The following is a 72089-nucleotide window of genomic DNA, read 5'->3' on the forward strand; positions in this document are numbered from 1 at the left end:
TTCCATGTTCATGGATGAAAGAATATTGTTAAAATGTCCCTGTCTCAAAGCAGCATAGACTCAATGCAAACTACCAAAATTCCAATGGCGTATTTCACAGAACTAGAGCAAATAATTCTAAAATTTGTATGGAACCACAATAGATCCCCATCAGGCAAAATAAACTTGAGATAGAAGAACAGTGCTAGAGGTTTCACACTTCCTGATTTCAAACTATACTACAAAGCTATAGATATCAAAACAGATTGGTACTGGCACAAAAACAAACGCACAGCTCGATGGAACAAAACTGAGAGCTCAGGGCTTCCCTGGTGGCGCAGTGGCTGAGAGTCTGCCTGCCGATGCAGGGGACATGGGTTTGTGCCTCGGTCCGGGAAGATCCCACATGCTGCAGAGTGGCTGGGCCCGTGAGCCATGGCCGCTGAGCCTGCGTGTCTGGAGCCTGTGCTCCGCAACGGGAGAGGCCACAACAGTGAGAGGCCCGCATACCGCAAAAACAAAAAAAACAAAAAAAACTGTGAGCTCAGAAATAAACCCATACATATATGGACAATTAATTTACAACAAAGGTACAAAGAACATACAACGGAGAAAGGATAGTCTCTTCAATAAATGGTGCTGGGAAAACTGGACAGCCACGTGCAAAGAATGAAACTAGACCACTACCTTATACCATATACATAAATTAACTCTAAATGGATTAAAGACTAGAACGTAAGACCTGAAACCATAACATTTCCAGAAGAAAACATAGGCAGTAACCTCATTGACATCTATCTTCGTGGGGTTTTTTTGGATCTGACTTCAAAGGCAAGTGACACAAAAGCAAACATAAACAAATGGGTCTACATCAAACTAAAAAGCTTCTGCACAATGAAAGAAACCAGCATCAAAACGAAAAGGTAACCTACAGTATGGGAAGAAATCTGCAAATCATGTAGCTGTTAAGGGGTTAACATCCAAAATATATAAAAAACTCATGCAGGGCTTCCCTGGTGGCGCAGTGGTTGAGAGTCTGCCTGCCGACGCAGGGGACACGGGTTCGTGCCCCAGTCTGGGAAGGTCCCACATGCCTTGGAGCAGCTGGGCCCGTGAGCCATGGCCGCTGAGCCTGCGCGTCCGGAGCCTGTGCTCTGCAACGGGAGAGGCCACAACAGTGAGAGGCCCATGTACCGCAAAACAAAACAAAACAAAACAACACTCATGCAACTCAACATCAAAAAAACCAAAAAACAAACCCAAACAACCGAATACAAAAATGGGCAGAGGATCTGAATAGACATTTTCCCAAAGAAGACATAAAATGGCCAACAAGCATATGAAAAGATGTCCAACCACACTAATTATTACGGAAATGCAAATCAAAACCATAATGATATATATCACCTCACATCTGTTAGTATGGCTATTATTGAAAAGACAAGAAATATATGTTGGAGAGGATATGGAGAAAAAGGAACCCTTGTACACTATTGGTGTGGCTACTATGAAAAACAGTATGGAGATTCCTCAAAAACTTAAAATTGGAACTACCATATGACCCAGCAATTCTACTTCTGGGTATTTATTCAAAGAACCTGAAAACATTACTATGAAAATTATATACACCCCTATGTTCATTACTGCATTATTTACAAGAGTCAGGATATGAAAACAACATAAGTGTCTACTGATGGGTGAATGCCTAACGATGTGGTAATATACAGCTGTCCAGGTACATTTGAATTTCAGATAAACATGGAATGTTTTTTTAGAATATGTCTCAAATATTGCACTAGACATTCTTATACTAAAAATGTATCTATTGTTTATCTGAAATTCATCTGTAACTGGGCCTGTATTATTATTTGGTAAATCTGGGGGACAAAGTCAAATAAAATAGTATGAGAAGGGTCAGGGCAGAGGTCATCACATGATGTTTGGGCACATGTCAGGGAAGAGTTCATAGAGCTGGTAAGACTGAATCTTAAGCTGATAATTTGTGGCGTGTACCACTCATTTCAGAATTTAATAACACATCATCATGAGTTATGATTTAATTTTTTGATGAATATACGTTTTGCCTACAGAATTAGATCCTACGTTGCTTGAAGACAGCAACCAGTTCTTTGCGTTCCCCATACCACCTAGTACTGACAGGCACACCAAAGGCGTGTAGTAAGTAACTGCATGAATGGATTCAAATGGTTTTATCTTCGCAAAGAGTAAAAATATTCTGTTTATGAAATCACTGTTAACTGGTGTTTTCTTTTTTAGTTTTTAAACACTGCAGCCAAGAATCCAGTCTGGTACCTTTGGAGTCAAATTAGTAATAAATATAAGGGTTGTCTGTAGGGCAGTAACCTATGTTAGTTTCATGATGCTGTGGGCACATATTTGATATCTGGGCTCCTCCCTAAGACGTTCATGTGTGGCATACTCTTGCTTGGATCAGACATATTGAAGCAGTACTTACAGTAGGTAGTCAGTCCAAACTGACTACTGACAAACACATCCCACTCACACTTAAGCTCCTCTTCAACCTACAGTTTGGAACTGTCCCCCACCTTCCACTACAGTGAGCTCCAAGCTGGTCCAGAGCGAGGTCTACCGCTATCCAGCTTTTAGAATCACAAGGGAAGATAATTTTTCTGACCTCCTCTCCTAGCCTCAGCTCTTCAGACCAGAACTAGGGAGGCAGCCTTGCTCCCACTAAGCACACTTCCCCAAGTGGCACCTTTCCAACAATTTATAAGGTAATATGTTGACATGATAGATGTTAGATTGATCACGAAAAGACTTTAAAAAGAAACCTGAGAGAAACATACAGAGTAGGCAGTCAAAAAGGGAGCATTTTTTAAAATGTGCTCACTTCTTCCCCTCTAACTCCTTAAATTGAGTCTGAATTATCATTCGTGCCCATCTCTGGGCCCAGAGTATACTCTGTGGTCTGACCTAAGGTTCTTCCCAAATTCTTTTTACCACAATATTTCTAAGAAGACAGTAACCAGGTCTAGAGCATTATGAGGACTTGAAGCTTCCGCCACCAAAGTCAAAAACGTCTTTAAAGTCTGTGCACCATAGGCCCATTTTCATGACTGGTTATAGTTTCCCCAGGCCAAAGGTAAACAAAGCTGGACACTAGGTAAAGTAGTCAGGACAGATTTTAGTCAATAATACATATTGCAGGGCTTCCATGGTGGCGCAGTGGTTGAGAGTCCGCCTGCCGATGCAGGGGACACAGGTTCGTGCCCCGGTCCGGGAAGACCCCACATGCCGCGGAGCGGCTAGGCCCGGGGGCCATGGCCGCTGAGCCTGCCCGTCCGGAGCCTGTGCTCCGCAACGGGAGAGGCCACAACAGTGAGAGGCCAGCGTACGGCAAAAAAACCCCACAAAAAACAAAAAACATATTGCAACAGGGAAAAGTGTCAAGCATGAAATGAACTCACCCTGGATTTGTACATAAGTTACTGGGCAGTTACAAGAGGAAATGGGGGTTTAAGTGAGTGGTAGCTCAGTAGAGGCAGGGAGTGAAAAACAAAAAAGAATCGGGAAGGAGAACTGGAGACTCACCTGGGATTGCTAACCAGAATTTATGGCAGTTAGGCTCCTCCCCTCCTAGAAACATGGGGGTAGAGATCCTACCTTTGGATGTTGACCGGAACAAATGCTAAATTCTTTTGGCAGCCTTGAGCTTTCTCAGGCAGGCACTTCAAATGGGGCAGGGGTCACTCGAGGGATGTGGATTTGATGTTAAAAGACTATGTTAGTGTTTGTTTAAGTCTTTACATGCCAAGGTTGAGGCTTTGAGAAGAGGGCAGAGAAGCCTGGCCAGCCCAGTTAAGGAAAGACTCTGTCACTTATCAGTTAAATTATTTAGTAAGCGCTCCCTCCCCTTCCCAAAGTCTACAGGAAGGGTCCAGGGAATAAATATCTCAAACTGCACTTTCTGTGTCCCTGGAGCCCACGTGCAGCTGCCTGTCAAGAGCCAGGGTTAGCAGCACAACACAAGGACTAGGGACAATTCCAGCAGGGACCCTTAAGTTTAGAAACCTCAACACAAACACGCTGCGGACCTCTCAGAGCTTCAGCGCTCGGACCTGAGGCCGCAGTCGGGAGAGATCCTCGACTCCCAGCAGCCCGCGAGAGGAACTCAATGCGCATCCCGGGCGCCGTGCCCTGTTGGCCAGCAGAGCCAGCTCCGCTCACCCCTCCAGAAGGCTGCCCCGGGAACCAAGGGCTTGCAGCTGCAGCATTCCGAATCCACTCGGCGAAGTCCGGCCTCAGGCCGGAAGCGGGAGGCCGTGGGAGGCGGAGCCGGCATCGCAAAGGGGCGTGACGACACTTCCTCTGGGCGGGGTCGCGGGCCATCCCGCGCAAATTGAAAGATCTGGATCCCGGTGCACAGCTGCGTCCCTGCGCCCCTGCTCCTTGAGTTCCCCGCAGCCGCCTAGCGTGCTCCGGCCCAGGCGAGTGGGGGCCGTGGGGATAGGCTTCTGAGCCCTCACCGGGCTGCCCTCCGACGGACGGCGCGGGACCTACCCGGGAAGCGAGCGGAGCGGGCTGTTCAGGGCACGCGGTGGGTCCCCGCTGGTTCCCGTCCCTGCCCTCGGGATCCGGGGTCTGCGGGGCTGAAGGGGAGGGTCTCACGCGTTCCCGGACCCTGCAGTGGCCCCGAGGGCGGCGCGGGGCTGGGGGGCACCTCTGAAATGAATTTGTAGTGCGGCGGTGTATGGGCCGGGGGAGCACGCTCGGCCTGGCCAGGGCTGCGGTTCGGCGAACCGAGGGAGTGTCCTCTCGTTTTCCTGCGCAAGCTCTCAGGTCAGTTTTACATGCAACTTCCCAGCTTCCAAATGTTTGACAAGTACATTGTTTTCTTAACGTTGTGCAGGCCAAAGGAACGTGTCTCCTGGAAAGGGCTTGTGGGCCGCCCTGCCAATCCCTGTGAAACGGGATGGAGCGGTGACATCGTGCTGTCACTACTACTTGGTGCTGCGGGCGGTCTCCTGAGGATGCTTTGTGCCTAAGGCCCCCCATCGTTCTCATTGTGAAGAGGAAACATTTATTCGAGAATATTTACCTAACTTAGAAAAAAATGTAAGTTTCACGAAATGTATATACTATGTCAGTTTTCCTCAGAGAAAGAAAACTCTTTTCAGGAACGTCTGAGAGGTAGGAGACTAATTGTTTTTGCTAGAGGACCTCCTGTGTCCAAATTACCTGCCATATTTAAAATTTAGAATTCCCAGCTCACTCCAGGACTAGTGAATCATAGTCCCTAGGAGTGGAGTTGAGAATGTGCCAAGAATTGAAATTTGAGAACTGCTGAACTAGAGTATCACAGCTTTGATACAGGGTTTCAACAGGGTAAGTCTGACTTCTGATCCTGTATTTTCTTCCTTTCCTCCCAAACGTAATGCCTTATGTGAGAGATTTATTTTAGGAAATGCTGAGCAGCTGCTCAGTGTCTACTGCTTTTACTTTTTTATCAGGGGAGTTGGGGGAAGGGGCAATAGTTGCTTGGGAAAGGACTGGCAGCTACAGGTTTCCATATAGAAAGGGCTTGGGGGCTGCAACCTAGACGGAAGAGGGTGGGAAGCTAAAACATTTTTCTTGAAACTATTTGCACAACAGGCATGGTTTCACATTATTTGGGGATAGCTTTCAGAGAGTCCAGTGGAGTTTCCCCTGGACGCCACTCACCACTGCTTATAAACAATGTTCATTGCTTGGAATAAAGTGTTCTGATGGCAGTAAATTTCATTCCTAGAAAAGTACAGCTTTAGTTCTATAATTGTGTTTGATTATTTTATTTTTCAGTTAAAATGTTCTACAAACTGTTTTGCATGTTATTTCTTATAATGCCTGTGTAGAGGCAATGTGGTATCATAGCATACACAGTTTTATAGATTTTAACAATGCCTTTTTGGAGAGAAGACAGTCTCATACTTTTTTAGTACCTTCTGCTTGCTTTATACTGTGTTAAGGGCTTGGAGCAAATGTTATGATTCCAAGTGGGAAGGCACTTTAGAAAGAATAAACATTAAGGAACTATGAAGTGGCATTAGAGATAGTATTAGTGATTGGGGTAAATATTTTAGACTATGGAAATTGTTTGACAGGGAGGAGCCCACTTAAAATATTAAAGAGCATGATTCTCAAATATCTGAACGATAATCATTGCTATGTCAGTTTCCAAGCTCTTTTTATTTTTCCAGCACTTTTGGGTAAATATATTTTGCTTTAAATTTTGCCTTTCTCTTTTCATATCATGTAGTTAACTTGGCACTATGGGGATACAAGGATTACTGCAATTTATCAAAGAAGCTTCTGAACCTATCCACATGAGGAAGTATAAAGGGCAGGTAGTAGCTGTGGATACATACTGCTGGCTTCACAAAGGAGCTGTTGCTTGTGCTGAAAAACTAGCCAAAGGTGAACCTACCGATAAGTAAGTTTGGAGCTTATATTAATTCATTGCCAATTAAGAATGAGACTTATAATGCCTTGTTTTCAGAAAGGGATCATTTTTATTCAATGCCAGGTTTATCAAGACGTGAGAGTATGTGCTTTAGAATATTGCCAAATCAGGGAACATTTCCTTCTATGTTATAGTCCTAGTTTTCATTCTTTCTACTAAGCTAGAGTATTAGGACACTAATGGACAAAGACTGTCTTCTTTATTCTTTATCTAAGGTAAACTTTTTAACAATATTCTAAAAATTCATGGTGATTTCAGACTCCTACTTTCTTGGGTACAGACAACACATTGCTAAGCCCCATTAGCAAAACAAGGCAGTTGCTTCTAAGGGACAAGGTGTTCTGACTCCCTTTTACTTCACTTGGGGCCAAAACTGGTGACCCTGTTGACATCCAGTCATAACTCTGTGACCTCATTTGAGGCAGGATGCATGTCCTCTTTATTTTTTAAATAGAAACACTAGAAAAACAAGCAAGCATAGTTTTTGGACAGAGATTTCCCACAGGAGTTTGGGTACTATTATGTGTTTTCTTTTTTGCAATATATAATTTATCTCCTAGAGGAAAGGCTCACAGATCTTAGCCTGATTTACTTAAGCACAGTGGACAGTAATAACCCTTTTTGTTTACAGAAGATGGAGGGAGGGGGTGGGGATGGAGAGTAACAGAGAAGTCATTATTGAAAGGTGAATGTATGTTTTGGGCTTTCAGGTCTATGGAGTTAATTTGACCAAAAGTGACCTGTTACAGTTTGTGTGGATCTGAAGGAGTCTGGGCACTTCTGCCACTCCAACTGTTATAATCATTTTTTTTTTTTTTTTGCGTTACGCGGGCCTCTCACTGTTGTGGCCTCTCCCGTTGTGGAGCACAGGCTCCAGACGCGCAGGCTCAGCGGCCATGGCTCACGGGCCCAGCCGCTCCGCGGCATGTGGGATCCTCCCAGACTGGGGCACGAACCGGTGTCCCCTGCATCAGCAGGCGGACTCTCAACCACTGCGCCACCAGGGAAGCCCATGTTATAATCATTTTTTGAAAGTGATTTCTTTTCCACCACTAAATTTGAACAGTTGTGATTACAGTTGAAGACTGCAAGTTTTTCAGTGCTACCTTCAGTGTTTCTTTGAATTATCTTCACTAGGGGGAAACTTTATCTCTAGTTTTTTGGTACTTTCTAAGGATTCTGAGATTTTTGACCAACTGGAAGAGTTGTCCAGAGTACAGGGAGTATCCTTTGTTGTCAGAGATGAACTCCACAGGACTGACCATGTTGTAGGTGTTTAGTAAATGTTTACTGAACTAGAAAGTTTCAGGACTTTCAGCAAAGTATTGTGTAATTTTTTTTTCCCACTGCAACTAATAAGTCACATTTGATAGTTTACTTTCCTTTTCTTTTTCACCTTTGGATGGGGATATTAACCAGAAAAGGTCAGAAAATTTGGATAAGCCTAGGATAAACCTTTATGACCGTAATAAAGAATGATGTCGCTCTATATGTGCTGACCTGGAAAGATGTCTAAAATATATAAAGTGAGGGCACCAGGTGTCTGATCTTTATATCCTCTCTAGTAATTTCTTTTTTGCCACACTGCATGGCATGCAGGATCTTAGTTCCCTGACCAGGGATCGAACCGATGCCCCCTGCAGTGGAAGCACAGAATCCCAACCAGTGGACCGCCAGGGGAGTCCCTCTGTCTAGTTTTTAGTAAAAAAGTGAATTTCCTTTAAAATTTATTACAATTTTATGTTTGCTTTCTTCTATTTTTACTTGATACTTAATCAGTAGGTCACAATCATTGTTCTGTAGACCAATGAAGGTCTATTGTCACTGGTTTACAATAAAAGGAAGAAAAGAACAATGTAGTGAATTTTCCATTAAGATGAATATATTTGATTTAGAAGATTATCTTTTAAGATTGTGTCTTTTTATTCATATTTTTGAGTTAAAATTGCTGGAAGTTGTACATGTAGCTATTGTTTTTAAATTTTATTGACATATAGTTGATTTACAATGTTGTGTTTAATTTCTGCTGTACAGCAAAATAATTCAGTTATACATATATATGAATTCTTTTTCCTTATGGTTTATCCCAGTATATTGAGTATAGTTCCCTGTGCTATACAGTAGGACCTTGTTGTTTATCCATCCTATATATAATAGTTTGCATCTGCTAATCCCAAACTCCCAATCCTTCCCTCCCCAACCCCTCCTCCCCTTTGGCAATAACAAGTCTGTGCTGTATATTTGTGAGTCTGTTTTTGTTTCATAGATGTGTTCATTCGTGTTGTATTTTAGATTCCACGTGTAAGTGATATCATATGGTATTTGTCTTTCTCTTTCTGACTTACTTCACTTAGTATGATAATCTCTAGGTCTATCCATGTTGCTGCAAATGGCATCATTTCATTGCTTTTATATGTATACCACATCTTCTTTATCCATTCATTTTTCAGTGGACATTTAGGTTGTTTCCATGTCTTGGCTGTTGTAAATAGTGCTGCTGTGAAAATAGGGGTGCATGTATCTTTTCAAATTACAGATTTGTCTGGGTATATGCCCAGGAGTGGGATTGTTGGATCATATGGCAACTCTATTTTTAGCTTTTTAAGGAACCTCCCTCCATACTGTTTTCTATAGTGGCTGCACCAATTTATATTCCCACCAACAGTGTAAGAGGATTCTCTTTTCTCCACACCTTCCTCAGCATTTATTATTTGTAGACTTTTTAATGATGGCCATTCTGTGGTGTGAGGTGGTACCTCACTGTCTCACTGTTGTTTTGATTTGCATTTTGCTAATAATTAGTGATGATGAGCATCTTTTCATGTGCCTATTAGCCATCTGTATGTCTTCTTTGGAGAAATGTCTATGTAGGTCTTCTGCCCATTTTTTGATTGGGTTGTTTGGGGTTTTTTTGTAATTGAACTGTAGGAGCTGTTTGTATATTTTGGAAATTAAGCCCTTTTCAGTCACATCATTTGCAAATACTTTTTCCCAGTCCGTAGGTTGTCTTTTTGTTTTGTTTATTGTTTCCTTTTCTGTGCAAAAGCTTGTAAGTTTGATTAGGTCCCATTTATTTATTTTTGCTTTTATTTCTATTGCCTTGGGAGCCTGACCTAAGAAAGCATTGGTATGATTTATGTCAGAGAATGTTTTGTCTATGTTCTCTTCCAGGAGTTTTATGGTGTCTTGTCTTATATTTGTGTTTAAGCCATTTTGAGTTTATTTTTGTGTATGGTGTGAGGCTGTGTTCTAGCTTCATTGATTTACATGCAGCTATCCAACTTTCCCAACATCATTTGCTGAAGAGACTGTCTTTTCCCCATTGTATATTCTTGCCTCCTTTGTTGAAGATTAATTGTACATAGGTGTGTGGGTTTATTTTTGGGATCTCTATTTGGTTCCATTAATCTGTATGTCTGTTTTTTTGCCAGTACAATGCTGTTTTGATTACTATAGCTTTGTAGTATTGTCTGAAGTCTGGGCAGGTTATGCCTCCTGCTTTGTTCTTTTTTCTCATGATTGCTTTGGCAATTCTGGGTCTTCTATGGTTCCATATAAATTTTAGGATTATTTGTTCTAGTTCTATGAAAATGTCTTGGGTATTTTGATGGGTGTTGCATTAAATCTGTAGATTGCTTTGGGTCGTATGGCCATTTTAACAATATTAATTCTTCCAATCCAAGAGCATGGGCTATCTTTTCATTTCTTTGAATCATCTTCAATTTCCTTTATTAATGTTTTGTAGTTCTCAGCATGTAAGTCTTTCACCTCCTTGGTGAGGTTTATTCCTAAGTATTTTAAAGGGATTGTTTGTTTATATCCCCTTTCTGCTATTTCATTGTTAGTGTAAAGAAATGCAACAGATTTCTGTATGTTAATCTTGTATCCCGCTACTTTGCTGAATTCATTTATCAGTTCTAGTAGTTTTTATGTGAAAACTTTACGGTTTTCTGTGTATGGTATCATGTCTTCCTTACCAATCTGAATACCTTTTATTTCTTTTTCTTGTCTGATTGCTGTGGGAAAGACTTCTAATACTATGTTGAAGAGAAGTGGTGAGAGCGGACATCATTGTCTTGTTCCAGATTTTAGCAGGAAGGCTTTGAGGTTTCACCATTGAGTATTATATTGGCTGTGGGTTTGTCATAAATAGTTTTTATTATGTTGAGATATGTTCCCTCTATACCCACTTTCGTAAGGGTTTTTATCATGAATGGATGTTGAATTTTGTCAAATGTTTTTTCTGTATCTATTGAGACGATCATCACATGGTCTTTGTCTTTTGTTGATGTGGTGTATCACAGTGATGATTTGCATATGTTGAGCCATCCATGTGACCCTGGAATTAATCTACGTGGAGCTATTGTTAACTGTCTTGCCAGAGTAAAAATTGAAATGCAATACCTGATTCTTGTTTGCATCCTGGACTAGGGAAAAAAATTGTAGCAGTGCTGTGCTGGAGTCAATTTTTATGAGCTGGCTATACACCATCTCCTCCCAGTTCAGCATTTAGTCAGCCCACATTGGTAGTTTATCCACCACTGTAGAATATTCATGTCAGGGATTGACAAATGCTACATATTATGTACCACTTTCTCTAGAACTTGTTAAACATTTAGCAGGTCACCACTGGTTATAACAATACTGGGACAATCAGACAAATTTTAATGTAGACTGTATATTAGATGGTATTTTGTGGCTGTTAAGTTTCTTGGATATGATAATGGTGTTGTTGGAGAAATCAGGTATTTTTTCTACCATTCTTTCAACTTTTCAACAGATTTGAAATTTCTCAAAGCCAAAAAAAAAAAAGAAAATGGGGTAAAAAGGCTAGATATGGAATCACACAATGTCAGAACTGAAAGGGATGTCAAAGCCTTTTAATCTACACATGAGGAAAGCAAATATCCCATAGCCCATTAGGATCCAAGTCTAAATTAGAGTTTACATTTCCTTTGAAAACATTTGCTTAAAGAAAACAGAAACCTCTTTTCATAATCTGTCTCATCTGGTTTTAAAAAGAGCAAAAGTATTACCTAAAGATGCAAAGCATTTAATTATTTTTCTTCATTTTCATAGGTATGTAGGATTTTGTATGAAATTTGTAAATATGTTACTATCTCATGGGATCAAGCCTATCCTGGTATTTGATGGATGTACTTTACCTTCTAAAAAGGAAGTGGAGAAGTCTAGAAGAGAGTAAGTTAACTCTTGTAACTTTTTAAAATCTGACATTGTGGTCTGTATAATATGAATTTCTTTTTGTTTTAGTTTGTTGAGGCTTATTTTAATCTCTAGTACATGAACAGATTTCCTTAGATGTTCCATGTGTGCTAGAAAGGAATATGTGTTCTTCAGTTATTGAGTGGATGGTTTTATGTCTGTCCAGTAAATCAAGCTTATTGGTTGTAATGTTCAAATCTTCCATATCCTTATTGGGTTTTTTAATGTTTTTGTTTGTTTTTTATGTGTGTCTACTTAATTCATCAATTACTGAGAAAAGTACATTAAAATTTCACTATGATAGCGGAATTGTCAATTACCTTGTAGTTCTGTCCGATTTTTTTGCTTTGTTTATTTTGAAGCTATTTTATTGGTTGCATTCAAGTTTAGAATTTGTTATATTTTTGTGGCAAATTGAAGCAATATGCAGTGGCTCTTTTAGTCTCTATGCTTTTTTGTTCTAAAGTCTATCCTGTCTGATGTTTGTATAGCAGTAACAATTTTCTTTTGTATGTTCCTAATGTCTTTTTCTGTTTATTTTCAGTTTTACTATGTCATTGGTTTTAAGTTTGTCTTCTATAAAGAACACATCGCTGTAATTTTTTTATACATTCTGTCAGTCTGTCATTTTTTTTTTTTTTTTTTTTGGGTGCATGGCTCACGCAGCATGTGGGATCCTCCTGGACTGGGGCACGAACCCGTGTCCCCTGCATCGGCAGGCAGACTCTCAACCACTGCGCCACCAGGGAAGCCCAATCTTTGTCATTTTTAAAACTGGAGGGTTTTATTCTTTTTACATTGATCATTAATTACTAATCTATAGCTCCTACCTTGCTTAACTTCTGGGTTGATTGTTTTTTCCACCCTTATTGTTGTCTCTTGTTTCTAGTTGAAAAGTGGTGTACTCTATTTCTGTTCTTTCAGTAGTTATAATTGAAATTTTGTCATTCATATTTAACTCAACAGAATCTAGTATTTTTATAACAGACCTTAGAAAGAATTTCTGTATTTTTTTTAAAGAACTTCTGTATTTTATTGAAGCACCTATTCTGCCACTTTTCATCTGTTCTTGTTTTTACCCTGTGTTAGTTTTTAGGTCCAGGAGTCATTGTGCTGTACAGTAAAGAGCACTGGGTTTAGTTATTAAAGGTAGTATGAGTTAGCCCCAGATAGAGGTAAACCTCACTGAGTGATCATTTTGTGAGAGTGCTGCTTGCCTAGTTTTGCCATCTCTGGGCCTAGAATCAAATTAGAGAGGGCCCTTCAGGTCTAGGTTTTTCAATCTAGCTGTATTTAGTGGGCTCTGATTCTTCAAGTCAGAACTTTATAAAGTTTATAAAAGTATTAACTGAGACTGTCTGCACCCACATTCTAGTAGGAATAATACACAGTTTATTAAAAATACTTTTAATAAAAAGTTAGTTCCAGGTTACTTCTTAAAGGATTGGTGACAACCCTAAACCAGTGTGGCTAAGGGACTAGTCCATGCCATATCCCACCTGGGTGTCCCCCATCCTGTTCTTAATTCTAATTACAGAGTTATTTCCTCTTGCTAACTTCAAGAAAGGCTAAAAAATGTTTCAGCTGTCTGTCTCTGACCTGAGTGCTCTTTCTGACTTATCTCTGTAGGATCAGCATTCTTTGTGCCACTGTAGTGGTGGGAGGGGCATTTAAAATCCTTTTCTACAAAGTCTCCTCATCTCTGGAGCTCAGTTTAACAGTGAACTAGGAAATTTGTGTGTATGTGTATATGCACGTTTACTTAAAAGGTAAACTTCATGAGTTCATACTGATACTTCAATTCAAATTCAAGACTACAGGGGGTAATTTTTACTTAACTTTTTCTGTATGGTGTCCGTTGCTCCTTTCTTACCTACTAAGAATCCTCGTTTTCAAGGATACAAGGATAATAAAGTTAGAATATCTTATAATAACTCATTTATTTTACCCCACATTATACTCACCAATATTTTCAGAATAAAATATGAATACTACCACTACCAATATGATTGTTGAAAACTGTTACAGTTTCTTTTTCTTTCCTTTGCATGTGCACTCTCTCCCCCCATTTCAAACATAGTGGTACTACATTGTCAGGGCACATAACTACTGCTCTCTCCCTAAACAGGGAGAGAGCAGTAGTTATTTAGTCTTGTGTCTACAAATTACGATATAGCTGATGGCTATTAACAGTCCTTATATCAATGTCTCTCATGTGTTTTTGGTTTTTCCATAGTTTGTCCTCTAGTATTAATAGATTCCACAGAGAAACTCACAGGAAACAGTATACTTCAAGTTCTTAGTATGTTGATAAAGTTGCACCCTTTACACTGGAAAGTTAGTTTTAATGGTGTAAAAGCCTTGACTTACATTTTCTTAAGTGTCTTCATTACTCCATTTTCTTTTGACATGAAGCATTGCTATGGGAAAGTCTGATGATAAGCTTGTGTGTACAGGCACTGTAAATCCTTGTTCTTTTTGTCTAGAAGCCTCAAAGATCTGGGTTAATATTCTCAAGGATTGGATGTGCACTTTCAAATGAGTCAAACACTTTTTATTCTAGGAAAAATCCTTGAATTATAGTTTTATTGTAATTTTTTGAGTCCTTCTCTCACCTTTTTATCTTGCAGAAGAAGACAAGCCAATCTTCTTAAGGGAAAGCAGCTTCTTCGTGAGGGGAAGGTCTCAGAAGCCAGAGAATGTTTCACCCGTTCTATCAATATCACACACGCTATGGCCCACAATGTAATTAAGGTGAGCTAAATAAGAAATTAAGCCGAAGTAACAAATTACTGGGTTCATTTAGCTAGTTATAAGTTGTTTGTTGAGTTGTTTGTTAAGGAAGTAAAGGGAGGAAAATTATTCTAGGCCTAACCTTCAGGAAAGCTGGGTGTCAGAGGAAGAAGGAACAGTATCTGTAGGCAGAAGAGAGGAGTCCAACAGTTTCCAAGGGAGAAATCCTAAGGAATAAGTGAAGCTCTCCCTTTTTAGATGTGTCACTTACATAGATAGATGTGCTCCGCAGAGATGCAACGAATAACTTCCTGGAGGTTCAATCCCACCCCACTCTCATAGTCTTCGACAGTTACTGTAACCTTCACTCATGAATGACTGTCAGAGATCTGTTGAAGTAGGCTGGCCAACTCAGGATCTCTACAGACTTCTAGTCCACTTGATCTGCTTCTTAGAAGCTTATTTCCTTATTACCTATTACCATAAATCTTAGTGTCAGCATGCCCAAAATCACAGCCCACACTTCCCCCTTTTCAGGTCTGTGTTCAAACTGCTTGGTAAACAAATGGGAAGATAGTGATTAAATTCTGTTGTTTGATCAGTACAGTGTCAGACTCGTGTCCTGTGATAAGAGAACCTGGGGAAACGCATGACTTGTGTTCTTTTTAGAGCATAATCATTCTTAAGATGGTAGCTTTCTATAATTTGAAATAATTAAGCTTTATAGCTTGTATTTGCCCCCAAATGTACAGCAGTATTTCTTTTTTCCTAATTTATATATGGATTTTTAAAAAAGATTTCTTAGTGGCTGTATGATTAGTTCAATATATATAGGACTAAAAGTAGAAAAACTTACTTCAAAGGAAATGATTTTCAAAAATAATATTAGCAAGTATTCAATACATGTTGAGGCTGGTAATAAAATGGGTTTGATGTAGGAAGTTGTTCAGTGCTTTGCAGATGCTGTTCTTTAGATTGACCAATCCTTTCCCATAGGCTGCTCGGTCTCAGGGAGTAGATTGTCTTGTGGCTCCATATGAAGCAGATGCACAGTTGGCCTATCTTAACAAGGCTGGTATTGTACAAGCTGTAATTACAGAAGACTCTGATCTCCTCGCTTTTGGCTGTAAAAAGGTACCTAACTACAACTGCTCCATACTATTTTTCTATGTGGATGGAAATAGTGTAAATCAGGAGCTAAAGTTTTTTATCCTGTTTAATACCTGCAACTAATATTTACTTTACAGTTGTTAATAATTGTTTTATTAAAATGAAAAGAAAGGTTTTGCTGCTTGACATTTGTGTAATCTGGACGATTTTTCAGAGTAAGCCCTTACAGTTAGAGGGTTTTGTTTTCTCCAAATTCTTTAGTGGAATGTGGTCTTATTTTTTAATAATGATAACTTATATGCTTTATATTTTTCAATTAGGTTAGGTAAATAAGCTAACTTATCTACTAATGAGATGTTATGCAGTTATTTAGAATTATGTATAAAACTATTTAATGGAAAATTTTATTATGATATATTAAGATACAAAACTATAGGGTGATTTCATTTTTGTTAATGTCTATGTTATTTATATTATCTATTTATTTCATAGATGAAGAAGGATCTGTGTAAAGGTTAATGCTGGGTAACAGTGATAGATGAGGCATTTGGGGCAACTTCTGTTTTCTTCTTCCTGAGTTTCTGTGTTTTCCAAATTTTCTACAATGGACATGTATTACTTTAAGACTAAGCAAAAGGGTTACTTTAATATGTAAAAGCGGAAGGTAAGGAGAAAATGCTTTTTGTATGAATTGCTATTTGACATGATAACCCTGTAATAGGTTATCATGTCAAAAAGGGCCTTCTTTATACCAGAGTCAAGACAATTGAGTTCTGGCATATGACCTTGTCTAGCCATAGCCTATGCTTCAATTTAACTTATTTGCAAATATCGCAGTAATTAACTGGCCTACCTGTCTCTCTTCTCAGTTATGATAAAGAACAAGAAAGACTTCTTAGAAATACTGCAATGTCTTAGATGATGAAAAATAAAAATGGCTCTTTCAGGTGTTAACAGTTTCCATTCCTCTTGAAGGTTATTTTAAAAATGGACCAGTTTGGAAATGGACTAGAAGTTGATCAGGCTCGGCTAGGAATGTGCAAACAGCTTGGGGATGTGTTCACAGAAGAGAAGTTCCGTTATATGTGCATTCTTTCAGGCTGTGACTATCTCTCATCGCTGCGTGGGATTGGATTAGCCAAGGCCTGCAAAGTACTAAGACTAGCCAACAATCCAGATATTTTAAAGGTAAGAGTGATTTACCAAGTGTCATATTCAGTTTCTGAAGCAGTTCTTAAATAATAGATGAACTGCTCAGAATATGGATCTTAAATATTCTATTATATCCATATCCAATATGGTGTCATTGAAAGGAGAAAATGACTAAAACACTAGAACTTTGGTTTTGGCAACGGATGAACCATGTTTTCAGCAACTGACAAAAAACAAGTAGTAATTTTTTTAGATGAAGACTAATATAAAGAAACTTAAGGATAAGATACTCTAGGGTAGAATTAATGTTAAAATTTAGTCTTTTGATTTCTGTCCTGTTACTCTGTAGTAGTGGTTCTCAAACTTTTTGGTCTCAGGATCCCTTTACACTCTTAAAATCTCTTTGTGGCAATTATTTTTATTTATATGGGTTATAGCTATTGATATTTACTGAGTCAGAAATTGAAACAGAAGGAACTTCCCTGGTGGTGCAGTGGTTAAGAATCTGCCTGACAATGCAGAGGACACAGGTTCAATCCCTGGTGCAGGAAGATCCCACATGCTGCAGAGCAACCAAGCCCGAGCACCACAACTACTGAGCCCATGCGCCACAACTACTGAAGCCTGCGCACCCTAGAGCCTGTGTGCCGCAACTATTGAAGCCCGCCTGCTCCAGGACCTGCATGCCGCAACTGCTGGGCCCACGTGCCACAGCTATGGAAGCCCGCGTGCCTAGAGCCCATGCTCTGCAACAAGAGAAACCACCACAATGAGAAGCCTGTGCACTGCAATGAAGAGTAGCCCCCGCTCGCTGCAACTAGAGAGAAAAGCCTGCACACAGCAATGAAGACCCAATGCAGCCAAAAAAAAAAGAAATTGAAACAGAAAAATCAAAATGTTTATTAATTCACTTAAAATTAACAATAATTAATAATTACATTTTAACATATGTATCATATTTTTATGAAAAGTAGTTATCTTCTAAAACAAGTGAAAGTTATGAGAGGAATTGCACCTTTATGTAAATCTCTTTAATGTGGCTTAGTAGAATACAACTGGATTCTTGTATTACTTCCTCATATAATTTGATGTGGTATCATGTGTCATGTATTTTCTAGAAAACTCTGAGACCCCATACATCGCTGCTCTATAATTTCTCTGATGTCTTTACCTTAAAAAATTAAACATACATTAAAGAAGCTTATTACTACCCCACCCCGCCTTGAGTAGTTCTCTTAAGCCCTTAGAGTTTGCAGAGCAGAATTTCCATTTTTTGTCTCCAAGGGTACAAGATGTGAGTCCTCAGGACTAAGGGTGGTGTACTAGAATAGACAGATCTCAAGGGTGGGAGATGGTGGCAGATTTCGGAATAGAGCAACATGCACTAATGAGCCTGTGACTACAGGATGACTTCAGTTCTCTGGGTCTTCTTTTCTTTGTCTCTGGGTTTGTTATAAAAGATTTAAATCCCCTTCCAGCTTTAATCATCCATGACTCTAACAGGAATTAGAATGTTGACTTCATTTTTAAAATATGATCTATGAATATTTGGGTTTTTTTTAATTCTTGGGTTTTGTGTGTTGTTTGTTTTTTGTTTCTAGATGAAACGGACTTTGAGGGTGAAGAATGTATCTTAAAGTTATACCTAGGAATGTAAATTTGATGTGTAACTGAATTTTTCATTCTTTGGATTAATAGAAAAACCAAAGAAAATACGGTTATAGAGACTTAGAATTTTAAGTCATGACGTGGTTGTGTTTACTGGTAGAGGTTTTTAATGTAGATAAAAGCAATTGATTTTTCTATCCCTCCTCATCCTTCTCTAATGTAAAGTGATGGGTGTTGGGAATAATGAATTCCCTCTTCTTTATCTGCAGATAACTCATAAATATTTTTACATTCATTATTAGGTTATCAAGAAAATTGGACATTATCTCAAGATGAATATAACAGTACCAGAAGATTACATCAAAGGCTTTATTCGGGCCAATAATACCTTCCTCTATCAGCTAGTTTTTGATCCCATCAAAAGGAAACTCATCCCTTTGAATGCCTATGAAGATGACATTGATCCTGAAACACTAAGCTATGCTGGGCGGTATCCTTTCTGAAACAGAAGGGTAGAGCTTTGCACTTCTTCCGTATTTTTGTGGTGATTTTTTAGTGAGACATTCAGTAAAAAGTTTGCAAATTGCTTTTTGCTTTCTTTTTTTATAGTGAAATCTTTATTTTGTTAAATTTAATTACAATGCTAGTGAAAATTTAGAGTAACTTTTTGTTTAAAAACCTGAGGCTCATCCATTATAACTTGCTAATTACTTAGATTGACTTGACAGAAACATGTACAGTCAGTCACTTAAGGTACATTCTCCAAAGGTGGCACTTAAGAGAACCCCTCATGGCAAGCAAGCTCAGTTAACCAGGAAGAATGCTCTGAGCATATGAGTATGCCAGTTGAGGATGCTCTTCCCACAGCCACTGGCCACATACATCCAGGGTGATGTAGAGCCGTGAGTCACATAGGTAGTCGCCAAGACTTTCCTCTCTGTCTCCCTTGACAGGGAATAAGTGATGCCTTGGGACTTCACTTCAGAAAATAGCCAACTCCTGCTGTGACTAGTAAACTATGCCCGTGGTTTCAGTAAAGCTGAATGTGGAAAGTAAGTAGGGTCCATTGAAGTCATAAACCTGTGACAATAGAACACACTTTTCTGTCTTATTACAGTATCATTTGTTTGGTTGTTAATAAAAGCATTTTTCCTTAATCTTAGCAACCTAGATATGTTGATGATTCTATAGCTCTTCAAATAGCCCTTGGAAATAAAGATATAAATACTTTCGAACAGATTGATGACTACAATCCAGACACTGCCATGGTAACATATTAAAGACTTCTTTCTAAAAGAGCACATTTTAATTATGTCTCGGGAACTGTGACTAGAGGCAAATCTTCATTTAGTAAACATTTTTTAAGCATTTCTGTATCCAGGCATTATGCAGGGTGTAGATTGAAAACAACTCGATGTTAGAGAAAATATGTATATTGGTTAATTTCCTTAAATTAAAAAGTGACCACAAAATGTATTATCAAACCTTTATACTTGAACATTTCATTTGAATATACCAAGTGTCTGATGACCTTTTTTCATCTCACCCCATTCAGCCTCTGGCAAGACCAAACCTAGAAATACCTCCCTTGGGGAGTAAAAACTGATTTTTCGCTCATTCACAATTTAGCAAATACTTACTGAGCACCCCTGCTATGTGTCTCTGAGCCCTTTCCTATTTTCTTCTACTTTTTCCCAATTGTATGTATGTATCTCTTATGATACACTCTCCCACCATTCTCTCTTTTCTGTTCATATTTCCATTCAGACTCTGTTCTTGTTTATGTTCAGATTTATTCCTTAAGTAAGTTCTTATGACTCTAATTTTCTCATTTATGCAGAGAACTCGCACATCTTTAACCCAATCTCTAGTCTGTGCATCAATCACATAATTCTAAAAGTCTCCTGAATCTACATAAATGCTTTCCTATAATCTATCCACAGTCAAAAGCAAACTCTTTGTTTCTTATCAGCTTTCCTTAATAACATTTTTTCTTTTCAGCACTTGTTACTCCGTAAATTATGTCTCTTATTTATTTTCTGATTCTTCCCGGTAGAGTGTAATCTTCATAAAGGCAGGGTTTTGTGCTATTCACTGCCATATTATATTTACCATGTTTTTTGTTGAATGAATGAATGTCAGTTACATGATCTCTTTCATTCAGACTAGAAGACTTGGAATTTAATTTTTTTTAAGTGAAGTATTGTTGACTTACAATATTATACAGTTGACCCTTGAACAGTGTGGCTTTGAACTGCACACATCCACTTACAAAAGGGTATTTTTCAGTAGCAAATACTGCAGTACTACACTGTCATTGGTTGGCTGAATCAGCAGATGCAGGAGAACTGCGGATATGGAGGGCTGACTATAAGTTATACTCAGATTAACTGTATTGTTCAAGGGTCAACTGTATTAGTTTCAGGTGTACAACATAGTAATTTGATATTTTTGTAGATTATGCTCCATACAATGTTATTATAAAATATTGACTGTATTCACTGTGCTGTACATTACTTCCTTAAATCTAGTAGTTTGTACCTCTTAATCTCCTTCACCTATTTTGCTCCTCCCCCACCCCTGGCTTCTTTTTCATTGCTAAGTCCTTCTGCACCTTTTTTGTCTTTCTGGTTAATAGTTTCTCCTTTCTCATAGTTATCCAGATCTTTACCCTTACTCACCATTCAGTTCTTTACTAAGCATTTGTTAAGTACTATAACAAGCATAGTTAGGTTAGCTAGTGTTCTGGAATATAAAGAAAAACAGAGCATAATCCTTGCTTGTGAGGTACTCATTGTCTAAGGGAGAGACACATGGTTATATATATAGAAATATGGTAAGTGCTATAATAGATGTATTCGAGGCTCCCTGGAAACAAAGGGCATGCACTTAACTCCACCTAAGGAGAGAATACTTTTTTTTTGGCTGTGTCGGGTCTTATTTGCAGCACCTGGGATCTTTGTTGTGGCATGCGGGATCTTTTGTTGTGGTGCGTGGGCTTCACTCTGCTTGTGGTATGCGGGCTCAATAGTTGCGGCATGAGGGCTTAGTTGCCCCGTGGCATGTGGGATCTTAGTTCCTTGACCAGGGATCAAACCTGCATACCCTGCATTGGAAGGTGGATTCTTAATCACTGGATCACCAGGGAAGTCCCTAGGAGAGAATACTTTTTAATAATCATAAACATTTCTTGAGCATTTGCTGTGTTCTAAGTGCCATTCTAAGCAACTTAGACATAGTAATTCATTTACTCCTTAACAAGCCTCTGAGGTCAGTACCATTGTTTCCATTTTACAGATGAGGAAACAATTAGAGGGAGATTAGGGGACTTGCCAGCTCATAAATTTAATCAGTAGGGGAGCTCTGATTCCAAGCCCTCTACTGTCTCCTTATAGAGGAACTGGTGTGTATCCTGGCTTTACAAAGATGAGTGGGGGTTTTCAAGATGGGTGAGTGGTTCCACGCTGAAGAAAACAGCATGTGTGAAAGAGGATAACATGTTAAAGGTACTCTAAGTAGTTCATTCTGGCTGTACCAAGAATGTCTTAGTGTTTACCAGGTAAAGGAAACAGAGCACCTTGAGAAAGAAAAAGAGGTGAGCCTAGAGAAGATGGCCACTGACAAACTGGTGACCAGTTGAGCATTGAAAAGAATCGTTACTGTCAGCTGAAATTCAGCTTATTAAGAGCACAAATTCATGATGATACTAAAAAAGAATTTTATGTTCATCAACTCAAATTATATAAACCTTACACTCAGGTTGCTAGTTCCTTTTTTTTCTGTTTTCTCTTGTTCTGTATCTGGAACTTCTATTACTTAGATATTGGATTTTTCTGGTCTTCAAATTCTGGAACTTTTCTATCTTACTCATGTCTTTGTCTTTTGCTGTTTCTGGGAAAAACTTTTTTTTAATTTTGTCTTTCAACTTTGCACTATCCAGTATGTAGCCACTGGCCACATGTGGCTATTTAAATTAACATTAAATTAAATTTTAGTTCTTCAGTTGCATTGGCCACTTTTAAAGTCCTTAGTGGCTACCATGTTGGACAGCACAGAACTTTTCTATCATTGCAGAAAATTCTGTTGAATTTTTACTTTTTACTATCATTTTCATATCTAAGAACCCTTTCTTTAATTGTGATTTTTTAAAGATTTTCTTTTATTTCATGGATGTAATCTCCTCTTTCCCCCGACCCCTCTCAGAATATTATTATCTCTTGTACATTTTCTTCTGCTCTCTGCATTATCTCTGTTTGCTTTGGATTTTTTTTTTTCTATGTGTTTTGACTTTTCTCTTTCATGGTGGAGACTTTTTTTTCAAACACCTAGAGCTTCTTGTCAATTTGTTCCTGTTTGGGAGAGGCACTGAGAAGCTTAAGAAGCTTTGTGTGAATGAGTGGGGCTTATAGTCTTGGGTTTTACTCTTTGGTGAACTGGTTGGAAACAAGCTGCCTTTGTTTTGTGAATTCCCAAACATCAGCATATTTTCTCTGTACAGTTCTTTTTTCCAAAAAGGGATCCTCCAATTTCTACTTAACTATGTAAATGTGGCTGTTTGCATTTTGAGAGTAAGAGAGGGAAATGAGCTGGGGTGGACCAGGAAGGGGTAGGGCTGTTCCCCACTATTCATTATTTAGCCTTTCATTTCATCTCTGTCTTTAGACAAATGGATGTTTTCATCTTCTGAAGTACCTACTGTTTTTATGTTATTGTTTCTGGGTTTCAAAGGTCCAGTCGCTCTGAAGCAGATGGGTGTGAATTGACTGTATGGACAGATTGAACATGAGGGCCCAGGAGTCAAATAAACCTTTTTTTTAGCCCTCCCCCTACTTGTGGCCTCCATGGTACCTGATCCCTTAAATTTCTGAGTCTTCAGGTTTCTGTATGCGGAATTTGTGGGTCGTTTTTGTTTGTTTGGTTTTTTTTTTGGCTGCATTGCGTCTTCATTGCTGTGCATGGGCTTTCTCTAGTTGCAGTGAGCGGGGCTACTCTTTGTTGCGGTGTGCGGCCTTCTCATTGCGGTGGCTTCTCTTGTTGTGGAGCACGGGCGCTAGGCATGTAGGCTTCAGTAGTTGTGGCATGTGGGCTCAGTAGTTGTGGCTTGCGGGCTCTAGAGTGCAGGCACAGTAGTTGTGGCGCATGGGCTTAGTTGCTCTGCGACATGTGGGATCTTCCCAGACCAGGGCTCAAACCCATCTCCCCTGCATTGGCAGGCGGATTCTTAACCACTGCACTACCAGGGAAGTCCGGAATTGGTTTTTTACTGATATTCTTTTCTGCAGATGCTTGAAGACACTTTGATCTTTCTTGGGCTAAGTTCTTTATTTTTTTCTTTATTGAGGTATAGTTGATTTACAATATTATATGTTTCAGGTGTACAACATAGTGATTCACAATTTTTAAAAGTTATAATTTATTTATAGTTATAAAATATTGGCTATATTCCCTGTATTGTAAAATATATACTTGTAGCTTTCTTACACCTAGTAGTTTGTACCTCTTAATCCCCTACCCCTATCTTGCCCCTCCCTCCTCAGGCTAGGTTCTTTAAATTCTTCTCTCTATACTCTTGTCTTCACTGTGGTTTGGAAGTTACAGATATCTCCTAAATTTTCTGTAGATGGTATTTGTGTTTGTTTCTTCTTATTGCTTTGGGGATGATTTTTTTCTTATTGACATATTAGTTTCAGGTGTACAACATAGTGATTCAATATTTATATACATAAAGAAATTATCATGATCAGTCTATTTACCATCTGTCACCATACACAGTTACAATATTATTATTATTATTATTATTGCCATGCTGTGCAGCATGAGGGATCTTGGTTCCCTGACCAGGGATTGAACCCGTGCCCCCTGCATTGGGAGCGTGGAGTCTTAACCACTGGACCACCAGGGAAGTCACATAGTATTATTTACTATACTGGTCAGCCCTCCATATCCATGGGTTCTGCATCCAAGGATTCAATCGAATTGGGTCTGTGTTTGGTGGAATCTGCAGATGCCCGTGGATATGGAGGGCTGACCATACTATTCCATTTTATATAAGGGACTTGAGCATCGTGGATTTTGGTATCTGAGGGGGTCCTGGAACCAATCCCCTGCAGCCACTGAGGGATGACTGTATTCCCTGTGCTGTACATTATAGTTCTGTGGCTTATTTACCTTATAATTGGAAGTTTGTAGGAAAAGGGAACTGAAAAGTCTTTATTCTGCTATCTTCTTTACACATTTGAATTACTGATATTATAACTTCATCAGAATGATCCTCAAGTTTTTCCTTTGAGAAACTCAAAAATAATTAGTTGTAATGAAAATGTTCAGATACAATTGGGAATGTTATGGCTCACTAAGATGGCCATCCTTCAGAAGTCCAAATCCTTATCAGATTATTTTTTTCAGAGAAATTTCTTTCAGAACCACTAATTGTACATCAAACTAATTCTTATTATTTATCTAAGATTTATTCTTCCCAGTCAAGTTTTCTACTTGCCTATTTCTCTTTTTTTAAAAAATAAAACCATTAGTGGGATCTAATGCCATGAGCTATACTGCTTAAACTGTCTTTATTATACCTATTCTCTCAATTATTCTAAATTACCTTCCTTGTTAATTCTCAGAGTATATTATGAATAATGTCACCTCGTTTTTATTTATTTATTTTTATTTTTAGTCCTTTCTTTAAGTGAAAGATTAGATTCCAGATTCAGGTGGGACTTTTGTCAGGTGGAATTCACACCCTAGTACCAACATTTTTTGTACCAGTGTTAATTTTTCCCTGTGACTCTCCTACTCTATTAGAATATCATTGACATCCTATTGGCAGATCATTTTCATCTAAAATATATTTAGAAAAAATAATAAAATAGTTGTTAATTGTGAATAACTTGTTTTAGCATTAAAAATGATTATTTACCAATCCTTACTGTCAATAAATTCTTTCTTGGAGAAAGTTTTATGCATGACTCAATGTAGACCAAAGTAGCTTTCTGTTTAATACATAGGTATTGTCTACTAATACATACCTATTTAATACATAGGCATTGTCCACTAAAGAAACTATTGTTTTGTAAATTAGATTGTTTTGGTTTGAACTCATCCAAGTTCTAGAGATGGGATAGTTGATTAAATACATAATTTTATGGTTTTAATTTTCAGGTCCTTTGTAAAGTGTATGTCAGTGATTATTTAGAGGCTTATTGCTAGATGATTATTAAACTAATTAGTATTGTATATTGAACTAATACTCAAATTTTAAAAGCATGTTTTTTCTGGTAATGTTTCTTCAAGTGTAGTTTTATTTCTTGCACTGTTCATCTTAGGAAGATTCATTTTTTTATTTCTTAGAAATGAGCTAATGAGTTTGCTTGACCCTCATTGGGAGAGAAACAGACCTAGGAATACAAGACACATTTAATGGAAAAGTATAGGACCAGCAAAGTAGAAAATGTTATTATTAGAGGACAGATATTTCATCAAAAGCTGTTCAAAGGGGTAATTTAATTATTTACTTATAATTTATGTTGATACAGAGGGAAATGATTTAACTGTTTTTCTTCTTAAAGTAACCTTTTTAAACCCATCTCCCCTGCATTGGCAGGCGGATTCTTAACCACTGCACTACCAGGGAAGTCCGGAATTGGTTTTTTACTGATATTCTTTTCTGCAGATGCTTGAAGACACTTTGATCTTTCTTGGGCTAAGTTCTTTATTTTTTTCTTTATTGAGGTATAGTTGATTTACAATATTATATGTTTCAGGTGTACAACATAGTGATTCACAATTTTTAAAAGTTATAATTTATTTATAGTTATAAAATATTGGCTATATTCCCTGTATTGTAAAATATATACTTGTAGCTTTCTTACACCTAGTAGTTTGTACCTCTTAATCCCCTACCCCTATCTTGCCCCTCCCTCCTCAGGCTAGGTTCTTTAAATTCTTCTCTCTATACTCTTGTCTTCACTGTGGTTTGGAAGTTACAGATATCTCCTAAATTTTCTGTAGATGGTATTTGTGTTTGTTTCTTCTTATTGCTTTGGGGATGATTTTTTTCTTATTGACATATTAGTTTCAGGTGTACAACATAGTGATTCAATATTTATATACATAAAGAAATTATCATGATCAGTCTATTTACCATCTGTCACCATACACAGTTACAATATTATTATTATTATTATTATTGCCATGCTGTGCAGCATGAGGGATCTTGGTTCCCTGACCAGGGATTGAACCCGTGCCCCCTGCATTGGGAGCGTGGAGTCTTAACCACTGGACCACCAGGGAAGTCACATAGTATTATTTACTATACTGGTCAGCCCTCCATATCCATGGGTTCTGCATCCAAGGATTCAATCGAATTGGGTCTGTGTTTGGTGGAATCTGCAGATGCCCGTGGATATGGAGGGCTGACCATACTATTCCATTTTATATAAGGGACTTGAGCATCGTGGATTTTGGTATCTGAGGGGGTCCTGGAACCAATCCCCTGCAGCCACTGAGGGATGACTGTATTCCCTGTGCTGTACATTATAGTTCTGTGGCTTATTTACCTTATAATTGGAAGTTTGTAGGAAAAGGGAACTGAAAAGTCTTTATTCTGCTATCTTCTTTACACATTTGAATTACTGATATTATAACTTCATCAGAATGATCCTCAAGTTTTTCCTTTGAGAAACTCAAAAATAATTAGTTGTAATGAAAATGTTCAGATACAATTGGGAATGTTATGGCTCACTAAGATGGCCATCCTTCAGAAGTCCAAATCCTTATCAGATTATTTTTTTCAGAGAAATTTCTTTCAGAACCACTAATTGTACATCAAACTAATTCTTATTATTTATCTAAGATTTATTCTTCCCAGTCAAGTTTTCTACTTGCCTATTTCTCTTTTTTTAAAAAATAAAACCATTAGTGGGATCTAATGCCATGAGCTATACTGCTTAAACTGTCTTTATTATACCTATTCTCTCAATTATTCTAAATTACCTTCCTTGTTAATTCTCAGAGTATATTATGAATAATGTCACCTCGTTTTTATTTATTTATTTTTATTTTTAGTCCTTTCTTTAAGTGAAAGATTAGATTCCAGATTCAGGTGGGACTTTTGTCAGGTGGAATTCACACCCTAGTACCAACATTTTTTGTACCAGTGTTAATTTTTCCCTGTGACTCTCCTACTCTATTAGAATATCATTGACATCCTATTGGCAGATCATTTTCATCTAAAATATATTTAGAAAAAATAATAAAATAGTTGTTAATTGTGAATAACTTGTTTTAGCATTAAAAATGATTATTTACCAATCCTTACTGTCAATAAATTCTTTCTTGGAGAAAGTTTTATGCATGACTCAATGTAGACCAAAGTAGCTTTCTGTTTAATACATAGGTATTGTCTACTAATACATACCTATTTAATACATAGGCATTGTCCACTAAAGAAACTATTGTTTTGTAAATTAGATTGTTTTGGTTTGAACTCATCCAAGTTCTAGAGATGGGATAGTTGATTAAATACATAATTTTATGGTTTTAATTTTCAGGTCCTTTGTAAAGTGTATGTCAGTGATTATTTAGAGGCTTATTGCTAGATGATTATTAAACTAATTAGTATTGTATATTGAACTAATACTCAAATTTTAAAAGCATGTTTTTTCTGGTAATGTTTCTTCAAGTGTAGTTTTATTTCTTGCACTGTTCATCTTAGGAAGATTCATTTTTTTATTTCTTAGAAATGAGCTAATGAGTTTGCTTGACCCTCATTGGGAGAGAAACAGACCTAGGAATACAAGACACATTTAATGGAAAAGTATAGGACCAGCAAAGTAGAAAATGTTATTATTAGAGGACAGATATTTCATCAAAAGCTGTTCAAAGGGGTAATTTAATTATTTACTTATAATTTATGTTGATACAGAGGGAAATGATTTAACTGTTTTTCTTCTTAAAGTAACCTTTTTCCTTTTACTATTTTAGCCTGCCCAATCAAGAAGTCATAGTTGGACTGACAAAACATGTCAAAAGTCATCTAATATTAATAGCATTTGGAATAGGAACTATTGCCCTAGACTTGAGCTGGACATTGTTTCAGATGCTACAAAGGTGAAGGAAAATCCAAGTACTGTGGGCATTGAACTAGTGATTAGTACTAAAGGATTAAATCTTCCAAGGAAGTCATCCATTGCAAAAAGACCAAGAAGTGGTATGTATTTTGTTTTTGTGAAACACTAGTGAGAATTGGTCACATTTTAGAAGCTTTATAGTTTTAGTTCTTACATTTAGGCCTTTGATCCATTTTGAATTAATTTTTTATATGGTGTGAGGTAAGGATCAAGGTTCCCTTTTTTTTGTATATGGCAATCCAATTGTTCCAACACCATTTGTTAAAAAGATTATCCTTTTTCCATTCAGTTGCCTTGGCACATTTGTTGACAATCAGTTGACCACATATGTGCAGGTCTGTACCATTGGTCTCTTTTCCTGTCTTTATGCCAGACACACTGTCTTGATTTCTGTAGCTTTTATAGTCAATCTTGAAATCTGGTAGTGTAAATCCGGTAGTGTAAGTCCCTAAGTTTGTTCTTCTTTTGAAAAGTTGTTTTGGCTCTTCTGTGTTCTTCACATTTCCATACAGATTTTAGAATCAACTTGTCAATTTCTTAAAAAAAAAAAAAAAGCCTGCTGAGATTTTGATTGGGATTTAGTTGAATCCATAGATAAGTTTGGGGAGAATTGACATCTTAACAATATCAAGTTTTCTGATCCATTTATTTAAGTCTTCTTTAGTTTAAGTCTTCAGCAATGCTTTGTAGTTTTCAGTGTACAGGTCTTGCACATATGTTGTCAAATTTATCTGTATATTTCAGATTTTTGATGCTGTTGTAAATGGTATTTTTAATTTCAGTTTCTGGTTCATTGCTAGTATATAGAAATACACTTGATTTTTGTATATTAATCTTGTGTTTTGCAACCTTACTAAAATCACTTATTAGTTCTAGTATCTCTTTTTAGACTCTCTAGGATTCTCTATGTAGGCAATCCTATCACCTGCAAATAAAGATAGTCTTGCTTCTACTTTTCCAGTCTGGAGACCTTTTATTTCTTTTTCTTGCCTACTGGAACCTCCATTACAGTGTTGAACAAAAGTGCTGAGAATGGAATACTAGGTATTGGGAAAAGGTTTTTTCTTTCCACCATAGAATATGTTTAGAAGTGGAAAGAATCCATTTCTTCTCTCTTCCTTCTTTCCCTCAGATATTACATGAATGAATATCTGACAACAAAAACAAAACAAAGCCCTCGCAAACTTTTAGTTCATGCCCTTATCTTTTAAATTTAGGTATAGATTATTCATGTTTGGCCAAAATGTCCTGATTCCTTATGAGCCTAAATCTTTTTCATAATAATATCTCTGAACCTTTGTTTCCTCTTCTGAAATGGGAACAATATTGCCTATCTCACAAATTTTTGTATATGTGATATAACATATAAAAAAGCCCTGGTACATAGCAGGTACACTGTACATATTAGTTCCTTCCCTTCTTCTACCGTCAAGGTAGACTTATTCATTTTATGTAGAGAGCTCATCAGTAAATTACCTATGTCAGACTAAGTCTGCTTCATTATAACTACCATTTATCAATGGATTTTGTCCACAGGCACACACACAAACACAAAAATAAAACAAAAAACAGTAAATGTTTTCCCTTTTTAATGTGACAGCCCTTCATATATTTAGAGATAGCCATTGTGACCCTCCTAAATTTCTTTTGCAAGCTAAAAGTTCCTTATCCAGGTTATGCTTTGGATACAATACAAATTTTTTAATAATTTGTAACTACTACAGTGAGTGGTTGTTGAGATGTGGTCTGCTTACCATAGATCATATTTAGAATTGTGGCACTATTTCAGTCCTTCATCCAGAAGCTGCTTTTACTACTGCAAACTAAGATAACATGAGCTTTTAGTAGTATTCTTGTCATTTTGCTGGCATTTACTGAGTTTATAATCCACCAGTTGCTGTTAAGCCAGGTAGTTATATTTTTAAACTTAAAGATGGGTTACATTATCCTTAATGAGGTAATCTTAATTCATTATAATCCATTGTTCTGCCTATTATTTTTTTTTCTTTTTTGAACCTTTATATTGTCTTCTAACATGGGTATTATGTCACCTGGAAATTTGAGAAGTATGGCTCAAGTATGTCTTAAAGTTTCGCTTAAAATATGTATACTAAGTCTATGAATTTCTCCAAATAGCTAGTCTAACAACCTTATAAAAAGAAAATGAGATTAGTGTGGTGTGGCTTCTTGGTAAAGGCTTGCTGGGGATCTTACGATATTTATTTTTTTCCTCTTCTGTAAGAGCTCCCAATTCCCTGCATAATAAACAGATTTTTACAAGTTTACTGACCTATAGGTTTTTTTTTACTCTATACATTTTTGAATTTGAGGTATCACCTTGTCTGTAGTATTTTGGCACCCTCAACTGTTTTACCAACTTCTTAGAGTCATGAGCATTTACTCCCATGTGAGTGGAAGCTATTCAGACTGAGAATTAGTTGGACTAATTTAAAGTACCTTAATGCTATCTCTATGTCCTTGCCCATTTCAGCTGTAACATCTTACATTATTTAGTCTTATGATTTATTCTTATACCAATAAAATACATTCGTTACACCGCAGTCTTCTAGAGCCCCATAGCTATGTAATGAAGATAAGAGCTAGAGCACAAATTACAGGACAATCAAATACACCTCAAAAACCGTAACTCAGTGATGGTGTGTATATATAGCTCCTTGAAACATTTTTTTTTTAATGTTGAAACAATTTTTTTAACCAAACATTTGTTTAATCATACATTTAATTCCTTTTTTTTTTTTTTACATTCAGAATTAGGCCCTTATTGTATAATGAGTGTAGAGCCTTACAGAATTGATTGTACCCTGAAATTTTGGTTTAGGTAATTTCACATAAAATAGTACAAATAATTGACATTAAATCATAGCCAAGTTTTGAAATCGTAAAACACATCCAAGGGAATTTTTTTAAAGTCATTCTTTTATTTCCTTTTCTGATGCATAGTTTAAAAAAAAAATAAGACTTCATCTTTAGGACAATAGGACATGGACTGTGAAACTAAGACCAAATGTCTAACTATACATGAAATAAAGATTTACAGATAATTTTGTTTTTACTTAGAAGAGCTATCAGAAGATGATCTATTGGGTCAGTATTCTACTTCCTTTACAAAGAAGATCAAGAAAAATAGTTGTGAAGGTGATAAATTATTGAACTCTTCTGAACGGTTTATGCCTGACCTGGTAGATGGCAATACTATTAAAAAAAGCTTAAGCACACCACCTAGGACAAGAAACAAATTTGCAACATTTTTACAGAGAAAAAATGAAGAAAGTGGTGCAGTTGTGGTTCCAGGAACCAGAAGCAGGTATAGTTATATCTATAGAATGTTGTATGTCTGTTGTATTGTATACTCTGTTGGCATTTATTTTAATTGTCGCGAATAACATTGAATCTAATGGGATAGGTGTAAGACCTGGCTTAATCCAATTACAGTTTTTTATCATGTATTGCTTTAGTTCCACTGTCCCTTGAACTTCTGTTACTTTTGTAATCTCTCCATGGAGAACCAAAATAAGAATTGTAGACCTTACTACATTTTGCATTAGATAAACTCTGTTACTTTGGGGGTTCCTCCCCCCGACTTTGTTTCTATTTTTTTAGTTTCTTTAAGAGCTAAATATAATTTTGTAAAGTATCTTTAGAAATCTATTTAAATACAGATGACTGTGGATTTCTCATATTAATTGATAATCTGATACCATACTAGATGCTGGGTTACAAAAATGAGAGACATAGTTTTTGCTCTTGAGAAACATGCAGTTTTTCGTAGTTGGAGAAATAGGTCAGTAACAAAATCTTTCCATACAGTGTGTTAAGTACAATGACAAAATCATGCATGAGGTGTTTTGAGGGCATCTAATGCTGAGGCAATGTTTGGAAATGGTGAGAGGGAAGGGATGAGTGTTAGGTGCTGTTACCTAGGTTTAAATGATGAGTGGGTGAAGCAAAGAAGGGAGCCAGATACTTTCCCAGCAGACTCATGCAGCTTGGACAGAGGCATGGAGGTGAGCAACAGCACGGAGCATGGGGTTAACTATTTGCTGTTGATCACTGCTATTATTACTTCTGCCACAATGTAAGTTGGGAAAAGGATGAAAAGGGAGCAGAAATGTAGATGATGAGGGAGCAGAAATAAGCAAGCCAGTTCATGAAAGGCTTGTAAGCCAATCTAAGGAACTTGAGTCTTTAGGGGTGATGGGAAACATTTAGAAGGTTTTAATCAGGGGAGGAGTATGATTTGATTCCTGGTTTAGATAGACCACTCTGAACACACTGTGAAGAATGGATTCTAGAGGGCCAAAGCTGAGCAGAAAGATTAGTTAGGCTGTTGCCATAGTCCCTGCTAGTGAAGATGAGAATTTGAAGAGTCAGTATAACTTAGGGGTTAGGAATTTGGACTCTGGGGTAGACCACCTGGATTTAAATCCTGTCTTGTTTACTCATGAGATGTTTGACTTGAGCAAGTTAATTTCTGGGTGCTTCTGTTTCTTCAAGGCTAACAAGTATAACAATCTTAGGATAGCTGATAGAATTAAATTATTACCATAAGTAAAGTGCGTAAAATATAGCCCAACAGATGATAAACATACAATAAATAGTTCTTATTTTATTGACTTTGGATAGTGGTACCACAACTAGAAACAGGAAATTTAAGTGTTAGAAGTTATTTAGGCATGACTTAGTAACTTTAAGAAAGAGAAACTTTATCAGCCCCTGTATTTCTCTAGAAGACTTAGAATGAATATTTTTTATTTTTCAAGTTTAATAAACTAGGTTGCAGCCAGATTTGTCTAACCATGATGATAGGAGAAGGACATGAAGGAATGAACCACTGATAATCCCTAAGCCTCCTTTAGGGGATGTTTCAAACCCTTCTCCCATCAAGTCTTTCCAAGGAAACATTCACAGTACAATGAAATGATCATTTTGATTCTTCCTTTGTTAGTCACCCTCATTAAAGGTGCTTGTTAACAGTGGAATAATGAAGAAGTAGGCCTCAAAGGATGGAAAACAGGGTTTTAGATGATTTATGCTGATTTATACATTCTAGAAAGTTGACTTCTGTTATTCAGAGAAATTTTTGGAACTTGTGTTTTATTTTTCCATTTGGGTGAAAACAGGATTTCATTTCTCTGCCTCTTAGTGCTTCTTTTTCTTTCCATTTAGGTGAAAATAGACTTTCTTTTTTCTGCCTCTTTGGAGACAGCTAATGAGAATAATGTTTGTGTCTCTCTACAGGTCTTGGCTATTAAGTCATTGTGGAAGCTTAATGAAATCTCTGTTTGAAGCTGTAAATAGCTGCTTTATATAGCTTAGTTAGTTGTTTCGCTAAGAAATTGTTTAGAGGACGTATTAAGAAATGCTTGGAGAAATATTTTTTTCTGCATCAACTTCCTGTGAAATAATAATTGGGAGTAAAATCTTTGATATATAATTTTCTGATCTAGATTATGGAGCAATATCTAATAATAATTAAATATTGTTAAATTAGTTTTCTTAGCTGATTTTCAAAGTTCTTTTATATGTTATTCCTCACAACAGTATTGTGAGATATTTAGGTTGGCATTATTTTCCCTATTTTGGGCAAAGAAATTGAGGCTCTTAGAGGTTAAGAAACTTTCCCGGGGTTGTATAGTTAGTATTAGTGATAGGAAAGATTCCTAGTCATAGTTGGCATGGTACCTTGAAAGGAGCACACAGTCTTATAGGCTGGACTTGAATTCTCACTCTGTCATTTAATTAGTTGAGTGATCTTTCATATGCCATTTAACTTCTATGAGCCTATTTTTTTAACTATAAAATATGGATGATCATATGCATAAGACTGTTTTAAGACTAGAAGAAGTTATATATATCAGACACCTGGCACAGTGCCCAGTCACTAATATATATGCCAGTGGTCATTCCCACCCCATTCTTTATAATATAACATAATAGGAGGTATTAAATATGCAAAAGATTGTCTCCAATCTGTTTGCTTCTTGGAAATCTATTTTAAGTCTTATCTTTATTATATAGATACTTATCCTAGAATAATGCCTATTTATTTTCTCAGATCTAGAAATATAATTATCAGTTAAGTCACACCATAGGCTGTTTGGAAAGAAACAGCCATGAACTAGGAGGGGTTCTGGGTTTTAATTCTGTTCTTTAGTTGATTAATTTTATAACCTTGGGCTCTGTTACTCTAACTTCTCTTACCTACAAAATAATACATAGAAAAATGTTTGGATATCATAGGGTAACGTTATTGTTTGCTTAAAAGTGAATTATGTGATCAGATAAAGGAGCGGATGTTTCTTGCTCAGTGAGAAACCAAGTAAGACTTTTCCTTTTACGTGCTGCTTCCTTCCTGCCCTGTACCCACACACATCAGCTAAGGGTTTGATGTAAAGATAAGAGAGGATATTTATTCTCCAGCATTTAGTAAATATTCTGTTTAATCATCTTGGATTTGAACTAATGCTTATTAATGAGGTAAATTCTCTTTTAAGTTTCATATTTAGCTGATCATACACTCTAGGATTTTCTTTTTAAACCTAAAAACACTCCTTGAATACATCCTTCCCAGTAATGATACTGATCTTTGTTTCATTTATATTGGGTTTTTTTTGTGTGTGTGTGTGGTACGCGGGCCTCTCACTGCTGTGGCCTCTCCCGTTGCGGAGCACAGGCTCCGGACGCGCAGGCTCAGCGGCCATGGCTCACGGGCCTAGCCGCTCCGCGGCATGTGGGATTTTCCCGGACCGGGGCACAAACCCACGTCCCCTGCATCGGCAGGCGGACTCTCAACCACTGTGCCACCAGGGAAGCCCTATATTGGAGTTTTTAAAAGTGATTTTTTTAAAAGCTGCTACCCTGAATAAGTTAATACCTCTTTAGTAATACAGAATTGAATAATTGATTTGAAAGTCTTAACCTCAATATTTAAATTAGTGTAGAAGTTTACAGAGTATATAAAAAGCTTGGTAGATAGTATACTACTACAAGTTCCCAGATGGCTTGCTACTACTAGGAGGCAAGCTAAGACGAGGGGCAAATGGCTAATTTATTTTGCTTTTACAAAATAAGAGACCATAGTTATAAAGTGTCCTTTCTGTTGCATATTTCTATATCTGTTCAAATATTTGAGTATCAGCCATGTGTAAAATCTGTTTTGTCTTTATGAAATTAGTATATTTATGAGATTTTTTTAAAAGAACCATTTTTCCATTATGAATCTTGTCACCTTTGTGAGAAAACTCTAAAATACTTCTGCATTCTTTCTGTTGTTTTTTCTGTTAGGTTTTTTTCCAGTTCTCTGGGTTCTGCTGACTGTATGTCAAAGAAAGCAAGAAGCCAGTCTCTAGATGAAACTGCTGTCACAGATAAAGAAGCCAATGTAAATGAATCAGATTGTCTAGATGGCAAGAAGTTGTTAGATATCAGTGTAGCACATAATTCAAGTGAGCATATTCCACATGATGTGACTGTGGTTGCTGAAGAGTCTCAGTCTTTTAAGACCAGCAGATTCACGAGGACCATCTCACCACCCACCTTGGGTACACTAAGAAGTTGTTTCAGTTGGTCTGGAAGTCTTGGGGAGTTTTCAAGAACACCAAGCCCCTCTCCAAGCACAGCACTGCAGCAGTTCCTTAGAAAGAGTGATTCTCCCATCTCTCTACCTGAGAATAATGAGCCGTCTGATGTATCTCAGTTAAAGAGTGATGAGTCAAGTGATGAATCTCATCCCTTACATGAAGTGGATTGGTCTTCACAGTCTCAGGAAAGCATGGACTTATCACCACACAATTTAAATGCATCAAAACTTTCTCAGCCTTCTAGTAAGGATTTAGATTCAGAGGTAAGTAACATTATGAAGCGTTTGTTTTCAAATTCTTATGTAAGAGAAAATAGGGTGTTTATCAGACAGTTGAGGAAATTTTGCCTACATTATGGAAACAATTGATTGTTTTATTTTTTCATTCTAGATCTTACTGTGTAGAAAGTTCATGTTTTATTCATCTGAAGGGCTTCTCTGTATTTTAGACTCTTACACATTTAATCTAACTATATTTCTTGAATCACTGTGTTCCATTGATAGGTGTCTCAAGTTGTGGAACACTTAAGAACTAAGCAGATTGATAAGCTTCATGAAAAGTTATTATAAATTTAATATTTAAATCCTTAATATACTGTTGAATTCAGACAACATTTGAGACCTTATAATGAAATGGCCCTGTTAATGGGATGGTGTTCATCGTAAGTTTTAGTACTTCAGAAATACATTTTTTATTTACTCTTACTATTCCTTTTGCAGTTCCCATTTATAACAAAACAAAATAGTAATACAAGTGATTTTATGTTATTCTGTGTAAATTAATAAAAGCATCCTAGCCATTTTTTTAATTTGTAAAATATCTTTATCCTTACTTAAGTAAAATCAAAGCTCCAGATAAGTACTGCTCATAAGACTCAGTGACATCATATTTTAAAATGACATGATGGCATAATAACATTCTTTAATCTGAGTTATTTTAAATTTACCAATTTAACATACTTCATTTTATGTTCACAACTACAGTTACCAAGTTGTAAGAACAATTACAGCCTTGGTAATATTTGACAGAACTTTGAGGTCTGATAATCCTGAATATTAAACATCTAATAAATGTTAGATGTTTAATTTTAAACATCTAATAAATATTAAACATTAAACATCTAATAAATTAAACATTTATTAAACATCTAATTAAACATTAAACATCTAATTAAACCTAATAAATCAGTATATCTTGTGTTATGAAAAGGAATATTAAACATCTAATAAATCAGTATATCTTGTGTTTATGAAAAGGAAAGTATTTTATTCAAATTCCTAAAGGAAACTTGAGTTGTATTGGACTCAAAGACAAAAAGCCTAGTTACAATATGGAAGCAAATTGTTTTCATTTGGAGAAAGCAGAAATCAATTAATATATTCAAATCCAAAATCCATTCCATGTAGTGTTTTTTAAGTAAGAGTATGCCAAACCAAACCCTTGAGGCTTTTGCTTTCCTTTTCCCATTCACTCACTTTGCCTTCAGTTTATCCATACTGTTCTAGAAGACTGTTTCTTTTAATATGAGCCTCCATTTTTGTTTGTTTGTTTGTTTTTTGCGGTATGTGGGCCTCTCACTGTTGTGGCCTCTCCCGTTGTGGAGCACAGGCTCCGGACGCGCAGGCTCAGCGGCCATGGCTCAGGGGCCCAGCCGCTCCGCGGCATGTGGGATCTTCCCGGACCGGGGCACGAACCTGCGTCCCCTGAATTGGCAGGCGGACTCTCAACCACTGCGCCACCAGGGAAGCCCTGAGCCTCCATTTTAATGTCATCTTTTTCATTTTCCACATCTTACTTCATTTTTCTCATGGCACCATTTGGGTACCATCACAGTTGCTATTTCTTGAACATCTTTCTTTAAAAATCACTATTTGTGAGGATACTTTCAAGTCTGCCGAGCTCCTTTCGGGTGTTCTTGTTCCTTTTCCAGCAGTCATCTTCCTGCTTTACTAACTTTGTAAAGCTTTTAGCATGTTTTACTGAGAAACCTTACCAGCTCACAGCCTATGGGCTTATCATGCTGACAGAACTCTCCACACTTCTGTCTTCAGGGCTAACCATTTTTGTGATTATCAATTATAGAAACATAAATTGTCTCCCCTCAAAAACAGACAAACTAAGAATCATTCATTAAGTCATCTCTTGCCACCAGATGTGGTAAATTCCTCTTTGGATAAATGAATTAATTGTCAAACAATTGGGACAATAGCAGGTAACATAAAAACTGTGTAATATTTCTTTATTCAGAAAATGTTTTAGAGAGCCACAGTGCCACTGGGGCTTCATTTTGAATATCAGGTTTTACTGTATGGTTCTGAAGAAAATGCATTGGCGACTTCCACTGGTGGTTCACTGTGAAAAGCAACAACCATGTATTCTATGTATACTGAGTTCATTAACGGTATTGGAGATTGATTAATCTTAGGATCTTACTCTTGATCTTTATTTTAAGAAATGATATAGCCCAGAGTCATCACTACTATGAACAAGAAATGTTAGAGTTTCTGTAAGTTACGATCCAAATTAATGGAGTATTTTTCACTTTTGGATTGTTTTAAATATATAATACTGTGTAGAATCCCAAGATAAATATTAAAAAAAAAAAACCTCTTGAAAAATGCAGAAATGTAAAAGTCTTCTGAATTTGCATTCATTGTCCTTTTTTATTTGACTTTTGTGGGAATCTAGATTATTCTGTGTATAGAAAAGTCTTACATGATGGGATTGGGGTGTAGAAGGTAGGTCTTAAAAGTCTTTGCTGAAGGTAACTGTGCATTTGATACAGTGCTACTCTACTTCTTGAAAGTATATGCCTTTTTTTTCTTTAATGTTGAACATGCTACACAATTAAAAAGAGATGTAGAACTATACTGGTTCAACCTTTTGTAGCTAGTAATTTATGAAAACTATTAGCCACGTTTACAAATGATGTTATAGCAGGAGACTTTTTTTTTAACAAGAGAACAAATCCACACTTTTATTTATTTACTTTCCAAAAAGTTTAAATCCTGGAAGGGGTACAGCATCACGTGGATTCTGTGTCCAGTGGCTTTAGCAGGAAGATTGCTTCAAAATTTGGCATGAACCCCATGCCATTGTTTCCATGAGAACGAGTTATTTTTCCCTAGATTACTCTGGTTTTTTTGAGTTTGCCACCATGAGTTACAGTGTTGTTCTTTGTACGCATAAGCATACCTCTTGCATAGATAGAAGTCAGTTTCATCTCAAGCATAAACACCTTCAATTTTAAGAAGACCTGTGTGCTCCCTCTGGTTCTGGAGACTCTGCTTATAGGTTTTTTTTTTCTTTCTTTCTTTTTTACTTTGGGGCAATGTGGGATGCATGAAAATTTCAAGTATAGTCTTCCATTGCCTGAAGCAGTTGTACATTCTGGATAATATCACAATATACCAGACACTGGGTTGGCTTTACCATTACATGACACAGCTTGTGCCTTGCTCACAGTTTGGAAGGGGAGACACAGAACATCCAGTACAAAGATGACCTTGAACATGGATTTTGTTATAGGATCCAGGTCCCCAACATTGCAAACTTGGGAGGAGGAATTGAGATCTATCATGTCAATATGGTTTAATCATGGCAGGAAAGACTCAGTGAAAATTACTCTTATATGTTTGGACCTGAAGTGATTAAGAAATGAATCACTGCATCCATTAAAAAGGAGGGCAGCAAATGCTTGGCATGTCTTTTTTTTTTTTTTTTCTTTCTCCCAGGACAGTGATCTCCATGTTGTGGGGTTTTTTTGTTTTGTTGAGGTGTAGTTGTTTTACAGTGTTGTATTAGTTTCTACTGTACAGCGAAGTGGAGTTCCCTGTGCTATACAGCAGGTTCTTATTAGTTATCTATTTTATACATATTAGTGTATATATGTCAATCCCAGTCTCCCAATTCATCCTACCACCACCCCCCATGCTTATAGTTTTTTTTTTTTTGCTTATAGCTTTTTAATTTATATTTTATACAGTTTACTTCTTCAGCTGGTTTTCTTTAGTGAAACTAGCAAACACCATTCTTTCCACATTAGATTAATTTTCTTTTATTCTATTTCATGCTTTTTATACTTTTTTCTTCTGATAAATTACATTTTATTTACACTGATTTTCTCAATTTACTTGTTTTATGTTTTGTTGAATATTGGTCAGTTGTCATAAAAATTTGATAGTAAAAATCTAAGTTTGCTTTATTTTTTCATCTCGGGGATCTAGGAATCTGATTGCAATTTTAAGTCACTTGATAATCAAGGTAATCAGAAATCCAAGCTATACTTATTTCATTTTTCGAAAAAAGGCACACTTCTAAGGAACAAGGTAAAACACTTACTTAAATTATTTTTAAATTTCAGAAGCAGCACATGCTTATTACCAGGCAATAAGAAATATAAGCAAAATTAAAAATCAAAATGCCTATATTTATTTACACAAAATGTCTACCTTCAAACTATCTAGAACCGTATTTGTGCATGATTTGTAGGTGTTTAAATTGTGAAACTTGCTATTTTTCTCTTACAGTATAAAGAACTTTTTCTGTATACTTACATAACATTACTTATAATGAATAAAATATGCCATTGTATGGGTTTAGCTAATCTTCTTATGTTTGTCCTTTACCCTAAACATTTTTGCTGTAGCAAAGAGTACTGCAACGAAGATTTTGTTGGTAAATATTTGAGTACTGTACACATTTTTGATTATTTCGTAGGGGTGAATTCTATGGAGTGGTATTACTGGTCCAAAGGCATGTATGGTTTAAAGCTTTGATGTATATTGCAAAAAGGCATTCTAGAAATTGGGTACCTGATAAGCCAAGCTTTTTTTTTTTTAATCAAAATATGTAAATATATGTGTGACTATAGTGAAAGCTCGTAAGTTAAAGCCTATTTTATATATTAAGTGTTCTTGCCTGTCAACATCAAAATACTAATTCCTGACTTAAAAATGGGCAAGGGACATGAACAGAAATCACAAAAGAAAAGGCACAAATGGATGATTAACATATAAAAAGCACATTCAACCTCATTAGTAATCAATGCAAATCAAAGTAATAACATGTAATTTCTTACCTCTCATTTTTCCAAAAAAGTTTTTAATTTACTCATTTTATAAGAGTATAGTGAGATGAATAATCACATGTTTAGGAGAGTAAGAATTGCTGTGCCATTTCTGGAAAGCAATTTGAAAGAGTTCAAATAATTTAACCCAGTAAGTGCATTCTAAAACTTGAGCCTAAGGAGATAATGAGAGTTTAAATACAAGAGCACTTATTTTTGCATTGGTTGCAATAATGAAAAATTGGGGGGGAAAATCTAAATATCTAGAAATAAGAGAGTGAAATACATTAAATACGTTGTTGGTTTTAGCTCTTGGCTGGTAGATATATAGGTGAATTTTTTTCTTTGTTTTCTTATGTTCTTCTATAGTGAACATATTATTTTTCTTATATTTGTACAAGAAAACTATATTCATATAGTTAACATATTATTTTCTTATGTGTATTTTTAAAAGCATAAAACCTTTACAAAAATTTTAAATAAATGGCCTGGCATATCTATTTGAAAGAAAGTCCCCATCTCATACTATTATAAATATAAAACTGAAAGATAATAAGGATATGAACGTAAAATATGTAAATATAAGATTCTTTTAAAAATCTTTAAGTGAGAAAGGCTTTTTCAAACAGATACTGTTTTGGAAAGATGTCCATATTATTTTTTAATGAAAAGGGAAACCATGCTATTAAACAATATTAAACACAATAAATAGCATGGTGTTTTTGTTTGCTTAAATGCTGGAAAATACACACACGTGTGTATGTTTGTACAATCATAGTAAAATGTCTGGAAAGATACCAAAATTATTCACAATGATAGGATTAGAGATGTAGAAAGTACTTTCTCAAAAGGAGTTATATTAAAGATGATGGTTTAATGTCCTCAAAAGGAGGACGTTAAACCATCATCTTTTTATTATTTTTATTCTTTCTGTCAGATTTGCACTGTCAGTGTTTTAACTGTCACTTCTGTTTTGGTGACAACTCCCAGATGAACTTTCCTTCTTGCTCCCTAATATCCAAATTCAGTATCTAAAATCAAACTCATTTTTTTTTAACCTCTAACCAGTACTTCTCAGAGCATTTTTATCAGTTATATAAAATTATAATATTTGTTCTATGTCACTTAGTTTCAAAATCTTACGGTTGTCCTCTTTCCTTATAACCTCCAGTTGGATCCTTCTTTTTCAGGGGTTAAAGAAAAACAACCAAATAACTATACCTATCTAAATCCTGTTTCTTTCTTTGTCTTATTTCTTGCTCTCCTTTTTCCCATCACCAACATCCTAATTCAAGATTTCATCTTTCATGTGTGAGTCCTTCCATTCTTTATACATCCTCTACTAGATTCATTAATTTTAAAGCCTTGTTTTATATTACTACACTCCTACTATCCAAGAAAAAATAGCAGCAAAATTTTAATGGCTCCATATTTCACACAGCATAAAAATCAAGTCAAACAAAGACAAATATCATATAATATGACTTATTTGTGGAATCTAAAAAAAAAATGATACAAATGAACTTATTTACAAATCAGAAATAGACTCACAGACATAGAAAACAAATTTATGGTTACCAAAGAGGATAGCGGGGACAGGGGTGGGGAGATAAACTAGGAGTTGGGGATTAACATACCTACTACTATGTATAAAATATACAACAAGGACCTGCTGTATAGCACAGGGAACTATACTCAGTATCTTGTAATAACCTATAATGGAAAAGAATGTGAAAAAGAATATATATATGATATATATGTATATATAACTGAGTCACTTTGCTATACACTTGAAACTAACACAATGTTGTAAATTATACCTCAATTAAAAAAAATCAATGGATTCAAATTAAATGTCAGTAGAGATCTGTTTAAGTAAATTATGGCACATTTATACAATGGAAGAAACAGGCAACCTATTCAAAACAAAATTCAGTTCTACATGTGAAATGGAAAAATCTCCAAGATACATTGTTAAGTAAAATCAAGATATATTAGGCAAGAAAAACAAAGTACATGACATGTTGTACTATGCTGCCTGTTGTGTGTGGGGTGTATGTGTGTGTGTATGTGAATGAATTCAGTGGTTGTACAGGAAACTGGTAGCAGTGACTGCCTAAAGGCAGTGAGGGAGTAAGGGAGACTCACTTTTCTGTCTGTTCTTTTATACTCTTGATTTAGTGCCAGGTACATGTATTACCTGGTGAAAATATACTTTTTGTAGACGTTTACGTTTATAAGCACACTTTTGCACATCGATTATAGGTTATTTTTTGTTCCAGTGTATAAATAATAGTTTGAAATTAAATAAAGGTAGTTGCTTTAACAGAATAGTATTAAAACAGGCATTTAATCTTCAGGTTCCTGGGCTGTATAAATCTAGTTTTGTGGACAGTCTTTCTACAACCAAGATCAAACCTTTAGTACCTGCCAGAGTCAGTGGGCTGAGCAAGAAGCCATCAAGCATCCATAAGAGAAATCATCATAATGCCGAGAACAAGCCAGGATTGCAGATAAAAATCAATGAACTCTGGAAAAATTTTGTATTTAAAAAGTGAGTTATCTTGTAACTTATTCTAAAATAAGTAATTTTTTTCTGTAATTTCAATCCGTGTCTCCTCTTTCTACTTTCATATGAATCAACTTCTTTTTCTCTTACCCTAAGAGAATTATTTTCCTCTAGTCCCTTTAACTGACTCTTTGTAAGAATATTTAACTTCAGTTTCTGTACTTTCTTTTAGTGAAAATGTGGCAAACTAAAAACCTCAGTTCTCATTCTGGCTTTGGGGTCTCTCTGTTGTTAAGCAAATTACTTTTCCAGGCCTTAAGTGTCTTATTTTTCTTTCCTTCTAAATGTTGTAGACATGGGAGTGGGAAGGTAATGCTCTATGATACTTCTGGATTTAAAGCAGTTTGTTTCCCTAAATTATCACATCTAAAATGGGAAGAATCAATGAGTTTATATGATGAATTAACCAGATTTCTAATGTATGTAGCAAACACTGTTTTAAGAGAATTGACCGTCTATATATCTACATTTTTTGAACCAAACTGCATCTGTTAGACAACAAAATTAGCCACAAAGTAGCATAGATTTATAATTATTTTCTTGTTCTTATTAAAGCAAATGTGCTAAGAATAAACACAAAGAGAAAGGGAGGGAGGGAAGGGGGGAGGTGACTTACGTGGGATGATAAGATTAAACCTTACCTAATAGAAATGTTATCACAATCAGATGAGATAGTATGAATGGAAACACTTTGTAATAAGTGCTGGACAATTATGTTTTTACTTTACATTGTGTTAAGTCTAGATTAAACCATATGGCAGCAGTTCTCAAACTTTTTTTTTTTAATATTTATTTATTTATTTTGGCTGTGCCAGGTCTTAGTTGTGGCACACGGCATCTTTTTTAGTTGCAGCATGCAGGCTTCTTAGTTGCAGCATGCGGGCTTCTTAGTTGCAGCATACGAACTCTTAGTTGCGGCATGCGTGTGGGATCTAGTTCCCTGAACAGGGATCAAACAGGGATCAAAGCTTTATTCAGTTCTGCTTTTGGATTATCAGTACAAATGTCAGCATGGTAAGAAAGGCAGATAAAGTCTAAATATTATTATGAAAATAGTTTTGATCTTACAAACCCCCTGAAAGTGTCTTGGGAATTTTTAGGCATCTGTGGATCATACTTTGAGAACTGCTACTAGAGGGAAATTAAGGGTGCAACAGTATTCTTAAATGCCTTTTAGAAAACTAAGACTTAATTACTCCTGTTGAATTTTTGTTGACAGGACATAGAATCAGTTTGTTATCTTTATAATAGGATTAATTTTTATAGACATAGAACTTCTTTCCAAAAGTTGGGAGAAGGGGAGGAGTAAAAACATAGGGCTTAAACATTTGTTTATGCTTCACTCATGCTGGTCCTCAGCCAAACTTGAGAAGGGTTCTAGAGAGAAAATAACTAAAGTTTGTTTATTGGAACCATTCTCCCTTAGCTAGTATACATTTAGTAGTGGCTTGGCACCTACTTTGAAAGGTGATTTAGAAAGCAGTCATGGGTACTAAGAAGCAAAACTCAAATTTTATTGGGCATACTCAGAGGAGAACCTGAATGTGTCATATAATAAATTGAGACAAATTATACAGTAGAGGGTTTTATCCTCTTTACATACCTCTATTTTGTCCAGGTAGATTATTTTCTAATAAACACTACCCTAAAAATACCCAATAAATTCATTTTATTATATTATCTTTTACAGAGATTCTGAAAAGCTTCCTTCTTGTAAGAAGCCAGATCCCCTGTCTCCAGTCAAAGATAACATCCAGCTAACTCCAGAGGAAGAGGATATATTTAACAATTCTGACTGTATGTGTGTTCAGAGAGCAATATTCCAATAAGCACAGGCAGCTGGGAGGCTATTGCCTGCAAGAGAATCTCTATCAATTTCATGTCCTGTTTGAGAATGAAGTAGTTATCAGTATGAAAGACTTGTTCTTAGATCTATGCTATTTATTTTTAAATAGAGTACATTTTGTATATTAACTATGTAACTGTTTTTGTTCAGCTTTTTATATTTTCATAAGCTAACTAGAGAAATAATTTTGGTTTTGACAGGTTTTTGAAGATTTAATGTTAATTGAGCAAGTCCCTTGGAACTTACAAAAATCTAAAGATTTCTGTAATATTGTCAAGTACAAGGATGGTAAATGGAAAACCACAATTCTGTGGTCATTTTATACTAGAGAAAATTACTGTGTTTCTTTGAGCTATAGTTTTTTCACCTGCCTTTCCTGTCTGTCTTTCAGGGTTGAATTGGAAATACAGTTGCTGGGATGGGAGGGGTAGTTGGAAGGGTTAAAGATCATTGCATAAATGGGGCAGTGCTCTGTTTTCCCTGAAGAGTTTGGTTGGGTTACAGATTGACAGTAAAAGAAAATTGGTTTCAGCATCATATGAAAGGAGCTACTTCTTATATCATTAATATTCTTAAACTTCAAAATAGCCTGTTTGTCTTTTATGTCTTTTTTGAAGTGTGTGTTAAAAATTCCTTAACGTATATTTAAAACTAGTATCCTAGGTGCAATGTAAAATACTAAAGCTGCAGGGTCTATGATGTGTACATACTCTGCAAAGAAATAGATTCTTGGAAAGAAAACCAGCTATGCAAGTGAAGATCTGAAGTAAGGAAGTGAAGTAAGTGACAATCTGACAGGAAGTAAAGGAATTGTAAAAGTGTCTGATATAGAGGATAAAGGAAAGGGATCCAGAGCATTTTAATTTTTAAATGAGACTTAGTAGAAGAGGTCAGAGTGGAACAAAAACATAACATTGTAAGAAGCAGCATAAAAATGTTAAAAGGGGAAAAAATTTTTTTTAAAAATCTGGAAAAGATCAAATACAAAGAACAAAAGCAAATTTGAACTTTCTGTGAATGTTTCCTGTTATAGAACAAATTAAGAAAGGGAAGATGGTAGCAGTGCTGTAGTTTGTCAGTCTCCGAACCGTCGCATAGCAGCAACTGGATAACAAAGTCAAAATACTAATGAACAACATTACAACAAATTTAGATGGCATCATATACTTAAATCCTGAAATATAAGTGGGTGAAGACAAGCTACCAAAAGCCACAAGACCACAAAGTGGTACTGGTGTGTGTTTGGGAGAAGTAGAGGATGGCAATAGGGCATCTAATGGACCTGAGAACAGAACTTAAATAGAATGATTGTTGAAACACATAGCAGGCCAAGTTGCAAACAGCCATTTGAAACTGGGAGAGGCTTTGAGCATTCCAGTGGTGAGTGAGTGCAGAAGACCTACAGTAATGTCTGAAGGAATGAAGCAATGTAGTCCATATGAACTTTTGAAATGATTTGCCATATTTGTCAAGGCTCCACAGAAGAGAAACTGCTGGCTGTAAAACCAAAATTGAGCAGGAGAGTGACAATAGACACAAAGGAAGATAAGGTTAAATACAGTGAAGGGAGGAATTGTTGACCAAGAAATCTCAGCAGAATACTGTTTTTGTTTTTGAACACAAAACAAAAACAACAACAACAACAAAACAGCTGAGGTTTGAGAAGCTCCCATGACCCATGCCTCCTCAAAGTTAAAGAAAATTATTTTTACTTAAAAAGAAGCCACATAAAAGTTTTTAGATCAATCCCTTACAAAATTGATTTAAAGGAGTCAAGAGCAGAATAACATCTTTACAAATAATGAAAATCTACCAGAAAGGTCCCCAGAGCAGATCAAAACCAGTCTATTTCAAAATGTGCTAGAAGTTATTAAGAAAATAGTGTAGGATGTGAAGGAAATTTAGAATTGGAAAAACTCAGAAGAAAAAAAAGAAAGATAAGCTCAGGAAAGGATTAGAAAAAAATTTCAGAAATTAAGGCTAAACTAGAAGGAACACAAGCAAATAAACATACAGATAGATGATGCCTTAAAAGAAATAGGTAAAAATCAAAACAAAATGGAAAAAAAAAACACTTTGAAAGGGTAGGAAGTGACAGATGTTGACGATGAGGCAGAAGATCCAATATACAGATAATAGGAGTCTCTGAAGAAAAAAACCCTATTTTCAGAAAACTTTGTTAATTTTTAAAAGATTTGAAACAATATTTTTTAAATGCACTATTATACCCAAGATTATTGATCCAAAACTGCCAACACCAAGACATAAGTGACAACAAGTTACTTTAAAGAAAGGAAAAATCCTCTGGGTAGGCAAGGACAGCAAGTGACATGTAAGAAAAAAAAAAGATGATAATCACACTTTTCCACAATTATTCTTTATACATGAAGAAAATGGAGTAACGTGTTAAAGATACTCAAGGGAAAATGTAAGCAAAGGCTTTTATGTTCAACAAAATCAACTTTCAGTTATAAAGGACACAAACTTACCCATCGAACAAGAATTTGGAAAATACTGCTCACTAAGCTCTTCCTGAGGAATCAGAAAATAACTAAAATAGAGAAACAACACCATAAAGATTGGTGGTGACCATCAAACATAGTGACTTGTACAATTAAAAATTTGAGAGGTAAAGGGGAGAGTATGATATGCAATGGCTGTATGTCCAGATGACACAGGTAGTACAACTACAGAGGAGAGACCATGTGCAAAAACAAAACATTCGGTTTAGCTCGTAGTAGTAGTCTGATATTGTTATTTTAGGACCATTCTGTATATAATATGGGATAGAATAAATGAATATTTATGGGATATTTTAATTCATCCCCAATTTTCTTGAGAACCAGGATTCTTAATGTCTAGAGAAAGGAGATACAGATAAAATACAGAACAGGTTAATTTTTTTTTAATGTAGTTATAAACTTGGGAGTACTGATAGAGACTTACGAATGTATATACACACATACTATATATATACATGTATATACATATATATACACACTGAAGAGACCCAGAAAAAAATTAACCAATCCAGTACCAATGAACATCCCTATCATTCAACTTGTAGTCTTAAAATACCATTTTTCACCAACAGAAATGAGAGCTTCTTGGAAAAATAGTCTGGAAAGGAAGTGTAAAAGACAAGCCTGGGATATCTTGTTAAAACAGAAGGCTTTACTGTCTACTAATGTAATTTCAAAATGCTTAAGGAGACACCTGAAGAGGCCCCCACTGTCCAAACATGGGAGAATTTGATCCTGAAAAGATAATAATTGTTTACTGGAACCCATCATAAGCATTTTTAAAAATTGGTCACCTTCAAAGGATGATAGAATATCAATTCATTATCTTGAATATGGGAAAATAAAAGAAATATCAGGCATTTTCCCTGTCTGTACTGTACCAATGGGTAATAAAACAAGATAAATCTCTTTTTACTGTTCTAATAATGAAAAAGATAATATCACCATTTTGCAACCCCCAGTGGATTAATGGATTTAGGCTTTGAGTGTCAGCTGCTATTAACGTCATAACCAGACATTTTATGTCTCAAAATGAAAGAACTCAGCATCCTCTGTAGTCTTGCCAAGGGATTGGAGATGAGTCTGATCATTCCTCTGGATCCTGCTGCCGAATTGCAGGAAATACAGAGGACAGAGGAACATGTGGGACTGCAACATGAGTGTGCAATTAGCAAAATCCAGTCTGCAAGAAACTACAGGTTAAATGCCCTTGGATTCTCCACAGATAAATTGTAAGGAAGGGGATGGAGAGGAAAATTCCATATTAAAAAAAGGACAGGGCTTCCCTGGTGGCGCAGTGGTTGAGAGTCCGCTTGCCGATGCAGGGGACATGGGTTCGTGCCCCGATCCGGGAAGATCCCATATGCCGCGGAGCGGCTGGCCTGAGCCATGGCCGCTGAGCCTGCGCGTCCGGAGCCTGTGCTCCGCAACGGGAGAGGCCACAACAGTGAGAGTCCCGCGTATCGCAAAAAAAAAAAAGAACACAACTAAACTAGATTATTTAGGGATGCACACTCTGGTGATTAAACAATAGAGAAATATAAAGAAGTGATAACTATAAAATTTAGGGTGGTGGTTACAGGGGGTGGGGTGGTTGGACATTGATATTGAAGCAAAGCACATGGAACAGATTCTGGGAATTGCTGGCAAAGTTTTATTTCCTGGGTGGTGTATTTTATGACAGAGTTTGCTTATAATAACAACTTACTAGGCTATCCATATCATAAAGTAAAATGTTGGCCTTATAATTTATTAAGCCATTTAGTTGTTTTGTGTGATCTTTCATATTTTCTGTTTTACAGTAATTTTTTAAAATAGTATTAGTATTCCATCAAATTGAAGATGTAATTGATTGTAAGATGCATCATTATTTTATGTACCATTGGAAAAAAACTCCATCAACTTTAAGGTACACACTATTCTCAAAAATGTTAAAATGTGTAGCTTAGGATAGAGGAACGGCAGCAATTCGATGCCACATATCCTGTCCCTCATGCACAAAATCAAGCAACTATCCTTATTTCCCAAAGTTAACTCTGGGCAATTGGTACCAGACAGCCTCTGATCTTGAAAGACATGAAGCACAGCTGAGGGAAAGGTGAGGTTCAATGATGAAAAGAAGGGATAAAGTGAAAATAAACTGAGCAGTATGATTCCCAGTCCCACTTCCCTATGTAGTTCCCATTCTCTCTTCTTTTGGGATTCCAATTGCACATGTTAGACTGCTCAAAATTGTCCCACAGCTATTAGTGCTGTTATGATTACTCTCTACTCTGTATTTCAGTTTGGGTAATTTCTATGAACCCATTTTCTAGTTAACCAATTCTTTCCTTTAGCTTTTTGTTTTTATTTCTAGCATTTCTAATTTAGTTTCCATTTCTCTACTGACATTCCCCCAGTCTGCTCATGCACATGTTATCCATATTTTACACAAGGCATATTACCTATAGTTATTTTAAATACCTTTTCTGGTATTTCTAATATCTGGGTCATCTCTGAGTCTGGTTCTGTATCTTGTGTCTTGACATTGTTTTCTTTTTCCTTGTTTGTGTGTGTGTGTGTGTGTGTGTGTCTCATATTTTTTGATTGATTTGCATGCCATATCTTGATATAGAACAGTAGTGACTGAAGTAAATGATATGCCTGGAAATGGGCATGCCTCTTCCACTAGGGGTTAGAGTGTGACATTGTAAACTCTTGTCAGTTTAACTGGTTTGGGTTTGTTATTGCTGTGACAAGTACACCACTGACTTCAAATTCCTCTAGTGTGGTGCTAGGGTTTTTAGTTTTGTTTGTTTTTCAGTGTTCCTGCTCTATCCTCAGTTTTTATCCTTCCTCATGCACTTGTGCCTCATAAGGGGTCTATCTCCAACCCCTCGCCCCTCTGCAGCAATAGACTGTTGTTGCTTGTTGCTTGTTTAATGACTTGATGCAGGCTGAGGGTAATGTAAAACTACGTCAATTATATTTGACTTTAAAATCCATTACAGAAAGTGTTATCCACCGTTGTTTCTCAACCCCCAGCAAGTTCCTGGCAATATGGTCAGCATTCCACATTCTTATATTAAATGACTCACGGCTACCAGGCACTGTATATTGTATAGCACCTGAAGTCTCTCTAAACACAATGTCAGTGTTTAACACTTGTTGACTCATGGTTTAGGGGAGGCAGAAGAATAACAGAATTCCAGATAAGGATCAGAAGATTTGATTTATAATTCTGACTTGCCAAAAACTCGAAGTGACCTTGGGTAAACCACTGAACCTTTATTGTGTTCTTTTTTCTCACAGGACAAACATGAGGGGTTGACCTCTAACTCAGAAATTACAACTCCAAAATTCTGTGAACCAAACAGTAAATTCTTTGATTTATGAGTAACTATTTAAAGACTGTTCCAAAAGCTCCACAAGAGGGCAGCTCCTCCACATTGCTTAAGGTCTGAAGAGAATTCCACCGGCTTTTAAGTCTATTTAAAAACTCACCCTAGTATACAACGTTTTACTTTTGTTTCTTTTAATTATACAAGTAGGGCACAAAATATATTGTTATAAAAATTCCAACATTACAGACCAACTTCAGGTCTCTTTTGATTAATACCGCCAATCCTAATCTTCCCTGTTGTCCAATTGGTGGGTATTTTTTTATGAAGTTTTGTTTTCTGTGACTTCTTTTATTTTTAATTTATTTATCTATTTATTTTTATATATCAAGGCCTTTTATTTTTGAAATATATTTATTGGAGTATAATTGCTTTACAATGTTGTGTTAGTTTCTGCTCTACAACAGTATGAATCAGCTATATGTATACATATATCCCCATATCCCCTCCCTCTTGCATCTCCCTCCCACCCTCCCTCTCCCACCCCTCTAGGTGGTCACAAAGCACCGAGCTGATCTCCCTGTGCTATGCAGCAGCTTCCCACTAGCCATCCATTTTACATTTGGTAATGTATATATGTCAATGCTACTCTCTCACTTTTTCTGAGCTTCCCCTTCCACCTTTGTGTCCTCAAGTCCATTCTCTACATCTGCATCTTTATTCCTGCCCTGCCACTAGGTTCATCAGTGCTGTTTTTTTTTAGATTCCATATATGTGTTAGCATATGGTATTTGTTTTTCTCTTTCTGACTTACTTCACTCTGCATGACAGACTCTACGTCCATCCACCTCATTACAAATAACTCAGTTTCATTCTTTTTTATGGTTGAGTAATATTCCATTGTATATATGTACCATATCTTCTTTATCCATTCATCTGTCGATGGACATTTAGGTTGCTTCCATGTCCTGGCTATTGTAAATAGTGCTGCAATGAACATTGCAGTACATGTATGTTTTTGAATTATGTTTTTCTTAGGGTATATGCCCAGTAGCGGGATTGCTGGGTCTGTGACTTCTTTAAAACATAGTTTCTGAAACTAACTTTTTTTAATCCACATAGGATTTGAACATCTCTTCCTGTTAATATACATAGATTAGTTTACCACTAATTACTCTCTTTAACTCCATAAAATGTATGTCATAATTTACTTATTTCTTAACGTTTAGATAATGTTTTCAGTATTTAAACAATGTTGCATCAAATATTTCAATACTGCATTTTGGAAAAAAGTGAAGAAACTCTCGGTTTCATGGTAATTAAGATTTTAAAGCTAATTTATTAAACCAAAAGAAGAATGTTTTAGTAATTTTATTAGCCACAAAGATATATAAAGTCAGTTTACAGAAAAGGGGCTAGAAGAGGGAGAAACACTTGACAGCCTTCCTTGGAAGGTTTACTCCATTTTATGATATAAATCATTCTGGATACCATTCCTATTAGGGTGTTTCACAGGTATATTTTTGTCTTAGATAAGATTAGACCTAGGCAACAAATGGCCCAATTAATGCAGAACAGAGACAAGAAAGGAATGTTCAAGTGTGGCCACTCAGTGAGGGTAGGTTCTGTGTCTTGGTTACCTCTATATCTGCTACACTTCAAAGGAAATGTTTGATGGGAAGGAGCCAGAGCCATTTATATGTCATGTACACAAGAAAAGTTAAATATACATGTGCTTGGTCGTATTAATTGGATATGAGTTGTACCTATAGCAAATATTCCTGGAGAAATAGATATATCTTCTTTGGGACCTTTTTAGAATTTGGAACCTGACTGTGCGTGAATGAGGTGTATGAAATGAAGATAGATAAGAGGCAGTTGGGATGAGGGGGATGCTTTCCGTGACCAAAGCTTAGAGAAAGGGATGCACAGAATATGTTTACAGAAAAGTGAAACTAGCTAAACCAGACCATTCTAAAACTGGAGGTTTCTTAGGAGGCCACAGGGCCAATGGCCAGGTGTCTTCAGGAATACATTACAATAAATAATGAGGTGCAGAAAGCAAGAATTTGCCTAGGATCTTAGAAAATTGGGCTTGCAACTCCCTCCGTGGCTGATTCCATCAAGGCCTGCCACCTTCCCCAATCTGGTTTCTAAATTGTGTTCCAAACCCATATTAGGCTTATTTTCCCCTTTCTACTTTCCTATGTCCAAGGGATGCTTTGATGTCAGAACAGCTTTTATTCCATAAGACACAAACACTTGCAAAGTTGACTCATGAAAGGAGACCAAGGAATATGACTGGATTTTTGGAGCTATGGGGCAGGCCTTCAAATCATTTACCCTGACATCCAAAGGACCTGAAGGCAGCCTACTCACCTTTGTTCTGGGATGCCATCTTTTGATTTCTGAAACGACCATCTATGATGGTGTTTGGGGAGTAAGGAAAAAATAGTCTTTGCATTTGGGGGAATAGAGGGTGCATTCTTCATTTTGATCTGAACTTTGAAGATCTCTACAGTGGGGTGACAGGCTGGCCATTTAAGAACTGCTGGGATGAGGAGGCTGCTAGAGAAATGTTTCAGAAAATATTTCCCCTAAGACCACAAGATTTTCTACTCCCAAGTTTTTAATTTAAAATTCCAGAACACATTAGGAGCATGTTTTTTGTGTTGTTCAAATCCCACCAGCTGTGCAACCCAGAGCATGTTATTCTGTTTCTCTGAGCTTCAGTTCTCTTTTTTCAGAAGAAATAATTGAGAAAATATAGGTAGTGTTTAACAAGCACAGTGTCAAACACAATAAGTGTGCTTCTTCCCTATTCCAATGAAGGATAATAGTGATGATGAAGACATTCGTGATGTTGATAAGCCAAGTCTGTTGTCCAGACTGACCTTGTCTTTTTCATAGACTGTGTTACCCCTCTGATCCTCGGGCTATTCATCAACCAAATGGTGAAAACATTAATTTATGCTTATTGAGTTGTATGTATAAGCCATTGTTCTAAGTGTTTGCATATATTAACTAATTCATTTGATGCTCACGGTCCCACAAGGTAGATTTTATTTTTATTTTACTCACAGGGTAACTGAGGCAGAGAAAGAGGTTTATCAATTGGCATAAGGTCACACAGCCAGTAGGTGATAGATCCAGAGTTCAGCCCCAAGTGATATAACTCCCAGAGCACACTTTTCTTGTGGAATATTAAAATATAAAATTAATAAAGAACATAGGAGTTGCTTGGAATATAATCATTGCGGTGGAAAAAGTAGTGATTATGTTAGATGCCTCTCTATAGCTAGGGTCATATGATTAATATTCATCAATGGAAGGTGAATGAACACTCAATAGGTACCACCTTAAGCACGTTAAGTCTGAGAAGGCTAAGTGTAAGTGTGTCTTTTCCACCTATTTTTCTCATCTGACCTTGTGGAAACAAAGGACTTTGAGATGACAGAATTGCAAGTGTAAAGCAGCATACGCACCTGAATTTCTTCTGGAACAGTGCCAGACGGGGAGCCTCCTACATGTACTGGACTGTAATGTGGGTGAGAATGAACCTTTTTATGTTTAGCTATTAAATTTAGGGGTATATTTCTTACTGCATAGCCTATCCTAACTATAGAATCATTTAATGGTAATAATGATTACTTTTCTCAAATAAAATATAAGTAGCTATGAAAGGAAAATATAAATATTAAATGAATATAAAATTTCATTTAATATGAAATATGTAGGAGTCTTTCTTCTTGAGCAATGGAAAAGACATTTTGAAAGCCCAGAGCTTAAGGGATTGGTTAGATGATATTGGGGGAGATGGGGAGGAAGGGGGAGTTCAAGCAAGGGAACAGAAAATGGCCCCAAGGCAATCATGTCTTTGTGGAAGACTGTCAAACCATAACTGGATTCTAGCACCTCAAGTCATTGCCCCAACTTACTCCACTGGGCCTGTGTGGGGTCGGGGAAGGATGCGGTCCATGGAGGAGTGTCTGTAGGTTCTGGAGGCCTTCTAAGACACCCTTCTAACTACTGAAGCCAAGTTCCCTCTCCTCCCTCTGGACCAGAGGGCTCAGAGTGAGTCCAGCTACTACTGTACTAGTTTCCTAGGCAGGGAAAAGCAAAATTAAAAAAAAAAAAAAAAAAGGGAGAAGTTTTAAAGTAGTTATGTAAAGAGCAGAATAACCTACTTTTCTTTCTGTCCCTCAACAAACCTGGAGAACGTTCAGTCACTTTTCTTTATATCATCATCATTAGGCTGAAGAATTTTTAATGTCCACTGTCCTGCATGGAATGGAACCAGGGATGACCCGTGAAGATCATGGTACCTTCAGAGACAGTGGAGAAGATCCAAATGGTCCTATTTATTCTCAGAACATGGATGGCTCTGAATAATGCAGAGGGACCACTGTGCTCCTGGATGTGAGGTAAGGAGGTAGTCAGCATCAAATGGGGAAGCTGAATCACTAAAACCATAATTAATGCATAAAAGAAGCACGATGATGTGGAACACCCTGGTCTGAGAACAAGGAGAACTGGGTCTGTCTCTGTCCATTTGACCCTAGGCCAGTGAGTCAATTTCCATGGATCTCAGTTTCATCATCTTTTAAATGCAAGATCCTGAGTATGATAATGTGTTCTACACACATTCCTAGACCTACACACATTTACCTAGACCATGTAAAAAATATGACAAAGTATGTTGGTAAGCTGTAGAGTATAATATTACTTTGATACACACCTGGATTTTAACTCTGGCTTTATACCTTTTTTATCTGGACAAATTACTCAACCGTTCTGGAATACCTATTTCTTACTGTGAAAAATAGCAGCATATTTCAGGGTAAGGTGAATTGATCTTCAACTTACTTCATTACTATAGTATTAAAATGTCCTCACACAAGACTGTTTCTATCCATAACCTTAGCTCACGGGACCATTTATAGTGACAACCAATGCACTACATTGTAAATCTTAATTTCTTTAGCAAAGACAAATTTTTAAATGGCAGTGAGCGAAGTGACTTTCTTTAACCAGAAGAAGGTGGCTGTTCCATTCCCATTCTCAGAACTGACCTGCTCCTGCCCAGGGAGGGGGAATCTGGAAAAGGGAGGGATGGAGAAGGCTGATGTCACACAGCCCTACATAAAAGCCTCCTTTGGGATCCTACAGGCAGTTTGGAAGCAGCTGGAAGAATGAGTTATGTCCTGGTTGTGAGTTTTTTGTTTTTTTTTTAATCACACACAGACATAGCTGTTGAGCAAAATGCAGACTCCACAGAAAAGCCCAAGCCTCAGACCTTTCAAGCAAAGAAAGAGGTCAGGTAAAGTCCTCAGAATAGCTGGGTTTTGACCCTTGAGACAGGGAGAGAAGAAGATACAGGCTTCTGTTCCATGCCAATGTGTTCATTTAATCTTAAATGTTCACAGCAACCAGAAGGGAGGAAGTTGCTGGAATCTGAGTGAAGTTCCCTGACAAGATCCCAGTAAGACATTGAACTCCTCAGGGGACGCCTGTGATATCCTGTTCTTTGAGAAAACAAAACCCAGGGAGAGACCTTCAAGATGGCAGAAGAGTAAGACATGGAGATCACCTTCCTCCCCATAAATACATCAGAAATGCATCCATATGTGGAAGAACTCCTACAGAACATCTACTGAACGCTGGCAGAAGAACTCAGACTTCCCAAAAGGCAAGAAACTCCTCATGTACCTGGGTAGGGCAAAAGAAAAAAGAAAAAACAGAGACAAAAGGATAGGGACTGGACTTGCACCAGTGGGAGGGAGCTGTGAAGGACGAAAGGTCTCCACACACTAGGAAGCCCCTTCACTGGCGGAGACTGTGGGTGGCGGAGGGGGGAAGCTTCGGGGCTGCGGAGGAGGGCGCAGCAACAGGGGTGCGGAGGGCAAAGCGGAGATATTCCTGCGCAGAGGATCGGTGCCGACCAGCACTCACCAGCCTGAGAGGCTTGTCTGCTCACCCGCCGGGGTGGGCAGGGACTGCAGCTGAGGCTCAGGCTCCAGAAGTCAGATCCCAGGGAGAGGACTGGGGCTGGCTGCGTGAACACAGCCTGAAGGGGGCTAATGCGCCACAGCTAGCCGGGAGGGAGTCCAGGGAAAAGTCTGGAACTGCCTAAGAAGCAAGAGACCATTGTTTCAGGGTGCGCGAGGAGAGGGGATTCAGAGCACACTGCCTAAATGAGCTTCAGAGACAGGTATGAGCCACGGCTATCAGCGGAGACCCCAGAGACGGGCATGAAACGCTAAGGCTGCTGCTGCAGCCACCAAGAAGCCTGTGTGTGAGCACAGGTCACTCTCCACAACTCCCCTCCCTGGTGTCTGTGCAGCCCGCCACTGCCAGGGTCCCGTGATCCAGGGACAACTTCCCTGGGAGAACAAATGGCGTGCCTCAGGCTATTGCAACGTCATGCCGGCCCGCAGGCTCGCCCCGCATCCGTACCCCTCCCACCCCGCAACCTGACTGAGCAAGAGCCCCCTAATCAGCTGCTACTTTAATCCCGTCCTGTCTGAACAAAGAACAGACGCCCTCAGGTGACCTACATGCACAGGCAGGGCCAAATCCAAAGCTGGACCCCAGCAACTGTGCGAACAAAGAAGAGAAAGGGAAATCTCTCCCAGCAGCCTCAGGAGCAGCAGATCAAACCTCTACAATCAACTTGATGTACCCAGCATCACTGGAATACCTGAATAGACAATGAATCATTCCAAAATTGAGATGGTGGACTTTGGGAGCAACGATATATATTTTTTCCTTTTCTCTTTTTGTGAGTATGTGTGTGCTTCTTTGTGTGGTTTTGTGTGTATAGCTTTGCTTTTACCATTTGTCCTAGGATGCTGTCTGTCTGCTTTTTGTTTTTTTTAGTATAGTTTTTAGCGCTTCTTATCGTTGGTGGATTTGTTTTTGGGGTTTTGTTTTTTAACATCTTTGTTGGAGTATAATTGCCGTACAATTGTGTGTTAGCTTCTGCTGTATAACAAAGTGAATCAGCTATACATATACATATATCCCCATATCCCTTCCCTTTTGCATCTCCCTCCCTCCCACCCCTCTAGGTGCTCAAAAAGCACCAAGCTGATCTCCCTGTGCTATGTGGCTACTTCCCACTAGCTATCAATTTTACATTTGGTAGGGTATATATGTCCATGCCACTCTCTCACTTTCTCTCAGCTTACACATCCCCCTCCCTATATCCTCAAGTCCATTCTCAATGTCTGTGTCTTTATTCCTGTCCTGTCCCTAGGATCTTCAGAAACTTATTATTATTTTTTTTTAGATTCCATATATATGTGTTACCATAGGTAATTTGTTTTCCTCTTTCTGACTTACTTCACTCTGTATGACAGACTCTAGGTCCATCTACCTCACTACAAATAACTCATTTTTGTTTCTTTTTATGGCTGAGTAATACTTCATTGTATAATATGTAATATTCCACATATTTATCCATTCATCTGTCAATGGACACTTAGGTTGCTTCCATGTCCTGTCTATTGTAAATACAGCTGCAATGAACATTGTGGTACATGGCTCTTTAAAATTATGGTTTTCTCAGGGCACATGCCCAGTAGTGGGATTGCTGGGTCGGATGGTAGTTCTATTTTTAGTTTTTTAAGGAACCTCCATACTGGTATCCATTGTGGCTGTATCAATTTACATTCCCACCAACAGTGTAAGAGGCTTCCCTTTTCTCCACACCCTCTCCAGCATTTGTTGTTTGTAGATTTTCTGATGATGGCATTCTAACTGGTGTGCAGTGATACCTCATTATAATTTTGATTTGCATTTCTCTATTGATTAGTGATGCTGAGCAACGTTTCATGTGTTTTTTGGCAATCTGTATATCTTTTTTGGAGAAATGTCTGTTTAGGTCTTCTGCCCATTTTTGGATTGTGTTATTTGTTTTTTTGATATTGAGCTGCTTGTAAATGTTGGAGATTAATCCTTTGTCAGTGGCTTCATTTGCAAATATTTTCTCCAATTCTGAGGGTTGTCTTTTCATCTTGTTTATGTTTTCCTTTGCTGTGCAAAAGATTTTAAGTTTCATTAGGTCCCATTTGCTTATTTTTGTTTTTATTTCCATTACTCTAGGAGGTGGATCAAAAAAGATCTTGCTGTGATTTATGTCATAGAGTGTTCTGCCTATGTTTTCCTCTAAGAGTTTTATAGTGTCTGGCCTTACATTTAGGTCTTTAATCCATTTTGAGTTTATTTTTGTGTATGGTGTTAGGGAGTGTTCTAATTTCATTCTTTTACATGTAGCTGTCCAATTTTCCAAGCACCACTTATTGAAGAGGCTGTCTTTTCTCCATTGTATATCCTTCCCTCCTTTATCAAAAATAAGGTGACCGTATGTGCATGGGTTTATCTCTAGGCTTCTGTCTTGTTCCATTGATCTATATTTCTGTTTTTGTGCCAGTACCATACTGTCTTGATTACTGTAGCTTTGTAGTATAGTCTGAAGTCCGGGAGCATGGTCCTAGAGCTCTGTTTTTCTTTCTCAAGATTTCTTTGGCTATTCAGGGTCTTTGGTGTGTCCCTACAAATTGTGAAATATTTTGTTCGAGTTCTCTGAAGAATGCCATTGGTAGTTTGATAGGAATTGCATTGAATCTGTAGATGGATTTGGGTAGTATAGTCATTTTCACAGTGTTGATCCATCCAATCCAAGAACATGGTATATCTCTCCATCTGTTTGTATCATCTTTAATTTCTTTCGTGAGTGTCTTGTAGTTTTCTGCATACAAGTCTTTTGTCTCCTTAGGCAGGTTTATTCCTAGGTATTTTATTCTTTTTGTTGCGGTGGTAAATGGGAGTGTTTCCTTAATTTCTCTTTCAGATTTTTCATCATTAGTATATAAGAATGCAAGAGATTTCTGTGCATTAATTTTGTATCCTGCTGCTTTACCAAATTCATTGATTAGCTCTAGTAGTTTTCTGGTAGCATCTTTAGGGTTCTCATGTCATCTGCAAACAGTGACAGTTTACTTCTTTTCTGAATTGGATTCCTTTTATTTCTTTTTATTCTCTGATTGCTGTGGCTAAAACTTCCAAAACTATGTTGAATAATAGTGGTGAGAATGGACAACGTTGTCTTGACCCTGATCTTAGAGGAAATGGTTTCAGTTTTTCACCATTGAGAATGATGTTGGCTGTGGGTTTGTCATATATGGCCTTTATTATGTTGAGGTAAGTTCCCTCTATGCCTACATTCTGGAGGGTTTTTATCATAATGGGTGTTGAATTTTGTCAAATGCTTTTTCTGCATCCTTTGAAATGATCACATGGTTTTTATCCTTCAATTTGTTAATATGGTGTATCACATTGATTGATTTGTATATATTGAAGAATCCTTACATTCCTGGGGTACACCCCAGTTGATCATGATGTATGATCCTTTCGGGTGTGCTGTTGGATTCTGTTTGCTAGTATTTTGTTGAGTATTTTTGCATCTATGTTTATCAGTGATATTACCCTGTAGTTTTCTTTCTTTGTGACATCTTTGTCTGGTTTTGGTATCACGGTAATGGTGGCCTTGTAGAATGAGTTTGGGAATGGTCCTCCCTCTGCTATATTTTGGAAGAGTTTGAGAAGGATAGGTGTTAGCACTTCTTTATGTTTGATAGAATTAGCCTGTGAAGTCATCTGGTCATGGGCTTTTGTTTGTTGGAATATTTTTAATCACAGTCTCAATTTTAGTGCTTCAGATTGGTCTGTTTATATTTTCTATTTCTTCCTGGTTCAGTCTCAGAAGGTTGTGCTTTTCTAAGAATTTGTCCATTTCTTCCAGGTTGTCCATTGGCATATAGTTGCTGGTAGTAATCTCTCATGATCCTTGGATTTCTGCAGTGCCAGTTGTTATTTCTCCTTTTTCATTTCTAATCCTATTGATTTGAGTCTTCTCCCTTTTTTTCATGATGAGTCTGGCTAATGGTTTATCAATTTTGTTTATCTACTCAAAGAACCAGCTTTTAGTATTATTGATTTTAGCTATTGTTTCCTTCATTTATTTTTCATTTATTTCTGATCTGATCTTTATGATATCTTTCCTTCTGCTAACTTTGTGGGGTTTTTGTTCTTCTTTCTCTAATTGATTTAGGTGTAAGGTTAGGTTGTTTATTTGAGGTGTTTCTTGTTTCTTGAGGTAGGATTTTATTGCTATAAAATTCCCTCTTAGAACTGCTTTTGCTGCATCCTATAGGTATTGGGTCATCGTGTTTTCATTGTAATTTGTTTCTAGGTATTTTTTGATTTCCTCTTTGATTTCTTCAGTGGTCTTTTGGTTATTCAGTAGTGTATTCTTTAACCTCCATGTATTTGTATTTTTTACAGATTTTTTCCTGTTATTGATATCTAGTCTCATAGCACTCTGGTTGGAAAAGATACTTGATATGGTTTCAATTTTCTTAAGTTTACCAAAGGTTGATTTGTGATCAAGAAGATATGATCTATTCTGGAGAATGTTCTATGACCACTGGAGAAGAAAGTGTATCCTGTTGTTTTTGGATGGAATGTCCTATAGGTATCAGTTAAGTCCATCTTGTTTAATGTGTCATTTAAAGCTTGTGTTTCTTTATTTATTTTCATTTTGGATGATCTGTCCATTGGTGAAAGTGGGGTGTTAAAGTCCCTTACTATGATTGTGTTCCTGTCAATTTCCCCTTTTATGGCTGTTAGCATTTGCCTTATGTATTGAGGTGCTCCTATGTTGGGTGCATTAATATTTACAGTTGTTATATCTTCTTCTTGGATTGATCTCTTGAACATTTTGTAGCATCCTTCTTTGTCTATTGTAATAGTCTTTATTTTAAAGTCTATTTTGTCTGATATAAGAATTGCTACTCCAGCTTTCTTTTGATTTCCATTTGCATGGAATATCTTCTTCCATCCCCTCACTTTCAATCTGTATGTGTCCCTAGGTCTAAACTGGGTCTTTTGTAGACAGCATATATATGGGTCTTGTTTTTGTATCCATTCAGCCAGTCTATGGCTTTTGGTTGGAGCATTTAATCCATTTACCTTTAAGGTAATTGTCTATATGTATGTTCCTATTACCATTTTGTTAATTGTTTTGGGTTTGTTATTGTGGGTCTTTTCCTTCTCTTGTGCTTCCTGCCTAGAGAAGTTCCCTTAGCATTTGTTGTAAAGCTCGTTTGGTGGTGCAGAATTCTCTTAGCTTTTGCTTGTTTGTAAAGGTGTTAATTTCTCTATCAAATCTGAATGAGATCCTTGCTAGGTAGAGTAATCTTGGTTGTAGGTTTTTCCCTTTCATCACTTTAAATATGTCCTGCCACTCCCTTCTAGCTTGCTGAGTTTCACTGAAAAATTAGTTATTAACCTTATGGGGATTCCCTTGTACATTATTTCCTGTTTTTCAGTTGCTGGTTTTAATAGTTTTTCATTGTATTTAGTTTTTCACAGTTTGATTAATATGTGTCTTGGTGTGTTTCTCCTTGGCTTTATCATGTATGGGACTCTCTGTGCTTCCTGGACTTGATTGACTCTTTCCTTTCCCATATTAGGGAAGTTTTCAACTATAATTTCTTCAAATATCTTATCAGTCCCTTTCTTTTTCTCTTCTTCCGGGACCCTTATAATTCGAAAGTTGGTGCATTTACTGTTGTTCCAGAGGTCTCTGAGACTGTTCTCAATTCTTTTCATTCTTTTTTCTTTATTCTGCTCTGCGGTAGTTATTTCCAATATTTTATCTTCCAGGTCACTTATCCGTTCTTCTGCCTCAGTTATTCTGCTATTGATTCCTTCTAGAGAATTTTTAATTTCATTTATTGTGTTGTTCATCATTTTATGTTTGCTCTTTAGTTCTTCTATGTCCTTGTTAAACGTTTTTTGTATTTTCTCCATTCTATTTCCAAGATTTTGAATCATGTTTACTATCATTACTCTGAATTCTTTTTCAGGTAGACTGCCTATTTCCTCTTCTTTTGTTTGGTCTGGTGCATTTTTACCTTGCTCCTTCATCTCCTGTGTGTTTCTCTGTCTTCTCATTTTGCTTAACTTACTGTGTTTGGGGTCTCCTTTTCACAGGCTGCAGGTTTGTAGTTCCCATTGTTTTTGGTGTCTGCCCCTAGTGGCTAAGGTTGATTCAGTGGGTTGTGTAGGCTTCCTGGTGGAGGGGAGTGGTGACTGTTCTGGTAGGTGGGTCTGGGTCCTGTCTTTCTGGTGGGCAGGGTCACATCCACCAGTGTGTTTTGGGGTGTCTGTGAACGTAGGATGATTTTAGGCAGACTCTCTACTAATGGGTGGGGTTGTATTCATGTCTTGCTGGTTGTTTGGCATAGGGTTCCAGTACTGTAACTTGCTGGTCATTGAGTGGAGTTGGGGCTTAGTGTTGAGATGGCGGTCTCTGGGTGAGCTTTCGCCATTTGATATTACATGGAGTCGGGAGTTCTCTGCTGGAGCAATGTCCTGAACTCGGCTCTCCCACCTCAGAGGCACAGGCCTGACACCAGGCTGGAGCATGAAGACCCTGTCAGCCACCCAGCTCAGAAGAAAAGGGACAAAAAAAGAAAGAAGGAAAGAAAAAACTAAAATACCATAAAATGTTATTTTACATAACATAACATAAGAAATATAAAAATTTTTTTAAAACAGAATGAAAGAAGAGAGCAACCACACCAACAAAGAAATCCACCAATGATATCAAGCACTAAACATTATATTAAAACAAAAAAATCAGACGGAAGAACCCTAGGACAAATGGTAAAAGCAAAGCTATACAGACAAAATCACAAGATAAGCACGACTCAATAAACCCACATTTTCCAAATAATCAATGCCAATGTTATAAAATCATGCATGAGTAAAAGATGCAGACAAGTACAATATGGACCAATGGACTGTAATGTTACACAGAGTATAAAAAGTCAATTTATATGGTTTCATATTCTACATTACAGTTAACTTTTAAGAAACTACCACTTGTTGAATTTTGGTGTAAAATAAAAGAAGAAAAATTACAGTTAAATAAAAATACTATTATGCTAAAATACATTTTCCAATTACAAATACACGTGGGGCCAGATTTTCTTCATATAACTCAACCAAAGCAACATTTCATAACAGATCAAACACAGAAGCAGATATAAGAATATTCCTATATCATATTATTATAAACATGAACAGATGCTCAACATCACTAATCATTATAGAAATGCAAATCAAAACAATGTGATACGATGAGGTATCACTTCACAGCAGTCAGAATGCCCATCATCAGAAAATCTACAAACAATAAATGCTGGAGAGGGTGTGGAGAAAAGGGAACCGTCTTGCACTGTTGGTGGGAGTGTAAATTGATACAGCCACTATGGAGAACATTATGGAGGTTCCTTAAAAAACTAAAAATAGAACTACCATACGACCCAGCAATCCCACTACTGGGCATATACCCTGAGAAAACCATAATTCAAAAAGTCTGTACCACATGTTCATTGCAGCTCTATTTACAATAGCCAAGACATGGAAGCAACCTAAGTGTCCATCGACAGATGAATGGATAAAGATGTGACACCTATATACAATGGAGTATTACTCAGCCATAAAAAGAAATGAAACTGAGTTATTTGTAGTGAGGTAGATGGACCTAGAGTCTGTCATAGAGAGTGAAGTAAGTCAGAAAGAGTATACAAATACCCTATGCTGACACATATATATGGAATCTAAAAAGAAAAAACAAGTTTCTGAAGAACCTAGGGGCAAGAAAGGAATAAAGACTCAGGTGTAGAAATTGGACTTGACGACACGGGGAGTGGGAAGGGTAAGCTGGGACGAAGTGAGAGAGTGGCATGGACTTATATATGCTACCAAAAGGAAAATAGATAGCTGGTCAGAAGCAACCACATAGGACAGGGAGATAAGCTCAGTGCTTTGTGACCACCTAGAGGGGTGGGATAGGGAGGGTGGGAGGGAGATGCAAGAGGGAGGAGATATGGGAATATATGTATATGTATAGCTGATTCACTTTGTTATAAAGCAGAAACTAACACACCATTGTAAAGCAATTATACTTCAAGAAAGATGTTAAAAAAAAGATGTGTTACATATACACAATGGAATATTACACAACCATAAAAAGGAATGAAATTGGGTCATTTATAGAGACTTGGATGTATCTAGAGACTGTCATACAGAGTGAAGTAAGTCAGAAAGAGAAAAGCAAATATCATATATTAACGCATATATACGGAACCAGAAAAATGGTACAGATGAATTGGGTTGCAGGGCAGAAATAGAGACACAGATGTAGAAAACAAATGTATGGACACCAATGGGAGAAAGTGGTGGGGGGCGGGGGGTTGATGGTGTGATGAATTGGGAGATTGGGATTGACATGTATACACTAATATGTATAAAATAGATAACTAATAAGAACCTGCTGTATAAAAAAATAAAATTAAATTAAAAATTAAAAAAAAAAACCCAGCCAATGACTTCCTTCTCTCTATTCCAAGTTCCTAGGACATAGAGAACTGAGGCATATTCTTTGGCAGTTTCTTCAGAAGAGATTAAGGTCAAAACTCTTGACAGGTGACAGTGGAACGCTATCCCAGGGAGAAGCTCTTGCTCTCACTGGATAAGACCAAGTTCCTGGTCACACAGGAGCTGACCATGACCCAGTTCCTCAGTGTCATCCGGTAGGTAACAAAGTGCTCATGAGGGTGTGTGCTGTGTGGCCCTGGGCTTTTTGGAACAATGAGAGATGGGATATGGCAGAGAGACAAGGAGAAGGATTTGTGCTTCACCTTTTCTCTTCAACTCTGCCTTTAAAAAGGATGATCTCATGAGTAACCAATTTTAAAAAGATGTCCAGTGCCTTGCTACAACACTAAAATAAGAGAGATCCCAATTTTGATGTACCAGCTATATTTTCTTTTGCTTCAACATTTTAGTGGTACTGTGTTTTAATTTCTGTCTTCAAGTTTCTCTAAGAATTTTTCAAAGGAATCTTTGGAAAATGGTCCAAAGCCCTCTGTTTTCAAGATTTTAAAAGCCCAGTGACAGCATTTTACCTTTAAATATTTTCCCCTTTGTGGCAGGGCTTTGGATTATCCAGTGTTGGTTAACCATGTTCTGAAACTCTTTCCTCTCCCACCCACAACACAAATTTAGCCCCTCCTAGCTGAGACTGGGGGTGTACTGGCTGTGCCTCTAATGTATGGTCTGAGGGTGGTTAGATAGGGCAGCCATTACCAACAGATTCAGCTTGCTCTGCTATCAAAACAATCTAAAGTTTGAGGATGACTGGGCTAGAGTGGGGAGGTGGGGGCATCTTGGGTCGATACGGCCAGATACTAGGCAGACAGAGGTAAGAAAGGCTATGGATCAGGGGTCATTCCCTTCCAGGTTAACTTTTCCCCTTCCTGCCCCCCACCCCACACACACACACCCTCTTCCACAACCCAGGAGCCACAGGGTCCTAGGGGTCACTGAATCCTTTTACTTGCTGGTAAACAAGAGCTTCGGAAGTATGAATGTGACCATGGCAGAGATCTACAGGGACTACAAGCATGAGGATGGCTTCGTGTACATGACCTATGCCTCCCAGATGTTTGGCTGCTTGGGGTCAGCAGCCCCCAAAGATGGGAGCAACCTTGGGGGCAGGCCCTGCTATCCTCTATAACATGTATCCTCTAACCAATGCATTTACCAATGCAGGAGACAAGGACTTCTTTCTTTGTGTGCAGTGATGGTCCAGGGGGCAAGGACGCCCTGCAGTGATCAGCACCAACCATGACAGTGAGACAATGCCTGCCCTGTTTCCTTTTTGTGCTCATGCTCTTTGGTGGCTCTTGAGAATTTTGTAAATAGTAAGTCTTTTCTAAGTGGTTAACTTGTGCAATGAGCTGGGGAGGTATTTTAAGCGTCTCCTCTGGTGGAAGCCAGGCTAGAGTCCCTTGAGGGGTTTGATCTCCCTTTTGTGGGCAGGAGTCACGTGTATGCTCGGGCATGGAGAACCTGAGATGTGTGGATAGTCTCCGTGGGGCCTAATGCAACCAGTGTGAAACTGCCTCATGGTGGGGATGGCAGGGGGATGGGCACAGAGGGGAAGTGGTCTTATCTGTGTCATTAAAGAGATTATTGTTATTTCCACAGCATTCACTTGACTTGGTTCTTTCCCCTTATATTCTTTTAGTCTGTCTATGCCACACACATCTATGCCACAGTTGTTACTGCTCAGTTTCAAATAATTTAAATGATTAGTTTTCCTTGCAATAGAATTTTTTAAATAATGAATTGTGTTTAAATCCTTATTATGGGGCTTGGGGCTTATGCTGACAGAGTGGAGCCAGCAGCGCCAGGATGGTGCTTCTGGAGAGAGAGCAGTTCCTGACAGAGCTGACCAGGCTTTTCCAGAGCGCTGGTTGTTGGGCAGCGTGTGCATCACCCTGAAGAAGTATGATGGTCGAACTAAACCCATTCCAAGGAAGGGTTCTGTGGAGGGCTTTGAGCCCTCAGAAAACAAGTGTCTCTTAAAAGCTACTGATGGGAAAAAGATCAGCACTGTGGTGAGCTCCAAAGAAGTGAATACGTTTCAGATGGCTTGTTCAAACCTATTGAGAGCTAACACGGATGGGCTTTAAAAGAGCCAGAGTAAGAAGAGCAAAGCAGCGCAGTGAAGGGCACCAGATTTCCCGCTTTCACCAGCTAACCACTGAATTGCTATTTTTCCTTTGGTTTTTACTTTTGGCCACAAAGCTGGGTTTCTGATTCCCCTACAGTAACTGTTTTCATGTGAGATTAGGGTCATTTTTGGATGGAGGAAGGGCTGTAGTGTTTACAGAGTAGTTACAAGAAGCCAGTTTAATTTAGGTCTGGCTAAGTGGTCTGTGTTGTATGGTTGTATGTTTCTGGATAATAGTTTACAGTCTCTGTAGCCGTCTGAGAAGAGCACTGTATCATTAAACCAGTATTTATCAGCACTGACCATCTTTTATTCCTTTTCCCACCCCATAAAACGTTTCTGGCAATAACTCCTCATTTTGGAATGATGTGATTATGAACAGGCTTTAAGCCCTGTCTTATGGGTTACTGGAATTGAAACCTGACAATTTTACAAAAAGTTGTGTTATTTCATGGGTATTTTCCCCAGCTTGCTGTATAATTTTATCATCATCATTTCTCTAGCAAATTTGAATGAGTTCTCATAGCCAAATGAGAGTTTGCTTAACCAAACTAAGGGTAAGCCTATTACAAAATCATCAAGAATAAAGATTCCAAGTTAATGATGATAAAAAAAAATCCTTATTATGGGCCAGGCATTGTTCAATGCACTCTACATGTATTAAGTCCTCATAATCATTTTATCTGTTAAGTATTATTACTTCCATTTTAAGGATGAGGAAATTGGGTCAGAGAAAGGTCAAGAAACTCACCTAACAACTAGCAAGCAGCAAAACCAGGTTTTGAAATCAGGCAGACTGGTGTAGACTGGCTTATCTCCTCTACCAGTCTTCCTTTCTTCACTTGGTGAGAACCTACTAGTGCTTGAATTGAAGCTGAGTTACACTTGCTTACTACCCCGCATGGGAGACAGAGTTGTGAACACAGAACTGTGGAGGAGCTTGGTCACATAAAAATAGTTAACGGGGAGCGTGGGGGAGCCCGAAGGAGGGAGAGCTTCCAGGGGAGTTCAGTCTGAACTGGGTTTGGAGAAGGAAAAAGTAATTTCATGAGAAAGGATAATTTTTTTTTTTAACAGCAAAATGGGTTTGTTCCTGAGCAGCAAAGAATTGTAGTTTGGGACGTGCAACTATGGCAAACCACATGCAAGTCTGGTAAAACAAAGGAGAGGGAAGTCTTTTATAGAGGAGAAGGGGAAGTTAGGAGGGGTTGTTATGAACAAATATTGTCTGAGTTGTGACCGTCTTTCATTGGCTGAGCTGTTTGTTGCGAGAAGAAAATCTTGCTGGTGATAGTAGTGTCACTTGCTGCAGGAGATGCAAGATACTATCTCTTTCTGTTGGGATCTGTATTGACATTGAGTGAGAGCTCCCCCTCTGGCCTCCTGACTCCATTTTAGTGAAGTTTCCCTTTATTAATTTGGTTTTTTTGTTTGTTTTTTATTCACTTATGGTGAGTAAACATTGATTAAGCATCTCTTGTGTGCCAGGCGCTTCAAAGAGCTGGAGCTACAGCAGCAAACAAGACAAATAAGGGCTCAGCCTCATGAAGCTCTCTCCAATGAGTGAAGAAAGAAAACACAGAGAATCATTATAAGTGGTATGAAGGCCAGAAGACAGGGTCCTGGGACAGAGATGGGGAGATACCTTACCTTGGTGGTCAGGGAGACCTCGCTGATGAGTGACAATTGAAATGAGTCCACAGGAGAAGGAGCCAGCCCTGCATAGATCTGGGGGAGAGCTTGTACACTTTGCAGGAAAGTGAGCTGTGATGTTTTGATTTCCAGTATTTTTACTGATGCTGCTTCCCTACATGTTTTGGCTTTTCTGGTTGGAGCAGGATGTTTTCAGTGGCTTTATTTACAATGGGCACATAATAAAGGTTCACCAAATAATTTATTGGTAGCTACTTTCTTTTAGTCCTTTCTCTAGACCCTGGAGTCTCTAATGATTCTTGCTTTCATTTATACCCAGTCTTCAGTTATTTCATTTGGCCATTTCTTTACCACCCCCACAGAATAATCTGGGCCAATTTCTCTTGAACAATGAACACTGTAACATTAAACCAAATTAAACTGAACTATTATTTTAGATGATTACATTACATTCAATTAAACTAAAAATAACAACAATGAAAAGTATCCATTAGCCACCAGAATGGAGGTAGAAATGACTAAAGGGGTGGGAATACAGAGGGTAGAAGTAGGAAGATTCAAGAGAAGATTCCTCAGGGACTATTTCTTCTGTACTCAGCCTGTTTTTGATGTTCCCTCCCATCAATTTCTTCTGTTTTATTTTCCATTCAGGCCTTTACCACCAAGAAGAAAAAGGACACAAAACACAACTTTGTTGTTAACTATTGCTGCATGACAAACCACTTTAAGTTTCAGTGACATAAAACAAGGATTTATTATTTCCATGGAGAAATCATGGAAATTCCCATGATTCTGTGGATTGGTTGGAGGTTCCTCTGCTGTTTTCACCTGGGCTCACTCACTCAGCTGGAGGATCCAAAGCTGGAAGTTCTGAGAAGAGCTTTCCTCCACTGTCACCAGGCCCAGCCTTTGGTTCTGGCTATTTGCTGGTGGCTTGGACCACTCACTTTGCCTCTTATCCTCAGAAAGCTAGGTCAGCTTCTCAAATGGGGGCTTCAAGGCTGCATTCCAAGGGGGCAAAGTGGAAAATGCAAGTCCTCTTGTAGCTCTGGCTCTGGACACCTTCCTAATGTCATTTCTGCCACATTCTTTGGTAAAGCCCAGATTAAGGTGGTGGGGGAAAGAGCACCTCTTGCCAGAAAAAACTTCAATTCAGAATCTGTGACCATATTTCATCAACCACATACTTTTAGAAAGCACACCTAGCCCACTCCTCCACCAAACACATCCTATGCTTTCTGTGATTTATTTTTCACCAATAAATGCATGTTTCTTCACTGTTCACCCTTTCTTCTCTGCTTGCCTTTGGCCCTCTGCCTCCCTGGGCCAGTGGTGATTGTGGCTGGCTCTAGCCTTCCAGCTTCACTCTGTCTCCTGCTGGACTCCAGGGATAATGGCCTTGTGGCTCTCCACCCTTACTGTAGCCACTTGGTCAGTATGGGTATTTGGGCTGAAATAATTACCTCCTTCCTTATGAAGTGTGCATAGGTTTGGTCCTTGCTCTTGTGATCTATACCCCAATACCATATGGTATACCATAACCCAGAAAGCCTCTCTACTTTAGAGTAAGTATCTGACAAATATAGTGCTTAACTAAGCTGCATAGATAGATAGATATAGATATTAGCTAATATGTGTGTACAAATATGTACACACATATTAGCTAATATATATTATATATACATATATATACATATATAAATGGTGCCTTGTAAAAGCTTGATGTTATCATGTCAGTGCTAGAGAGTGACATATGATAGGTGCATAGTAGAATACATATATTAAACTTTATTTCATGAAACAGGTTTTTACTGTATGCTCACAATGGGTCAGCACATTACAGTGCAGTGTGATAAGGGGATACAGTGCTCTAGATAGGTACCTATAGCATCCACTCAAATTTGGAGTCCAGGAATAATTCCTGGAGGATGTGATGTTGAAGCAAATATATGGTGAGAAAGAATTAGACCAAGAAGAGAAGGAAAGATATTCTAGGTACAGAAAACAGGATGGAATATTTGAAGAACAAAAATCATTCCAGTGTGGCTGAACTTTGAGAAGTGAGTGGAACAAGTAAGGAACAGTGCCATATGAGGCTGGATAGGAGGTGAGGGCCTCGAGGGACAGTTAAGAAGAGTGAATTTTATCCTGAGAAGACTGGAAGGGATGGTATATGCTTCTAAGGTCTGGAGTGCCATGGTTCAGGTTCCATGTTAGAAAGCTCACTCTGCCTAAGAAATAAAGGTATTGGAAGTTTTTAATATCCTTTAAATAAAGGTTAATGTCCTGAAGTTACTAAAGATACTAATCCCATCTAGGTAACTGAAAGATTTTAAGGAAGAGAGTGACAAAGTTAGACTTGTATCCTAGAGGTATAGATGTTCTAGAAGAAGCTTCTAAGAGGGCATAAAGAGATGAGAAGCTGGGGGGATGGAGA

General features: G+C 37.4%; 2 protein-coding genes and 1 pseudogene across 2 annotated transcripts; all 3 read left to right on the forward strand.

The window, feature by feature from the left end:
• Nucleotides 1-6269: 6269 nt before the first annotated feature.
• EXO1 (exonuclease 1) lies at nucleotides 6270-45483 on the forward strand. Its single transcript, XM_007462624.1, has 13 exons — nucleotides 6270-6430; nucleotides 11540-11659; nucleotides 14314-14437; nucleotides 15413-15550; nucleotides 16502-16714; nucleotides 18589-18776; nucleotides 19458-19554; nucleotides 28271-28496; nucleotides 31495-31741; nucleotides 35722-36280; nucleotides 40244-40345; nucleotides 43446-43639; nucleotides 45345-45483. The coding sequence occupies exons 1-13, from the start codon at nucleotides 6270-6272 to the stop codon at nucleotides 45481-45483; spliced, it is 2508 nt and encodes an 835-aa protein (XP_007462686.1).
• An 11121-nt stretch (nucleotides 45484-56604) lies between these two features.
• On the forward strand, nucleotides 56605-66997 carry MAP1LC3C (microtubule associated protein 1 light chain 3 gamma). Its single transcript, XM_007462625.1, is given in 4 exon segments — nucleotides 56605-56662; nucleotides 56769-56824; nucleotides 65905-66011; nucleotides 66781-66997. Coding segments are annotated over 4 exon segments (438 nt in total).
• A 680-nt stretch (nucleotides 66998-67677) lies between these two features.
• On the forward strand, nucleotides 67678-67994 carry LOC103090324 (signal recognition particle 14 kDa protein pseudogene; annotated as a pseudogene).
• Nucleotides 67995-72089: the final 4095 nt, after the last annotated feature.

This window comes from Lipotes vexillifer, unplaced genomic scaffold (assembly GCF_000442215.2).
Source record: "Lipotes vexillifer unplaced genomic scaffold, Lipotes_vexillifer_v1.1 scaffold104, whole genome shotgun sequence".
Lineage (NCBI taxonomy): Eukaryota > Metazoa > Chordata > Mammalia > Artiodactyla > Lipotidae > Lipotes > Lipotes vexillifer.

Bases quoted from the DNA above. Each gene is read 5' to 3' on its own strand.
- EXO1 (XM_007462624.1), top strand. From the start codon at position 6,270: ATGGGGATACAAGGATTACTGCAATTTATCAAAGAAGCTTCTGAACCT. The intron at 14,438-15,412 runs GTGAGCTAAATA...CCTTTCCCATAG, and splicing joins TGGCCCACAATGTAATTAAG to GCTGCTCGGTCTCAGGGAGT. The intron at 28,497-31,494 runs GTATGTATTTTG...GTTTTTACTTAG, and splicing joins TGCAAAAAGACCAAGAAGTG to AAGAGCTATCAGAAGATGAT.